This window comes from Dermacentor albipictus, unplaced genomic scaffold (assembly GCF_038994185.2).
Source record: "Dermacentor albipictus isolate Rhodes 1998 colony unplaced genomic scaffold, USDA_Dalb.pri_finalv2 scaffold_21, whole genome shotgun sequence".
NCBI lineage: Eukaryota > Metazoa > Arthropoda > Arachnida > Ixodida > Ixodidae > Dermacentor > Dermacentor albipictus.
Genome location: NW_027225575.1, coordinates 4543335 through 4615161, shown reverse-complemented (window position 1 = coordinate 4615161; position 71827 = coordinate 4543335). Strand labels below are relative to the sequence as shown.

General features: G+C 47.5%; 1 long non-coding RNA gene across 1 annotated transcript; it reads right to left on the bottom strand.

The window, feature by feature from the left end:
- Window positions 1–11122: 11122 nt before the first annotated feature.
- LOC135918728 (uncharacterized) lies at window positions 11123–50825 on the bottom strand. The gene is made up of 5 exons (XR_010569745.1): window positions 50590–50825; window positions 47555–47688; window positions 37443–37553; window positions 13449–13556; window positions 11123–11687 (listed from the first exon to the last, which is right to left on the bottom strand). It is a non-coding gene; the product is annotated as an uncharacterized lncRNA (long non-coding RNA).
- Between the last annotated feature and the right edge of the window lie 21002 nt (window positions 50826–71827).

The following is a 71827-nucleotide window of genomic DNA, read 5'->3' as shown; positions in this document are numbered from 1 at the left end:
AGGAATACCTAAAGGAGGAAGGCCTCTATCCTGACACGATGATCGGCTTCCGGCGCAGACTCAGCACACAAGATGCCATGTTACAACTCAAACAAGAAATCATCGACAACAAGACACAAGACAGCAAAGTAATTCTGGGTCTCGATTTACAAAGTGCAGTCGACAAAGTCAAACACTCAGCCATATTAGGACAAGTATCAAGACTCAACATGGGGGTAACGAGCTACAATTATATTCAAGACTTCTTGACCAACCGCACGGTGGAACTGCACGCCGGGGACCTCAAACTCCCCGAACACAAGCTCGGTAGTACGGGTACTCCACCGGGTTCGGTAATATCGCCGTTGCTCTTTAACCTCGTCATGATCGGGGTAGCGAGGGCAGTAGTGGGGACCGGCGTCCAGCATACGATCTACGCCGACGACATTACCCTTTGGGCGGCCGGCGGCACCGACGCCAGCATCGAGCAACAGCTGCAAGCGGCGGTTACCGCCATCGAGCAGCACCTTGACGGCACAGGCCTAATGTGTTCGCCCGCCAAATCCGAGCTGTTCGTCCTCACACTGCTTCGACCGGGACGGAAGCGCGCTCCTCTTCGGGAGTGTGATCACATCAAAATTGTGACTGCATCGGGGCAACGCATCCCCGAAGTTCCCAAGATCAGGGTCCTGGGCCTGCTGCTCAACAAGAGCGGCGGCAACGACGAGACCATCAACAAGCTTACCACCAAGGCAATGGACGCCATCCGGCTCATACATCGAGTCTCTACACGACGGGCGGGCATGCGTGAAGACAGTCTCGTGCGCGTTGTCCAGTTGTTCGTGACCAGTCACATCGCCTACGTTGCGGCCTACCTTAACTGGCACTTCACTGACAGGGCGAAGATCAACACGCTGATCAGACGGGCTTACAAGACGGCGCTGTGTTTATTGGAGACCACGAGTACGGCTCGGCTCTTGCAGCTCGGCGTCCATAACACCCTGGAAGAAATAGCCGCGGCGCAGCTCACCGCGCAATTCGAGCGCCTCTCTACTACCAAGACGGGCCGTAGTAAACTGACGTCCCTGGGTTACAACCCCCAAGCTCCCAGCCGGCAACCGTGCGAGATGACAGATGAGGCGCGGGCGCACATTTACATAGACCCCATCCCGAAGAACATGCACCCAGAATACAACCAAGAACGGCAGCAGGCGCGGGCCAAGGCCCTCACCGAACACGCCCGAGACCCACACGCACGGTACATGGACGCCGCGGAATACAAGCGGGAAGGCTTCGCGGCAGTGGTCGTTGCGGCGGCTACCGGCACCAAGACAACGGCAGCGAGCGTGCGGTGCACGACCACCACAGACGCTGAGGAAGTTGCCATCGCTCTGGCGATCACCGAGGCCGAGTGTCGCACCGTGCTAAGCGACTCGAGGAATGCCGTGCGCAACTTTGCCAAGGGGCGAATATGCGCGCCGGCGGCCGCCATCATCGGTAAGCGCCAACTTCAAGACCGCGGCAGCACCATCCGTATCAAGTGGTTCCCGGCGAGTGTGCATCCTCCCCGAACCACAACGAGACGGCCCATTCAGCGGCGCGAGCGCTTACTTTCCGCGCCCCCGAGAGTGACTGTTCCGTGTGGTGGTTTGAAGCAAAGGACAGATTGACTAGTTATGCCGAAGTAACCAAGTGTTACCGCTTAGCTCGACGGACAATGCCGCCTCCCCACCCGGCACTCAGTCGGGAGGAGGCCGTAATCCTAAGACAAATACAGACCGCGTCAATCCTGGCCCCCGCAATACTGCACATGCTTCACCCAGAGCTCTATCCGAGTGGGCTGTGCGGTGTTTGTGCAGCGGGTCCGGCGGACCAATGGCACATCATGTGGGACTGTGCTAGGTTCCCGACGGCAGCTACCTCCAAGACTTACCCGCCCGAACTTCAAGGTGCACTGCAGTCTGCAGACAAGGACTCACAACAATGGGCCGTCCACCAGGCCCGGGGTGCGCTCGAAAAGCACAAGCCTCATGACCCACTACAAACGGGCCCAACTGGGCTAGTGCAGAGTAGGGTATAACCTCGGGTCGACACTTGGCCAGCATCACGACTCATTAAACCACCGCTTGCCGGCACTTTATTAAAGTTATCCCTATCCTATCCCATTTGGGTCATCTATGGCCTTCCTTGGGTCACGTGATACTTCTAGTTTATAACGCAACCTTGAAACATAGAGATCTAAAGGCTTTCGCATTAAAACTTAAAAAAACTCAATGTTGACTAGCTAACCCTCGTCACTTGCAATACCACGGGTATACTTGCCACTAATTTTTTTCACGGCGCAAAGCCGAATCTAAAATGCTGCACTTCCGCCTGAACAACGACTGTTAGCGACGTGCGAGTTGATGGAGCCGCCCGAGAATATTAAGCATACTGAGGACAACCACAACAAAAACGCTGGTGAGCAGGTTGGAAGAATGAAAAAAAAATGCAGCATCACGGGATGCTTTCTAAGTGCTATAAGAAAGACGCCTCAGCTCGCAAACAACGCTGTTCTTTTTCTGAACAAAGTTCTTTCGGTCAATGTCATGCAGCCACTGCTTCCTGCACAAGCCGTCACGTTTTCCTTGTGGTATCATAAAAACGGCATGACCATCTTCAGGCTTCTTGCTGCAATTATATGCGCAACAGCCCGGCATAGTGCTAGCACATAGAACAGGAAACACGACGTACAACGTTCGCTACGCCGAGTTAAAGCGCCGAGACAGCTGTGCTCAGGAGGAAAATTACGTGAACGAAAAAGAAAAACACAAGCAAAACTCAAGATCCGCGCGTTTCCAAGGGCAACGACTGGCAGACCAATCGTGCAGAAAAACGGGGGCAAAACTGGTTGCCGCGGGGGAACGCGCAAGGGGCGAGGAGGTCGCGCGGCAGCGGCCCAGTTCAAGTGTGTCGCTACTTTCAAATTATCAAGGGACTTTAGGAGGCAGAGGTAATTTGCGCCATCGATCAGGAGGGCGGGAAAGTAAATCCACTGCCCTTGCACTACCTCCTAGATCACCGCCCGCCCGCGCGCGCCGATCCAGGAATCCGTGCCCTTTCGCTTCACCTCTCAACTCCTCTTCCTTTGTCCTCCCTCACAAGTCCCTTACCTCCGGCTGTCTCCGCACGCGACCGCCGGCCCAGCGCGAGCTTAGCCCGCTGCATGAAGTTTCACGTTTCGTTATCAGCTGTAATCCGGAAGCGTGCGCTGCTGTGCCTGGACAGGCGTGGGCAGGTCAGTTTCGTGGTCCTCGATAGCTATAAGCTTGCACTTCGCGATGTTTCACCACTTTCAAACCTCGCACCGCTCGTGCATTGTGCTGTGGTACTCGAATACCTCAAAAACAAGGCCTCCAAGGTCCTTCGGTGTGCCTAAAGACAACAGGTGAGCGCGCAGATCCAAGGACATCAGAAGGCGCATGTAGACGAACACGGCCCTGTCCAGGTGTGTGCTCCATGAGTATCCGGACGTCGTTGCGCCTTGATTGTGCTAGATTTTCCTCTTACCGGTCGAGAAAGCTGACAAATAGCTGTTCCTCGTCATTTTCACCTGGTCTATGACTTGTGCTTTTCTGTGCCAAATCTCATTCTGTAACCTCAGTAACTCGCCCAGCTTTCGATTCCGCCCTCTGTGCTTTTTCTTTCTGTCACCGTTCTACAAACGTACTAAAAGCTGAATTATTGTTCGTGTTTGTGTATTGTCTGAGTAAGCGCCAATGAGAAAACTGCCTTCATGTATAGGCATGATACCTTTTTTTCCTTGTGGAAAACATGAGCATTGAAAGCGTCCGGTATGCAGATTATTGCGGTTGGTGTTTATTACACAAAGGAGTGCCCATTAGGTATGACTTAGTGCCTTAAGTGACGTAATTTTACTGCTAAGCATTGCATTCGGGGTGAAAGTCACGTTCTTGGCTTATTTTGCCTGGTCTTTGATCGAGGAATAGGCCTTTCTGCGAATGTCTTCTATGTGCTGCTGCAAAAGCTGACTATCTTCTGTTCCCCCTTGCCACCGTTACTCAATTTGTGGCCAAGCGCAAAATAATGTGATAATGTGTATTTCAGTTTTTAGTACAATGTTATTTTTGCTCTGCCATGTCTTTTTCGATTTGTTCAGTAGTAATGAACATGTCACGCATTTCATATATTTCGTGCAGGTTTACAAGTTCTTGTTTGTTTTTGATATGGCTGCCAATAAAACAATCTGATCATTTTAGTCTATTCTTTAGGTATTTTGCGTGTCATCGTTTTTGCCATTACCGGTGAATTTTCCTTTTCTTTAGTTGTCATGACTATGTCATACGCGTCGTCCAGTTTTGTGCAATATTTCAGTGAGCATATCGGAAGTTCTCTGTGCGCATATCAGCTCTCCTACACTGTGGTCTTTAGGGCATTATATAGAAATTTTTTATGTGAACATGAAACGACCTTTGCGTTTTCTTGAATTTTGTTTTCTTTTTCATTGTCTGTGAACTTTTGTGTTGTTTAGTAGTCATGTACGTCATGCATTTTTCACTTTTGTTCATTTTCTGGGCTTGTATCATACCAAGTTATGCGAAAATATTTGTTTTCGGAAATGGAAGTCTATAAAACGGGGCCAAAGATCTGTTGTGTTGGAAGTGGAATTTATATGTGTATATATTGCCGAGCATCCAACGTCCACAGCCTCAAGAAACCCACGCCTGTACCCCGAGAGTATTCGGCCATTTTAGACAATTACAGAGGCAGCAGGAAGCCGTACCCCTGTCGCACAAGCGTCTTAGCAAGAAAGAAGTTGTCGCATGGAGACAACTACAAACAGGGTCGTACCTTAACCTTAACGTGCTAAGCAAAATGCACCCCCCCCCATATAAAGGGACAAATATCTATGTCGCAATGAGAAACCCACATTATACATAACATGGGCATGTCAACAAACTGACGTCGTCCCAATCATGTCACACCCAAGTGCGGAACAATGGGAGGAACTGCTGTCCAGCGACCACTGCGAAGACGGGCTAGGTCTTGTGCGGCGTGCACCACCGACAGCAGGAGCCAGCGGAACCCTGGACTGAGGGCAGGCGAACATTGCGATAGAGGACGTACGAAGCAGCGGGTGAAGACCTCCGGGGAAGACAAAAGGAGGAAGACTTCTCTGAAGATTCCGCCCCAGCCGCACAACACAATTATTACAGCTCAATAATGTTTTCACGAAATAACTAACCATAAACTGATTATTTGCACCACGGTGTTCATATTGCAACTGAACTACTTACAAGGATCAGTTTATCACATACACCAATTATACTAATATGTCTGCACTCCTTCCATGTTAGGTTGCACAATTTTTAATCGACCCTTGTATACACCAGAACACCGTGAATTCAAAGCGCGCCGCCATTTTGATGAGCGCTGGTCGTGCCGTCTATCCCAAGCGCCGCGAAGTAGCAGGTCTGGGCTGCCACGCCGGGAGATGCGACCCGGCGCAAAAGTGAAACTTGGGCTTTTTAGCTGGGCGGAAGGCGTGTTTCGCGTTTTTTCTAACCTGAAATTTTCGCTGTCTCGATCCAATCAAACTTCAAGGCCTCATGCAAGTCCGCAATGGCCACATTGAGTGCTCTGCAGACTGCAGAAGCGAATACATCGGGCAAGTACGCTATTACGTTTGTACAAACCGCGCTCTATATGCTAGAACACGTGTGAGCTGTAATATCTCCGCATTTTTGGCACGTAACCTGTGAAGCAATATAGAGCACTGTGTTGGTTTCATATATTATTAAAGGACGCGCAGCACATTGTCTTCTGCACTTTCAGTTTGGTCTTGTTTGTCATGGTCACTACTGGGTTGGCTGCGTTTGGCAACCAACTGGCGAGGTCGTTTGACTGGGCTTATAGCCTGCCTGATTAGCAGCCCTTCACCACCTGCACATTGAAAACAAAATATATGTTATAGTAAGAAGGGCTGTAGTTCTTTCCCATGCCGTCACTGTTGCGAAGATATAAAGTCCTCTCAACATGAAATAGAAAATACACCAGGCGAATTTTACCGCGCAATTTATCGTACCGCATTCAGAACAAACGCTTACAGCACTCGAACAAGCAGCACATGATGCTAAACCTTCACTCATTGGAAAATGAGCAACTACAGTAGTTATAATGTTAAACTACGTGTTCAGTCAAAGCCCGTATAACAGGGTGAGCATGACAGGTGCAGGTGTTGTACAGTTGTTGCACAAACCATGACAGGGCACATAAAATTACCATCCCTACTTAAAGCTGCATCATCAGGGAACCCTTTGGTACAAGACAACAACCGCACCTGCATCCCAAGAAATTAGCCCCACCAACTGCAGCTACCCGGTATCAGACCTGTTTCGCTTGTACGAGGCCATATCGGATTCTTGGCGCTCCCGTAGAAAAGAAAACAGTAAAAAAAAGAACTGGCGACAACAAGCAACATTTTTTTACAAAATACAACAATAATTAACCCCCTCAATTTCCTCGCTATAAGAACGGGAAAATATTGCGCTTTGCCCCGCATAACAGCCCACAAGCATTTTAGAGCTCAGAAGGCTCAAATGAATTCGTTACAAATTACACCTGGAACACCAGCTCGTAAAGACAGGCGCGCTGCAAGAACACCTTCGGCGACGAGCAGTCGTCGTTTACCTTTTTGTGGACGCATGCTACGTGACGAGCAGACTTCGGTTTACTTTGATAGCAATAACGCTCACCAGCAGGGCAACATTCTACTGCCTACAACTTGTCGTTTACGCTTAATGGTCATGCCGTGCACCAGCTGCAAGTATCGCTAACCGCAAACTCAAGTGTTCCGCTTAACCGTCGGGAGCTTTGCATGACTGAAAACACGTAAAGGCTTGCCTTTTTGTTATAGCCAAGGCGAAGCACCAGCACGGGATTCTTCGCTGTAGGCTTGTTCAGAAATTGCTCGGAGCAAACCTGCGTGTTACACATATTACGTTCGTAGGGCGCAAAGTTGAACGTGGCACCAAAATATACACAGATTGAATACTCACTCGTGCATTTTCACTGGGTTGGTAGTTTTTCCTATTCGCCGCAGCTATCCACTGGTGGCGTAACTTGGCATTCTTCGTTGCGGATGGAAATCGGTGCAGGCTGAAAACACCGCACCGGCAAGATTCCCTACGTGTGTTGTGCTCTTCGCAAACAGCGCTAAGTACCTGATCGTTTTGCGCTGGTTGTTTTGGCATCCAAACACGACGCAATGATGCCCAGATGACTTCTTGTACTTTGGATCCGCGTGAACGGGCACATTTCCGTGCTTTAGAGCCCTAGAGCTTACGCTTGCCATGTCTACCGGTCGCCGGCGAACACACTTTGGCAGCCCAGTACGAAATGGCGCCGGTCGACCGAGTAACCCGGGTGCGAGAGTATGCGTTCGGTTAGTCTGCGTGCGAGGCTATCGTGTTCTGGTCTATAGGTGGTGATCATTCTTAAGTTTTACGGATATATTAAAAATCGCTAGTGACATATAGCATAATTATTGTTCTTCAGCTGGATTATTGAAAGTGGCGGACATTACTATAGCACAAGACATCAGTCGAAACACATATTCAGATAGTTACCATTAATTCGTTAGTTATGTTCTTAATTAATTACCTTATAGGACATATTGCAATTTACAAATTGTAACTGGTGTTCTGCGAAGACGCATGCACTTAAGGTTAATTTCCAGGATAACACCAGTTTCGAGAAATGTTTTTTTTTCCCAACAGGTGGGACGAAATACGTGGGCGTTCCAGTTACCTTTCTGCTTCAATGCGAGAGCGTTTTTTTTTATTACGCGCGACAATAGTGCATTCTTAATGCGGATTTGATAGCGCATACCTCTAAAGAAGCAGGGTTGAAATCCGGGCCAGTTGGTACATAGTTGAAAGCAAAAACCAGTCACAAAACAGAAAGGACAAGAGCACAATACCTCTAAATTGGTGTCATTCTGAAAAATCATTCCAAGGGAATACGGCTTGTAAACTCAACGGCTACTCAGGAGTAAATTTAGGAGTCATAAAGTAATTAAGAAGTTAATTGGTGATTTTGATAGTTACCTCAATATGTTAGTTCATTTCTCGTGCAAGTAACGTCCGCCTCTCTTAATAATCCAGGTCACGGACTTGAATTACCCAACATGGTTGGTTAGTGGCTATGGTGCTGGGTTTCTAAGCACGATGTCACGCGATCGAATCCAGGCCGTGGCCGCCGCATTTCGATGGGGGCGAAATGCGAACACACCCGTGTACTTATAGTTAGGTGCACGTTAAAGAACTCCAGGTGGTACACATTTCCGGAGTCCTGCACTACGGCGTGCTGAAAAATCATAAAGTGGTTTTGGCACATATGCAATAATCTAAGGACTATGAAGTTACGTTATCTGAAACTGCCGATTTTTAAGAATTCCGTATAACCTAAAAATTTTCACCCTGTATAATATGTGACCTTCACGGCAAGGTATTCGCGCTTGTGTCAATAAGTCTATAGACTAAGTTTATAGAACTTTTGAGACCCGCCTTGGTTGCTTAGTGGCTATGGTGTTGCGCTGCTAACCCCGAGGTCGCGGGATAAAATTCCGGCCACGGCGGCCACATCTCGATGGGGGCGAAATGCAAAAAAGCCCGATTTGCTGATTTTGGTGCACGTTGAGTAATCCCAGGTGGTCAAAATTAATCAGACTCCCTTAATACGGCGTGCCTCATAATAAGTTCGTGGTTTCGGCAAGTAAAACCACATGATTTCGATTTCAGAAATTTTCAATGGGGCCACGTTTTATCTGAATACGGTGGAACTGAGCGCCAGGCAATGCCGCAGTGGTATCAGTTCCGTGAGTCTCTAGGCATGGGAGGAACCTAATGAAAAGTACGACATACTGAGCAAACTGTTGGAAACGTGACACTGCCAAGAAATCCACTTGCATAGCCAAAGTAGAAGACATCCCGGTGACCAAAGTCCCTATTCAGACCCAGTATCCGTGTTTCGGCGGAACGATTTCGATGCATTTAGCCCTTTTATTTATACGTATACCCTATTCGAATCAATCGCATAGTTTTCTTTCACGGAATCGGCGCATTGCACTGAGGGGTTGCAAGCGTAATGATAGACGCCAGGTGCAGATAGAATAGTTTGGCAGCCTATGCAAGAGATAAGCTCGAAGTAGATGTGCCTATATTTTAGACTATGCAATGATATCTGGCGCGAAGTAGTACTTAGAGAAACGTGGAGCACCTCGATCTGTACGCGCCGCAACACAACATGGCGGACGTTGAGATGATCGGAACGATTCTGGTACATGCGCGTTTGCAGGAGAGTGGAATTGCTTGCACGGTATATATTAACGCATTAGGATACCTTCCGTGGTGGCGAATAGTGGTTTTGCTGTTGCGCTGCTAAGACCGAAGTCGCGGGATCAAATTCCTGACGAGGCGGCAGCATTTCGATGGCGGCAAAAACACCCCTGTACCATGCGATGGGCGCGCGTTGAAGAAACCCATGTGGTCAAAATTGATCCGGAGTCCACCACTACGGCGTGCCTTTTATTCATATCGTGATATTGGCGTGCAATACCCCTGAACTTTAGTTTAACGCAATGAGATATCGACATCTTATTCGTCATAGCCGAGAAAAAAAACTTGAATATCGATACGCACGCATTTAAACTAAAATACATAAAATTTTAGATGCAGGATGTGACGCCTTTCGGTGCGATATCGCGATAATGCTGTTGGCAGTTTGCGACGGACAGCAATAAACTGGACGACCGCTGTGCTGCGTCCTTCCTTCTTTATTGCTGTCGTCGTCTTCCGCGCTGATTCAGAGAATCCAAGAATGCAAACTCGACCCGTTTTCTGTGTTGCTTTTGGTTCTGCCGAAAGATCCCGGGCTGACGATTGCCGCGTTTTCAAATCGCTTGCTACTGTCCGCATACGTAAGAAATCAGGTAAGTGAACTATGAACACATGTTGCGCACAGCCTTTGGTAAAACGCTACGCCGAGCGGAGGTGATCCGATATTCATAATTAGCAACGATGAAAAGGTACCGGAAGAAAAACAATCCGTAGGCTGTATGAAAGACGCAGCCGCAGTAGATTAGGTGAAATATCTTGCGCGTGCTGCCGAGGGAGTGCGGACTCTATAGGGTAGAAATGACGCAGCCAAATACCCAAGTTACGCTAATTTACGCATCAGAAAGCTTACGTGCCTAACTTATGTTACAGCGACTGATTTTTTTTTTGTGCGAAACTTTAGGCACAGCCGCCTCTCGCGGTATGCGCACCTATCGGCGTTTTCGTGGCACCTGTCCCAGCATTTCACAGGTAACGCTTAGGATAGAAAGATAAACACAGACGCCGACCACAAAAGTTCGTGTGTTGCGTCAGGTCCTAATGTCAAATGGTAACATGCGCGTGGGATTTCGAAAGTGAGGAACCTAACCATGCGCATTTATCTAGAGTCTATATACAGATGTAAACTCTCTGCGGCGCGCAGTCTCAAAAGAAAAGGTTGCACTTAATTGCCCCTAGTATACGCTATATAGGTGTCTCGGTGCCATCATACGATGTACTCAAGAGGTAGTTTCGTCGCCCATTTATTTTATTGTGAACGAGGCTCCCGTGCGGGAACCGGAACGTCAACATCACTAAATCTTTTGTGGTCGGTGTTTGCCCCTTCATCTTTCATCGTGTTCCCTCCCTTCTCGGTGGGATTCCGTCATGCTCTCAATTTAGGGAAAAGCCTAACTGCATACGGTACAAACGACCTTGCAAAATCTGATATTAAAGCCAAAATAAAAAGCGGCATTTCATGCTATGTATAGACAGCACGAAATGCTATCTTATAGACGCACGAAATGCTGCGCACACACGCACAGCATTGGATACCTTCCTGAAGGAGACTGATGTGTTTCATCTAAAACATGGCGTCATCTGTGCTAAAACCTTTGACTTTTCTGATGCGATTGTACCGTTGGTCTGATGCATTTGATGTCCTTGAGTATCAGGCTAGAGTAGCGCTTTGACACAGCAAGCCGTTGAGTAGCGTGCAGCAAACAAGAAGTCACACACAATACGAAGTAGACCAGTGAATGGTTGAGTAAATTGGAGTGACGAGCAGTTTTATTGAGACACAATCAAAAAGGCCTGCAGGGCCTGAATCCTTGTTGAAGCTTTCTGTCTGTTGTTCTGTTACTTTGTATGTTTTTGTTTTGTCTTAATGATACCGTAATGAGGCAAAATCCATATGAAATACCCGCCATTTCTGGGATAGTCACATGGAAATTGTACGAAATTATGGTGGAGCCAAGTAAAACGTCTCCACGAGAACGTCGTCTGTTTAACGCTGCAACGCGGTTCTATAGTGTGAAGGTATGCGTGATGCTGCTTAGAGTGCAGTGTCAGCGGCGCCTGGTGACTACAACTGGCTCATCGCCGCAAGCTCAGCCGGAGTTGGCGCGTCGCCAGGCCTTCGATGGCATCTCAAGCGCTCGTGACCTTTGCGACCTCATTCTTCAAACTAAGACACTGCAGTAGTAGAAGGCCGTTTAGCCGCATTACCAGCACCTGAATGTTCATCGGTGCTGTTCTGTACACCATGAATCGCATCTGGTCCTGGAACAGTTCCGTGCACACCACCACCGACACCAGAATTCGATGCGGAATCTGCAAAGAATAGAGCTGTAATGTACTCCCTTCACCAGCTTGAAGTGTGGATTAAAAAAAAATAAAGCGGAACGAGTGACATGGAAAACTCTGAAAACGTATACCGCGTTTTTTTCGTTTGTTTTTTATACGGTAACGCAATTTTGAGAAATATACTGTCAAGTTATTCGGCGGAACTATTGAAAAGGCGGCCATACTACTCATTACTTGTACAAGAAATCCAATTGCACAAGCGTTATTTAAAAATTTCCTAAATAACTTTTCAGCTAATTACTTTATTGCATATTTTCCAATATACGAATAGGATCCAGTGCTTGGAACGACTTTTGAAATTAGCAATAGTTCGGAGATTAGCGCCGTGAAACTTGCGGTATAAATGCACTATAGTTCCCGTGACATTCTCAGTTAGACGCCTTTTCTTCTGCACTGCAGCTAAAAAAATAACTGGAACACCTATTGTATTTCGTCGCAATCTTTGGTAACACATACCTCAAAACTACTGTCATCTTCAAAATTTGTTCCAAGTTGATAAGTGCCTCGCGAATTCACCACCTACAATTCGTACACTGCACAGGCGCCTTGAAGTAGCTTAAACGTTAGCTGCCCGTGGTTAGGTAATTAATCGATGATGCGTGTAGATTTCTGTAGTAGTCAAGCTGAAATATTAGATTTATTCTACATGGCACACGTGACTTTTAAAAATTCTGTTAGCTCCGTGATTGCTCTTCTTCTACAGTTTACAGAAATTTACAAATACTTCCTCTAACAAAGTGCACTCATCAACTGAAGTAGTCAAGCTAGAACTAGGCCTGAATATATACAGTGCCAAATTCATCGTTCAAAATTTGTTGTTAACCGCTAAAGAGGTCCGTACTCGAGGACAACTTTGCACACGAAGAAATAAACGAGCTACACAATTACACTCGCAATTTTTTGTAGCGTTGAAGTGGCTATCAACCATGGGGAATATGTTTCGTGGTTGTCGTTCCCGCGTGAAAATGTTGCTCTTCCATAACGAAAAAAAAAACATGACCCTTTTTTAAACCAATAGTTACATGTTTCTAAATTTGTACATTAAGCTGCGCAAAATGTCAGCGTCAGGTAAACATGTGTGACACCAAACGTGCGTACGCACACGGTTAAATGTTTTGTCTGATAAAGTCCGAAAGAGTATGGCAACGTTTGTAAGTAAACTTTTCTGTTCTGTTTTCTGATAGCCTGTTTTTTTGTTCATTCGCCAAAATACCGTATGTATTGTTTTTTCCGAAATTTCACACAAAAAGATTTGAAGATACATTATTTTATTAAGGAATGAACTTTTACTCCTATCGCGACTACAGATTTCCTATTGTTTTCAAGAGTCAAATGCTGGGATGCGGTTGTTACCGATAACTCCTGTACAGTTAAGCACCCTATGTATAGAACGTAAGACAAAAAAAATCGCCAGGGTACGGAGGGTGGCTACAAACAAAACACCGCGGGTCCATTGTCACGTCTCGGCGTAGCTCTTTATATATAAACAGCTTGGCCCGCATTGGCTGGGACACGCGGTATAGATATACTGCAAATGTGTAGACATAGTAACAGAATAAAAGACTCTAAATTGTATCCTGTCCTCGCATAGATACCGTAAAAAGTTGCACGAAGCATAAAAACAAAAAAATACTGAGCTTTACACGCAATGTTAATTACAAGGCAGTCTGCAGTACTTCGCATCGAAAAGAAGCCCACAACCCGGAACGAATATGCAGCCCAACTTGCCTGCGTTCCAGCGACACATGCACGTGTACCCTTCGCACGTCGAGCGCACATTCGGCTTCCCCGCGTGCTTTCGGTGACACTCGGCGTCGCACCAAGCCTCTTTACATTCTGGAAGCAGGCAGAGAGACGTGATTAGAGAATCGAACCTTTATCAACAACCCTCTACGGGCACTTACTGCGCATGTTTACGCTAGACCACTAAACAAGCGACGGCCACTGGAATGTCAACAAATAATCAGCAGATGAGTTTTCACCCCTTCGATGGGGCTGCCCTAAGGGCTGCGCATGCGAACGCCCATTCGCCGAAAGTAGCTCTTCGAGCAGTGCCGAAGGGAGATGTATCGGCAGCTAACGTGCATTTTGCTAGACGTGGCCGTGATCACTGTCCCTGTAACTGTTAACTGCAGTGTATCACTCACAACTTAATTGCAGCTATGTGCGCCACGGCTGCCCGAAAAGCGCTAACTCACATGCTGCTCTTTAGCAAGTCTGTCTGCGCTCGTGAAAGCGACATGAAAATGAGTGTAAATTTTGAATGCCTGCTGTGGACCACATCGTATAACAGGCGGCAAATACAACATTCTGCTAGGGTCCTAGTCAGTTATTTATCTACAATACGCAGTGCCCAGTAAAAAAAATACCGCAGAGGTTATCTGGTGAAAGAGGAGGGGAGGTGGCTAGTGTGTTAGTGATCTTACGAGTCTCTCGCGAGGTGCCCTTGAGGGCCTCTGCGAAGCTCACCTCGGCTTCATCGGCTTCACGCTCACCATGTGATGCGTGAAGCCGGTGCATACCGGGATTTTGAGCGTTCTTGTCGGGATCTAGATGGAGCTCTGGAGCGGGAATGGCTCCCCCTTGACGGTGTGTGGGAGCGTGGCCTGGTTCTGGTGTTGAGGGTGGAGGGGCCAGCTTGTTTCTAGGTGGCTTGGCTGGTTGCCCTTCGTTCCCCGATATGCTTGCGGATGACGTACGGGGTTTTATAACGAGCGGCAAAGCTTTTGTCCGCGGTGAGATGGGGACCACCACATAGCGAGAACTTAAGGATACAGTTGTGGTCGGTGGGGGGGGGGGGGGGGGGAGGGTTGCGGACACCAGAGCCCCGGCATATCTTGTTATTTGGGCAGGGACAAGCAACCATACGGTGTCCGAGGCGGCCACACTGACAACAAATGTCGATTTGCTTCCGATATAGCGAACATGGGAGTAACATGGAGCCGTAGCGGACCTGATAAGGCACATCCAGTCCGTCAAAAGCGATGATCACTGTTGTACTAGAGGCGATGCGCTTGGCTGCCAAGGTTGTCGGGTTTCGGGCAGTGGGAATTTTGTTGTGGATCTGCTGGGGGGTCTCTGTGAGTGGGATGCCATGGATGACCTCCCTGACATGGATCCCGGCACATGCGGGCCCTGTCCACTCACACCTCCCCAATCTCAACGAGGTCACCCACTCCATTGCGCGAGGCCTAGTCAACCGGGCCGGAGTCACTGGAGATGAGTTAGACACCAGGGACAATCTGACCACCTATAACTATCTCGATAAAGCCTTCTACCTCAGTCGCCGAACCTGCCCCCCGACTTCACCCCAAGTTCAGCCGGGCGGAGGCTACCACCCTGCGTCTACTACAACCAAACACGTACCCTTCACCCGCCCGCCTCCACCTTATATTCCCAGACGATTACACTACCTCCAGCTGCAGGTGCTGTGGCATTCACCCGGCTACGCATCCGCATATGCTGTGGGAGTGCCCAGCACAGTACACACAGACTAACACCACGACCCTCACGTCGAGGTTGCATAAGGGTCTGCGGAGCTCCGCTCTCGACGACCAAACCTGGGTGACCCTAACGACCCTGAGGAGGAAGCGAGGCAAGCCCTCGACGTCCCCTCATGGGAGGCTTAGGCCCGGCCATCATAAAGTGCTGGTTCTACAATAAAAGTTTATACCCCCCCCCCGCCTCTGCCGAGGTAATTGCGTGCACCCCACACCCCCACGCCATAAAGCGTCCGTCCATGCCCGATCTCGCAAATGTAGTCTTATGCTACGTCCAAGGTGGAGACGCCAGTACCTATAGCTCTCTTAAATTTTCTTTCTCACTACGAAAGACGAAGACGAAGTGCCTTTCAAGCAGAACGCCGAGCCTTCCAGCTCTACTCATTTTGTGAATTTCTTAGACTTTACGAGCCAACTGCTGTTTCCTCTTTAACTGCGACGCAGATGGAGACTTGCGCGGGTCCGCCGGACTCGGCAGTGCCCGTGGCAGATGCCTCCAGGAGGCGCAACGACACCGACAGCGACACTGACAACGACGACACCATGCAGTAATATGTCCGCAGTGAAGATCCTTGTGACGACACCTTCTAGCTGGTGCGGAGTCGTAAAGCAAAGCGAAGGTTTCTCAGCACATTACCGAATTCGAGTGAGTGAGATCTTCGCCGAATACCGAGGTGCTCACCGTCCTGTTCGCGCCAGTTCTCGCCACTGACAACCTGAGTCGCCTCAACAAGCAAGTCGTGTCTTCACATCTAGAGGCGCTGGTTCCGAATGAAATCAAAGACATCAGAGTAAACACCCGTAAGAACGTCCTAGCAATTGACGTAGAACACGGGGCTGCGTTGGATTCTTTGCGCAAAGTTACGGAACTTGACGGGATGAAAGTCCACCCTCATATTCCGCTGGGCAAAGAAGTCAGTACTGGCGCAATTTTCACAGAACTTGAGGGGATGAAAGTCGACCCTCATATTCTTCTGGGCAAAGAAATCAGTACTGGCGTAATTTACGATGTTGACGAGACCATTGTCGACTCCGATCTGTCGATCTTAATCAAGCCAGCTACAGAAAACACCATCATCACAAACGCATTTCGTCTCGGCACGTCACGGTGTGTTAAGATCGTATTTAAGGGTGAATCTCTCCCACCGCATCTAAAAGTGGGCAATTTCCGACACGCAGTTCGTCCCTTTATACTAAAACCACTGCAGTGCTGGAAGTGCATGAATCGTGGCCATGTGAGTAGTGTGTGCAATAACACTACCGTCTGTCTCGCTGCACTGGACCCCACATCACTAACACATGCGAGGTCAGTGTGCTGAAGTGCACCAACTGCAGCGGCCCTCACGATGCATCTTCGAAGCAGCAACATTTATTAAGCGACGACGGTGACGCCGCCGACGTCGATCAAGAACCTCCAAAGCCTCTGCAGAACGCCAGCCACGTACATTACCACCCACTCTTCCGCCCAGGCCAAATGCACTCAGCTCAAAGGACAAAGCTGCACCGAACAGCACGGCTGCTGAAGTTTGGCCTGCACTCCCGAAGCTTCATGGCCCTACAGAGCGAAATCAGAGTTCTACAGCAAGGGGCACTTCCTCTGTTCCTGATAAATTGCCCGACCAACATCAACAAGTTGTCATGATCAGCTCTCTGGCGAGTGATATTCGTGTTCTTCTGGACAAGCTACAGACACCAACAGCTCAAACTTCGTTGCAAGTGCTGGATGCTGTAAATCCGGTTCTAGCGAGCCTTCAGAAGTGTGTCGCTTGAGAACTTCTATGCAGAAACATGACTCATCGACAACATTGTCGACAACAACAGCGATCATTCCGGCATGATGTCAGAAGTGCCTCCATATTCCAATGGAATGCGAGAGGCCTGAGGTCACGTATTTCGGATTTTCGACAGTTCGTGCTTGACAGCCACTTTGCTATACTGGTCATCTGTGAACCGAACTTATCAGCCTCCATAAGACTATCAGGATATGAACCTTTTGTTTCAACCACGTGTTTCCGTAGTAGTAAGGTTCTGGTGTGCATTCGCAGGGACCTTACGTATTTTTCCCAACCCGTAGCGCCACACGACAGTAACCAATACGTATATGTTATTGTAAAAAAGAAGAGGCTGTCTTTTACTCGTATTGACATCTACCTCTCCCCAACAAGTCAGTTTGATAGCAAAAGACTAGAAGAAATGATGTCTGCTACTCCCGGTCTTTGGATAATAACAGGGGACTTCAACGCTCACCACCATATATGGGATAGCTCCAGAATAAATTTGAGGAGCAGGTCACTAATATCCTTTGCATCAAGCCACAACCTGGGTCTTCTAAAGGACGGAAGCCCAACGTTTCTGCGAGGAACAACGCACAGCAGCTGCCTTGACTTGACTTTGGTGTCACATTGCCTGATTTTGAGCGTGCAGTGGTTCACTGATATTGAAACCCATGGAAGTGATCATATTGTCACGTGGTATGGACGGTGAAGAAAGCAGCCAAACTGGGAAAGACGAAACTAGCGTTTTATTGGGCGAACTTGTGCCCTCAAAAACAAGCTACACCCGAAGAACGGTGATAGCGGCAAACACAGTTCGAAAATCTGATCAGCGGGTCAAGCGCGTCGGCTTTTATACATCAGTCGTCGAACGTTCCAGAGTAATCACTGGGACTCGCGTACCTTCCACAAAGTTCTACATTATTCGCGTCGCGCACACATGCAATCAGATTACAATAGGTTCGGTCACAGACAGCGAATGGAATCATCGATAACATTCCAGAAACTTCTGATACATGCAGGCGCGTCTTGCGCAGTGCGATAACATTTCTTAGTCGTTCAACCGTGTCGCCTGATAAAGACAAACAAGTACACGTGTCAATATCCGCCTCTTAAAAAGCATCGACCCGATGTTGCAAACGAAAGTAATAAAGAAAAACACCCGTAGCAGAGAGAACAACAAAATAAGGAAGTTCGTCAGCGTCCGTAAAATTGTTTAAGAGGCACCACGTGGACCACTTCAGATCGTGCGCGGCGCCGCTGTGAATGCGAAATGCCGTCTGGCACGACCTCATCGTCCAGTGCGCCAATACGTCGAATGACCTTGTAGGGTCCGAAATAGCGTCGCAATAGTTTCTCACTCAGTCCTCGTCGGTGTATCGGGGTCCAAACCCAAACACGGTCGCCAGGCTTGTACTTGACGAAGCGTCGTAGGCGGTTGTAGGGTCGGCTGACGGTACGGTGCTGGTTCTTTATCCGTAGGCGGGCGAGCTGTCGGGCTTCCTCGGCGCCCTGGAGATAGGTAGCGACGTCAATATTCTCTTCGTCGGTCACGAGAGCCAGCATGGCGTCAAGCGTCGTCATCGGGTTCCTGCCGTAAACCAGCTTAAACGGTGTGATTTCTGTCGTTTCTTGCACCGCAGTGTTGTAGGCGAATGTTACATACGGCAGGACGGCATCCCAGGTCTTGTGTTCGACGTCTACCTACATTGCTAGCATGTCGGCGAGGGTGTTATTCAGGCGCTCCGTAAGACCGTCGTCTGTGGGTGGTAGGCAGTTGTCCTCCAATGCCTTGCCTGACTGCACTGCAGAATGGCTTGGGTGAGCTCCGCTGTAAAGGCCGTTCCTCTGTCGGTGATGGGGACTTCTGGGGCGCCATATCGCAGCAGGATGTTCTCGACAAAGAATTTCGCCACTTTGGCTGCGCTACCTTTCGGCAGTGCTTTCGTTTCAGCGAAGCGGGTGAGGTAGTCCGTCGCCACGACGATCTACTTATTTCCGGTTGTTGAGGTCAGAAAGGGTCCCAACAATTCCATCCCGATCTACTGAAACGGTCGGCAAGGAGGCTCGATTGGCTGTAGTAATCCCGCTGGCCTCGTCTGTGGTGTCTTGCGTCGCTGACAGTCTCGGCATGTTCTTACATAACGGGCGACGTCGGCGGTCAGGCGCTGCCAATAATACCTTTCCAGTATCCTCGATAGCGTCCGAGAGAAACCGAGGTGCCCAGCGGTCGGATCGTCATGCAGGGCGTGCATTATTTCTGGACGCAGCGCCGACGGAACAAGATGGTAGTTGGCGCGGACTGGTGAGAAGTTCTTCTTTACGAGTAGGTTGTTTTGAAGCGAGAACGAAGACAATCCTCGCCTAAATGCCCGAGGGACAACGTCGGTGTGTCCTTCCAAATACTCTACAAGGTTTTTCAGCTCCGGGTCTGCTCGTCGCGGTTCAGCGAAGTCTTCCGCGCTTAATACGCCAAGGAAGGCGTCGTCATTCTCGTTATCTTGCGGCGGCGAGTCAATGGGGGCACGTGATAGGCAATCGGCATCAGTGTTTTCGTCCGGACTTGTAGGTTACAGTGATATCATATTCTTGCAGTCTTAGGCTTCACCGCGTCAGCCGTCCTGAAGGGTTCTTCAAGTTTGCTAGCCAACACAAGGCGTGATGGTCGCTTACGACTTTGAATGGCCTGCCATATAGGTAAGGGCGAAAGTTCGCTGCAGCCCAAAAGATGGCGAGGCATTCCTTTTCGGTTGTACAATAATTGCCTTCCGCTTCTGACAACCACCGGCTAGCGTAAGCTATCACGCGTTCAAGTCCGTCTTTTCTCTGGACTAGGATGGCACCGAGGGCTAGGCTACTAGCGTCAGTGTGGATTTCGGTATCGGCGTCCTCGTCGAAGTGCGCAAGTACTGGGGGAGGCTGCACGCGTCATTTGAGTTCTTCAAGTGCATCGGCCTGCGGCGTCTCCCACTTGAACTCCGCATCACATTTAGTTAGATGTGCCAGCGGATCAGCAATGCGTGAAAAGTCCTTGACAAACCGCCTGTAGTCGGCACACATGCCAAGGAATCGACGCACTGCCTTCTTGTCTCTGGGTTGTGGGAACTTTGCGATGGCAGCAGTCTTCTGCGGGTCGGCGGACTCCAGACTTGCTGATAACGTGGCCTAGGAACAGAAGCTCATCGTAAGCGAAGCGGCACTTCAGGGCCTCTAGTACTGGCGCAAGCCGCCTAAGGTGATCGTCGAAATTTCCGGCGAAGACGATGACGTCATCCAAGTAAACAAGGCAGGTCTGCCACTGCAATCCTGCTAACACCGTGACCATGACGCGCTGGAACGTTGCAGGCGCCGAGCACAGTCCGAATAGCATGACCTTGAACTCGTAGAGGCCGTCTGGCATGGTGAAGGTGATCTTTTTGCGATCTCTCTCGTCGACTTCTATTTGCCAGTAGCCAGACTTCAGATCCATCGACGAGAAGTATTTTGCGTTGCAGAGCCGATCTAATACGTCGTCTATCCGTGGAAGGGGGTATACGTCCTTCTTCGTGATCTTGTTAAGTCGACGATAATCGACGAAGAAACGAAGGGTTCCGTCCTTTTTCTTCACCAAGACTATAGGAGATGCCCACGGGCTTTTCGACGACTGGAGGATGTCGTCGCGCAGCATTTCGTCGACTTGTTCTCTTATAGCTTCACGTTCTCGCATCGGTAAGGGCTCTGGCAGAGTAGTCGAGCGCACTCTTCGGTGATTATGCGATGCTTTGCGACTGGTGTTTGTAGAATCCTCGATGACCTCGTGCCTCGTGTGAGGAATTTCCGAATCGTGGGCCCTGGAGAACATACGTCAAACAAACAAAACAACATAGCGCTGCACCATATGCAAGCGCAGGCTCCTCACTCCTGACTCGCCAGGCTCTTACTAGGTCAAAATGAACGCTGATCTTTTCTTTCCCCAATTTTAATAAAGCAGTTCCAACCACCTTTCTAAACTGCTATCCATATCTCCTCGAACTCCCTTTCATGCGGGCATCTCGCGTCCCCAGCTGGCCGGTACACATATCGTCGGCCCGGATCGCTCTCCTACCCGCACAGTCAGAGTGATTTTCCTTTAATTCAACTCTCTCTTTGCCTCGACTGGCGGACAGCTCAACCGACTCTGAAACAACGCAGCAGGTTTTACACGAGCTATGCAACTCGCACTCCTGCAAACTGCCCTCTACTGAGCTGCCCAGCTTACGCTCTGCATCGGCACAAAACTCGTCAGTCTCGATCACTCTCTCACGCGCAGTCCGAATGATTCGTAACTAAATCATCTTTCTCTCGGCTAACTAGACTGGCGGTCAGCTGCACCGATCCCTAAACCATGCAGTTCTCTTCTCTTGAGCTACGCAGCTCGCAATCATGCGTACTGCCCTCAACTGCATCGTCCCGCTGGCACTTCCCTTCGGTACGCAGATCTGGCTCCACATGGGTGCTCGCGTCTGTCGGGTCCGGAGTATTCTGTATTTCGTTAAAACATCATTAACATTACAAGTGACACACACCTGCTTTGACTGTGCCAATTCATCCGCAGCTGGCCTAGTTGTCTCTACAGCGCTCTGTTGCACAGGACCTCGTCGCTAAGGCATCGTTAGCAGCAAGGCCTTTTCCGTTCACCTATGAAGGCGCCGCTAATCTCACAGGCACATCTCTTCTCGTCGACGTTTGGTGAAAATCCGCTAGATACTTCCTCATTCTTTTGCTCTGTACGACCTACAGAATTTTCAGACAGCCGTTGTCTCTGTGCCTTTAACTGCCGAAACTCTTGTAGCTGTTTTCCGCTGCTGCTATCTCTTTCTCACTCTCACGCTCACGTTCTTGATACTCATGCTCACGTTCTTGATACTCACGTTCTTGACGCTCACGCTCACGTGGTTCTTGTATCACCTCCCAAGCAATCTTAATGATTTCATCATCATTGCCACTATCTTTATTTGCCTTTATGATAGCTGGCTTTGTCATCTGTTCCTCCGCCTCAACTCCCAAGTCGTCGAACACCAACAGCAAGTCTGACATTGTCAACCTTCTAAGGTCCATGGCAGCTGCCCCGACTAGTGGTTAGAACTGTTTTCCTTAATTAATTTGTGCAAACACGCAATATGCAACGAATTCCCGATTCCTAGAACTATCAAAATAAACACAAAACATGTGAAGTCTGGCGAAGCAAAAGGAAAAAAACCACGCGCTCACTCACGGTTGCAGCACCACGCCATCTGGTTCATCGGTCCGCTGTTCCCGGTTCCTCAGGACTCTCTGGGTCGAAGGCTCGCTCTTCTTCAATGTTCCCAGTTCTTTAGGACTACTTTGGACGAAGGCTGTTCTTCGCTATTCCAAGTTCCTCGGGACTCCTTTGGACGAAGGCTGTTTCTTCTTCGCTTTTCCTGGTTCATCAGGACTCTCTGGGTCGAAGGCTCTTCTTCGCTGTTGCCAGTTGCTTAGGACTTCATTGGACGAAGGCTCTTTCTTCTTCGTTGTTCTCGGTTCCTCCTGGTTTCTTTGGACGAAGGTTCATCCCTAGTGCCGCCAGCAGCTGTTGTATCTTGAGGATAATCTCACCGCTGTTCCCCAGATATTGGACCTAGCCGTGGAGTGCGAGAGTTGGCTGAGGTTGAGGAGGACTTCGAGATGAAAACTGTAGGTTTGTTTACATACTGTACAGTAAAAACATGAAGTAATTAACAGTCAAGAAGTCATTGATGGCCGGGAGCAGATCGGACGCTGCGGCTCGTGGCAACAAGCCTGTAAGATATGAATGAAGGAATGCTCTCTGCGCCCGGTCTCTGGCTTTTGACCCCTTCGGTGTCTCGAGGTCACGTCCTGTTCGGCGAATCGTCGAGCCCGCTAAGGCATCGTTATTTTCGGCCAATGGTAGGCGCCCGTGCGAGTGCAGTCACGTTAGGCTCAGGGGGTCGCTCCATGGGCTTCACTGTCCGAGGGATTACTTGTCTCCAGTACTGCCTTCCTGGCCTGCAACTGCCGTGACAATAGGTACATGGAGAGGTTGCTCCCTGGACTTCACGGTGAATTACAGCCGTCATTCACTCCCGGTTTGCAAGCGCCGTCACAATAGGCGGATGGGGGTTCCGAGGGCTTCACGGTGACTTACAGCCGTTGTTTCCTCCGGGTTTGCAACTCAGCGAGGGGCGGTGGGTTGTTCTCAAGTGACCTTTCAGAGCCGCAAAGCAGCATTGCTCGGGACCCAGCTTACCTGAAATAGTGCCAGGCCCACGCTACACTTACGGGAAGATTCAAGCAGTGGGACAATAGCTCCATATGCGGTGAACGAGGGGGGGGGGTGCGCCCACTTGTCTGGACGTGCTGCGCCTCGGGAACGTGGTAAATGAGCTTCTGCGCACCTTAATTAGCTGCGATGGCGATTCGATATGGTAGGGTGAACTCGAAAGAGGCTAAGGAAAAGGTTCCGTATCTAACAGTGGGCAAAGCGTTGGAGCATGTACTCATGAACAAATCGCAGAGGTACCTGGAATATTCGGGGCTTTACCCAAACACCGCCATCGGGTTTCGAAACAAGCTCCGAAATTAGGACGCCATGACACAACTGAAAAATGAATTCCTCGATGACACTGCCAACACAAAAGTAAGCAAGCCATCTTGGATTTGGACCTGCAGAGTGCTTTTGATAAAGTGAGACCCACTGAGATCCTGGCCCAGGTGTCTCGGCTAAACATGGGCAAGAGAACATATGCGTACATCAGTAATTTTTTGACGGAGGGGACCACTGAGATCATCGACGGTGACCTGAAGCTCCAAAAGAAGCTCGGCAATGTGGGGACCCCCCAGGGCTCGCTCATCTCGCCATTACTTTTCAACCCTGTAATTATAGGCGTGGCCGAGCGGCTCTCGCGACTCGCGGGGTCCGACACACCATCAATGCCGACGACATAACGCTTTGGATCCCAGGAGGAAGCGACGGACACATCGAGAGTACATTGCAAGAGACGGTTGACGCTGTGGAGGAGCAGCTGGACGGGTCTGGGCTTGTCTACTCCCCAAGCAAGTCTGAGCTGTTCGTGATGCCTCCGAAAGGAGCAGCTAGGAAGCCGAAAGGCAAGGAACCTGCGAGAGATCAAGAGAAAATAAACATCAAGACGAGTGGCGGTCACACGATCCTGGATGTCGAGAAGATACGAGTGCTGGGGATGCTGATTGAGCGCAAACGAGTGAACGGAGAGAGAGTCAACCGTCTCGCGGCCAAAGTCACCACGGTCATTCGCCTCATCAAGAGGGTGTCACACAGAGCAGCAGGCATGAAGGAAGAAAGCCTCACCTGGCTAGTGGAATCCTTCACTATAAGCCACATTGCATAATTTGTGCTGTTGTGCTGCTTTCCACAAATGGAAGCAGTGCGAGCGAGTGCACGCAAAGTGTGCAAGGCTGCACTCGGACTTCTCGACTGCACAAGTACCGACAAGTTCCTGGCCCTGGGAGTTCATATCACCCTGGAAGAAATCGCCGAGGCGCAGAGGACCGTCCAGCTCGCGCGGCTATCGAAACAATAACGAGCAGACAAGTGCTGCGTGACCTAGCCTACGGCCAAAGGAAAGGGCACCCGAAAATACAGAGGTGCCTGTACCGGACGCAACGCAATTAGTAGACAGTTACGGGTATGTCCGGTGCCAAGAAACATGAACCCTTAGTTCCATAAAGAGCGGCGGATGGCGAGGGCCAAGGCGCTCATCAATTTCCATGCCAAAGACAGAGGTGCCGTGTTTGTGGACGCGGCAGAGTATCCAGATGACAGAAAGGCATTCGCCGCAGCAGTCGTCGGGGCATCGACCAGTGCAACGAGAACTGCGGCGAGTGTGCGAACTCGAGGGGCGCATCGAGCCGAGGACGTAGTGATTGCCCTGGCTATCGCCAACCCCGAGTGCATGACTGTGCTCTGCGATTCCAGGATGGCAGTGAGAAATTACGCCAGAGCAAGGATGTGTGGTGAAGCCACGCGTGTGTTGCGTGTGGTCGATCTCGCGAGTGAAAATTGGTGTGTCGTGACCAAGTGGTTTCCGGCGCACATGAGCAGTTATGTGTCGGATGACGGCAACGCAAGCCACAACGAGACGACGAACGCGGCGGCGCGAGGACTAACGAACGGTGCCGCTGCTACTGCGGTTGACCCGTCGTGGTGGTGGGAAACCAGGACAGAATGACCTCCTACAACAAAGTTGTGAAGTGGTACATATTGAAGAGAAGGACTATGCTGCCACTTCATCCGGGCTTGGCCCGTAAGAAAGCGGTGTTATATCGACAACTTCAGACTGGGTCGTTATTCACCACGGTACTGATGAGGCACGTGTGTCCGAGTGTTTATGAAAGTGATCTGTGTTGTGTGAGCCGAAAGGAAAGGGGCACTGTAGCTCAGATCCTTTGCGACTGTACCAAGAATTTGTACGAAGCTGCAACGATGACAACAATCCCACCGCGGTTCGAGGCCGCAACGAGGTGCTACAATCGCGAAGTCCAAGTCCAGGCCGTCCAGCAGACCTCGGCGGGCTCGAAAGGCAACGACTGAACGAAACCGGAGGGAGGCTGCCACCCCAAAAGAGGGGCAGGTGCGGTCGACCAAAGGGAGTAGTGCGGCCACGGGCGGAGTAGAGGCGCCACACGCCGGGAAGACGTCATGGCCGCGTCACGGTGACGCTTCACTTACAGGAGAAGGCTAATCGTTCTGCAGGCATTCCTAATAAAGTTGCTGGGCTTGCTTGGCTTGCTCACATTTCCGAATTTGCGTGCGAGTTGGCGTGTGTACTATTTTTTCCCTTTTCTCTCCTACTTTGGTCTCTCGTGGCACTTTAAGCCTACAATAGCAGGGCAAGCCTTTCACTTCAATGACCTCTCTAGTTATCTTTGAAGTTCCTCTCACGACCGTGCGCATACTTTTACACACTTGTGTATGTGGGCCTCCAGGGAGAAGACGAAGAAGTGGCTCTTGTGCAGAACTCCGTTTTCCGCTAATCTCATTGTACGAGTTTTTTTGCGTGTTTTCGGGAGCCGCCGCTCCCGAGACTTTGGCGATGAAAGCGGAGCGCGCTAGACGTCCGGAGGAGACAGACGTCACAGCGTCCAGCGCGCCTCGGAAGCGCAACCACCTCATAAGCGACACAGGCCGCGAGGACACCATGCTGTACTACTCTGCTTCAGACGAGGATCTATTGCATGACGGTGATTACTTGACAGTTGTGAGGCAAAAAGGAAAGAGGGGAATTGTCACTGCTTCCTCGTCTTCAACAAGGGCGACGGCAAATAACAATGGCACGGCTCATACCATCCTCTTCTTGCTCAAGACGCCAGCCGACGACCTAAATCGGCTAAAGAGGCAAGCCATATCTGTCACACTGGATGCTCTTGTTCCAAATGAGATTACAGATGTTCGAGTCCGTAAGAGCATTCTCGTGGTCGATGTCAAGGACAAAGCAGCGCTGGATATCTTGAGAACAGTCAATGTGTTGGGCAAGAGTAATGTTCTCACCATAATACCACGGACAACGATACTTCATCAGGGGTGATTTATGATGTTGATGATTCAATCAACGACAACGATCTGCCTATTTTGGTTAAACCTGCCACAGGAGATGTCACTATTATTGTAACCCATCGCCTAGGAGAATCACATTGTGTGAGGATAACCTTCCAGGGAGGAAGCTTCTGCCACACGTGAAAGTTAGATTTTTTTCATCATCCAGTGCGACCGGTCATTCTACGACCACTTCAGTGCTGAAATTGTTTGAAGATGGGGCATATCAGCGGCATATGCAAAAATTCGACCGTGTGCTCAAAATGCTCTGAGCAGCACAGCGCTAATGCTTGCTGTGCGACTGATTTTAAGTGTGTGAATTTCTCAGGTCCTCATGAAGCATCGTCGATAGACTGCCCGAGACTCAAGACAGAGCTGAAAGTCCTAAAACAAATGGTGAAAGACAAGTCAACGCACAGAGAGGCCGCCGCCAAAGTGCGACGGCGTCGTACCCGCCGCAGATGATCTTCGTCTGCCAGAATAGTAAGACCGTCGTAAGAAAGACGCTACTTCCAACAGCTGGTGCTCCCAAGACGCTCACCCACACTAGTAACACGGCGTCTGGGGACGCATTGAATACGTCTTCTGCAAACGCCTGGCCTGCACTTCTGACATTAAGTCGTCCAGCAGAACAAAGATCGACGGTGGAATACCAACGCACCAATGACGGCACAGATCGTGTAAGGGGACCAAGACAAGCAAGTAATCGCTACTATCAAGGCTCTAATGAAAATCATTCGCGTATTGATAAATGACATGCAGACGCCATCTGCTCTGGGTACTGGACGGTCTGGATCCTGTACTTGAGAGCCTCCAATAGCAAGCCCAATGGCTCTACCACGTCAGCCGTTCTTCAGAAAAGTCAAGGAAGCGTCTATTACGCAATAGAATGCCCGTGGACTGAAATCCCGTATTGCTGATTTTCGCCATTATGCTTTCACCAATCGATTCCCCATTATTGTCGTATGTGAACCGAACCTACAGAAACTCGTCCAAATCTCAGGCTATGAACCTTATGTGTAATCTACTTGTAATGAAATTAGCCAGGTGATCATCTACATACGGTGTGAACAGACTTACATTGTTCATCTAGTGCTGCTACATGACAGTAATCAGTATGTCTGTTTGACCGTGAAAAAGTGCAAATTTTCATTAACTCTAGTGGGTGCTTACCTTCCTCCATCAAGTCGTTTCGACGGACAGACTGAGTAGCATAATAGATGCGACTCCTAGTTCATGGATTGTTGTTGGGGACTATAACGCACATCATTCAATTTGGGTAAGCGTCAAGGTAAATTCCAAAGAAATAAACCTCGTTTCCTTTGCCTGTGACCGTGACCTTTGCTGTCTAAGCGATGGCAGTCCCACGTTTCTGCGCGGGCGGACGTACAATAGTTGTATAGACTTGGCTTTTGTTTCGTGATGCCCCGATCGCCACATCGTTTGCTTCGCAGATACAGAAACCCACAGAAGCGACCACACTCCTGCCAACCTGAAGATTAAAGGCCTAATCAAATCCGTCCCATTAAATTTTAAAGAAACAATGGATTGACACCCATTTAAATCACTTATGGAAGATGCATGTCACGGAGGCTTTTCGTCCACACTAGAAATTCAGATAGCCAAGGCTATGCAGGATGCTATGCGTTCATTTCGGCCATTGGAGAAATACACAGATGCTGATGCGGAAATACAGAGCCTCCGTGTAATTGTCATCTTACCGTCCGATAGCACTGGCCAGCTGTGTCGGCAAAGTAATGGAGAGCATGATCCTTACATGTTTAGAATGGTACTTAGAATTTTACAATGTCTATCCAGAGGTCGTAGCTGGCTCTCGACGCCGACGCTCGCCAATAGATAGCGTTATTGACCTTGTAACATATGTAGAGTGCCAGAAACATTTGAAGCGAATCACTGCGGCCTCATTCCTTGATATTAAAAGTGCGTACAATGTCGATGATCATGCAATTCTGGACGCCTTAGAAGCTTTAGGGATTGGTGGACACGCCTTTCGCTGGATACGCAGCTATTTGAATAGAAGTTTTTTTCTTTATTTTGACTGAAGACGGACCAACGCCGTCAAGCTATACCAGTCATGGTGTACCGCAAGGCGGAGTACTCAGCCGTACCCTGTTAAACGTGGTGCTCGTTGGTATCGCCGATTCGCTACCGCAAACCGTTCAGCTCTCCGTATATGCAGACGACATTTGCATATGGGCTTAAGGCGTTACACGTTAAGGCGTTAAGACGCGCACTAATTCAGAAAGCTTCAACGGCTGTGTCAACATACCTAAGAAGACAAGGCCTGGTGATTTCAGCTGAGAAATGTGCACTCGTTGCTTTTACTCGCAAAGCGATGGCCCCGTGTGCTTTGCGGATTAATGACCAAACTGTCCAATACAGACGAACGCACCGTTTTGTTTTCTTGGCGTCATCATCGATAGGGACTTGTCTTGGAGCCTTCACGTCTCGTACATGACAAAGCGTTTGACCGCCAGCATTTCTCGCCGGAAAGGCCTGGGGTGCTACAGTACCATCATTGTTGCAACTATATAAAGCACTGTTTTTGGGCTTCCTGCGATGCAGCTTACCTGTACTAGGAAATATTCCCACTGCAATTATCCGCAAACTCCAGAGTGTTCAAGCACAAGCACTCAGAACTTGTCTCGGTCTCCCCAAAACTACGTGATCAATTTCCACAGTGGCTATTGCCGGTGACACTCCTTTGACAGTCTACATAGATAGAGATGTCCTGAGAGCACATATCCGACACCTGACTCGGATTCCCTCACACCATCTTGCTTGCTTGCCAGCAGAAAGGCCACGTTCAACTTTTGCCTAAAGTGTTTGAAGACATCAGTCCTACTTGCCATCAGAATTTACGCCTGCTACACGATTATCAAACCCATTGTGGTGTCTGCACCGGCCGCAAGTGCAATTGGGAATTCCAGGAATCAAAAAGAAAGCTGGAGCGTCGTTGCAATCTTCGAGACAAGCAACTTCGGAACAAATTCACAACGTACACAGATTCCGGCAACATGTCTACACAAATGGTTTGGAAAAACTCAACAGCTCAGCTGCTGCAGTCATCATTCCAGCAAAATCTGATGAAATCAAATTAAAAACTTCATGTGTGACCACATCGACGGATGCTGAACTTGCGGCACTCCATGCTGCACTTAATTTCATTAATCAGGAAGCCCAACAATCTAATTTTCTATGGCCTTCCTGATACTAACCCAAAGAAACCTTCGCACAATCAGAAAAGCTGATCATTGATGAAATCGCGGACATCATAAAGGTAAACCTTGAGTCCAAAGATATCGAACGTGCTCATCGCCTTGGTTGCTATTCACCTAACCGGCACCGTCACATCATTATCAAATTCACGTCATATAAAACGAAATAATTACTCCTGTCTAACGGCTGCAAACTGAAAGACACAAATTATTGCGTGAGCGAAGATTTTATCACCCGCCGGTCGGAACGCCCACAAACATCTTATCATCTACGCTAAAAGTCACTCTATGCCTTTTTCCATGCGTTTCGAAACTCTCGTTAAAGGTTCCCAGCGCTATGAATATGACGATTTGACGAAATCAGTGAAAAAGATTCATTAGCAATCATTGCACAAAATACGTGCAATTAATAACCACCTTTCCGCCCCTAAGAAGCACCTTTCCTTATCTGTTATTTACACTAATGCCCACAGTTTCATTCCCAAACTCTGCGCAATATCAAATCTCGTGACGTCATCTAACAGCAACTTGCTAGTTCTAACGGAAACGTAGCTCACAATTGAAATTAGGGATGATGAAGTAGTCCAAGGCTTGCCAAACTTCGATGTTTATCACTGGGACCGTCAAGGGGTACGCGGCGGTGGCACTGTTATTGCTTGCAGTCGCGAATTATCCTGTGTACCAATTATTATTTCTTCCAACTTAGAAATACCATGGCTTCTTATTCGCTCTTCCCCTCGATATTTCATTCTAGGAATGTGCTACAGGCCACCTACCAGTAGTCCAAACTTCTCACCAGAACTTAACAGTACTTTATGCCAGGTTACAGCAAGCCATCCTAACACTTATATACTTCTGTTCGGTGACTTCAACTTTACCATTATTGATTGGTATAACCAGACTTCCGCAATAAACAACACAGAGGCGAAGGGCTTCGTCGACATCTGTTTGATTTTTAACTCATCGCAGCTTATCTCAGAGCCGACACGCATAACGCGCGACTGCGCAAGCATTTTGGACCTTATACTTACTGACCATCTAGAGACATTATCATCGGTTACCTACCTTCGTCCTATCAGCGACCACAGTGTAATTCATGCCACATTTGACTTTGCCCCAGCACTGCATGTTCTGTCCAGCAAAACTATCAACCTGTATGAAAGGGCAAACTTCGAAGCTAGAAATGAAGAATTATGCACTTTTCTTCCACTGTTTAAAAATAAAAAGAATGAACTAGCAAGCAAGTATATTCCGAAACTAACATTCCGTGCGAATAATCAGAACCCCTGGTTCAATAACAATATAAAGAGCTTGGAAAATAAGAAAAAAAATAATTTTTCGTAATGCCAAGCAGAAAACAAGTCCAGCTTCATGGGATAAATAATACACCACTGAGAGAAAATACTTACGCGCTGTCCGCAATGCCAACTGGTCCTTCTTCAATAATGACTTGCCTAAAATGTTAACAGACAATCCTCCAACATTTTGAAAAGTTCTCAACCCAGGCAACACACGCACTATTATAACTCTTGTTAATGATATGGGGGAAATCATGCCTGAAAGCGAGTGCGCACTCATAATCATTTTCTTCAGTATTTTCTTATGATAATAACGTTCCATTGTCTAATGTACCCTGCGACATAGCTTCTAGCATGCCGAGCGTGGTATTTTATCCTGATGGTGTTCTGCGCATAATTGAAAATCTTAAACTTTCATGCTCAGCAGGTATAGATGGTATAAACTCTAAACTGCTAAAAGTATAAAATATATTCACTCATCATTTTTGTGTTTTATGCGAAGCATATTACGAGAGCTCAACCCAGCTCCTCAGGCGCGGCGGTGTCGCCTTCAATACCACGTGACACCGTGACGTCACGACAGAGGAAAAACGTGGCTCCAACTCGCGCCGTCGCTCGCGGCGTCGCGGCGGTATATAAGCAGCTGCGCTTGCCTCTGCTAGACACTCACGAGGTGAGATGCCTCCTGGAGACAGAGCTGCTCGTTGGAATGAGAAGCGAAGGTTGCGGCGTGCTACAGAGACCGTTTCTAGGTGGCTTTGCTACGGCGCAGCGACTACGCGCCCGCATCGGACGCGGTGAGCGTCGAGCAACGCAGCGTTCGGCGCGACAACGAAATGTGCGCCTGAGCAAGCGCCGCACGCCTGAGCCGACGCCGACGACACCGGCTTTTCTGCGACACGAGCTCCTTAACGCTGTCACGTTAAAATAAAGGCTAGTATGCTTCGCATCCTGGGCTTAACCTTACCTAAGCCACAGCCAGTTTTTTTATTCTCACAGTCACTTTCTACAGGTTCCGGGCCCCACGACTGGAAGGTGGGTAAGGTCGTTCCCATCTACAAGTCCGGTAATAAGAACACACCGCTAAATTATCGACCCATCTCTCTAACTAGCCTGCCGTGCAGTCATGGAACACGTCATCTACTCCCTGATCATGAATCATTTGGACGGGAATCGATTTTTTTCATTCGGCACAGCATGGGTTCCGTAAGGGTTTCTCTACCGAAGCGCAACTAGCTTTGTTTCTGCACGTCTAGCATGTAAACCTTGACTCTAACCAACAAACTGACTGACGCTTCTTTTCTGGACAATGAAAAGGCATTTGACAAAATTTTTTAGCGCCACTTACTACTAAAGCTTTCTCCTTTGAACTTACACAGTGGCGTACTCAAATGGCTCTAAGCATGCCTTACGGATCACTACCAATTCGTTTCTGTAAATGAAAAATCATCCACTGTTCTCCCTGCAACTTCTGGTGTCCCTCAGGGATCAGTGCTCGGTCCTCTTCTCATTTTAATTTGCACTAATGATTTACCCCAAGAGGTATCTTGCAAGATACGAATTTTCGCCGATGACAGCGTGATTTACCATCCAGTTTCTAATTCCAGTGACGAAAACACCTTACAACAAAGTCTTAACAACGTGCAGTCTTGGAGTGGACATTGGCTGATGACTCTTAATCCCAACAAATGTAAACATATATATTTTACCCACCGCCGTAACCCTTTCCTGTCCTCTTATACAATAGTAAACGTTCCCATTGAATCAGTAGAATCATTTAAGTACTTGGGCGTCACACTCTCTCGTGATCTCAGTTGGGGTACGCATATTTCCAACATACTTTCATCAGCTAACAGAACTTTTGGCTTCATGAGACGACACTTGCGTGACGCCCCGCAGAACGTAAAACTCCTAGCCTTCAAATCGTTCATCAAACCGAAAGTTGAATACGCATCATCCATCTGGAATCCATATCAAGTATATCTTGTTAACGCGCTAGAGTCCTTTCAAAACCGCATCGTCAGATACATCCATTCATCCTACGCATATGACGTAAGCGTATCATCCTTAAGAGCACAATCTGATCTACAGCCCCTTGCACGTAGCCGCGCTACAGCTAGCCTTTGCCTCGTTCATAAGTTTTTTCACATTTTCCTAATTCACGAGCGATATATCGCACCACCCGCACGCATATCGCTACTAACTGGGCACGCATTCCAAGTCTTACGGCTATTGCTGCCATACAACTACTTTTTCCTCGTTTTTTTTTCTCCCGCACAGCATCAGACTGGAACGCCCTTCCCCACCAAGTAGCTTAAATCACTTGCACAACAGCGTTTTTCAAAAATGGGTCTTTGTTGGCTGAAAAATAACCCGATTTTTTGACGCGTTATTCTTTGTAGTTTTGTTTGCATTTGCGAAAATGTAGCTTTATTGTACAGCTTTCTGTATACCTGTGTTTATGTTGCATTGTCAACTGTACCCACTCCTTATGTAATACCCCTAGCAAAGGGGTCTTTAAGGAAATAAAACTAAACTGAACTGAACTACAACAATGGACAGTCTTTAGTGACTCCAAGGCAGCCCTTCAGTGTATACAAAGCCCAATGCACCACGGAAGCAATTAACAACTGGCCTCAGAAATTCGACACATATATCATCATAGCCATGACAAGGGACACATCATAATCTTTCAATGGCTTCCAGGACATTGCAGCGTCAGCGGGAATGAACACGCCAACGAAGCCACCCGATCTGCACATGAAAGTTATCAACGTGTCCTGATTCCGCTTTCGAGAAGAGACGCTGCAGCTGGGCTGCGATTGATGTCCCGTGAACGTAATTTGCCTCCGTGGGGCTCGAACGCTTTCACCATGTGTCGTTTGCGTTCGTTGTCTCCGGACATACGGATGCACCTACCACCTGGGTTACCACGACGTGAGCAGACAATGTTGTACCGTATGTGGCTAGGCGTTGCATTAACGAACTCATATGCCTTCCTTATTGGAATGGCCAACAGCCCCACGTGCGCCACATGCAAGATCGATGAGACACTCACACATATCTGTGTCTCCCCGTGATATAGTGCCCAGAGACAAGTGCTGTGCAGAGTATTGGACCAGTTGGACAATCGTCCACTATCAGAACTTAAGACTTTAGGTCAGTACTCCCACAGAACATCCGCGCTGAAGGCCTTACTCGTGTTATTAAGGTTCCTGCGGTCTGCGGGCCTTCACGAAAGATTAAGAACGCAGCCCCCTTCCACTCTGTAGTGTACGCGGTTTGTTCGTGTTTGTCTCTATTTCTCTCCATCTCGCCCTTCCGGTCTTCTCTTTTTTATCCCCCTTCACCCCTTCCCCCATGCAGCGTAGCCAACCGGAACTGCCTCTGGTTAACCTCCCTGCCTTTCTATGCATCCTTCTCTCTCTCTCTGTGTGTGTGTGTGTATACGTTTCCTTGTGATACAGTCTTGGCATACGCAATGTTTGCGCATGCTATGCGGTGCGAATATATCCTAAGAAGGTGGTGAATCGTCAAGAGGCTGTTTTCCGAGGCTAATGGTCTGGCATAATGCAGAGCCAAATTTCTGAGCAGTGTAGCTCCAGAGGACCCAAAATGCCAAACATTGCACCTTTTTGTTGACTATACTGTACCTCGTTCGGCTTGCTATCGTGCTTCCCATGTTAGCGCTCAACATCCAGGCTTCTCTGGATGTTGAGCGCGAGGGTTCGTATTCCCCACAGCGTTTGAACTCATTGCATATATCACAGCAACTGCAACCTGTCTGTAGTCAGCCTGGCAGTGGCAGGCAACGCAGCCCGTATAATTTTGACAAACGGTGTATACATGGAAGCTTCCTCACTTTACGATCCTAAACTTGGCTTTAGGACGGTTGTATAGTGCGTTCTCGGTTGGCACGCCACAGACCCAGAGTCGGATCCTGAAGAACTGTGGGTCTGTTCGAGTTAACATGCGGCTGACCTATGCATTACGACCACCACCCTACATCATTCCAAGAAGCTAAAGCAGAGCTCGTAAAATAAATTTTATCCGTCATATAACGAAAACGCGTTTGCCCAGGGGTAAATGCGAGCCGGCGCCTGCTTCGGTCCAAGTAGTACACGCCAGCAAATTTTCTTCGTTACGCCGCCGCGTCTTCTGCAGTTGCGAGTTTCACCGTGAAAGGCCGGCTCCGTGTAGCCCGAACAGCAGCTTGTCTCCATCAGTATAGTTGTCTCACGCTTTCCGCCAACGCGCACACTTCTATCCAAAAACAGTGTTTTTGCCGGTGTGCTCACGTGAGCTTTTTTCTCCTATACTTGGAGAAAAATCAGACGCGACGATGTCGAACTATGTGCCGTAAGTGCTCGACTTTGGGATATGTGGGCATGAAGTCACCCTTAAATGTAACCTTGACGCAGGGCGCGTTCTCGAGGCGGCCAAAGTGCACGATGTCAACGTTTTTGGCAGCAGGCTTTATAAGTAGTTCACCCACTTATTCGAAAATCACTTCAGTGCCAGAAGTGCCTGAAGCTTGGACACACGAACGCCGTGTGTACAGCTCAGTCGTGTGTGCCCAGTGTGGGGAGAACCACATAAAAGACAATAGCTGTGCAACCATCTTCAGGTGCTTGAACTACTAGGGTTCACACGACGCCACTTCCAAAGAATACACTCAAATCAAGAACGAGATCGTTATCCTCAAGGAAATGATCAGGAAAACTTTTGGCCCACAGAGAAGCCACTGAAATTGTCCGGAGTCGCCGGCAGTCGACACCAACGGCCTTCCAGGCAGACTGCGGCTTCTATGAAGGAGACATCCCCAGCGCACCTCTCCAGTGCCGCATGCATCCGAAGGTTTTGGTTTTGCGCATGTGTTTTGGACCCCCTGATGGTCTTGTACTCTTTCTCTTCCCCCCTTTATTGCAATCTGGTTAACTTTCCTGAATTTCCTTTTATTCTATCCTCTCTTTCTCTCTCGCTCAGACGAGACCATTTAGTAGCACGACCAAAGAAAAACAAATGTAAGCAGACAGTTACGCACACCTCAAAAGAAAAGCGGCGCCCTTCTACTCTGTGAAGAATGATAACAAGCGAAGCTGTGTATGTTGACCCCTTAAAGGGCCCCTCACCAGGCCCCATAGCAAATTTTAATTATGCACTGGACTTTGTTATGTGTCCTTTATGAAGCGTTCTGCCTCAAACATTTTTCAAATCGATTGATTAATAGCCGAAATAGGAATATTTCAGCGCTGCGTACCTATGATTTCAGGAGGCAGACTCCACTGCTAAGCGGGCACTCTCTCCACTCTCCCCATCTAGCATCCACAAGCGAAATTCCTTCTCTGCTTCCTCCCATACCGGACCTCGAGGATCGTGTGAGGCATGCGTCACGGGCCCCGCCTTCATTTTTTTTCTCTTCGCTTTTTTCGCAGCGTGGTGCACTTCCGCTGACAGCATCGCGCGCGAGCTGTTGTGATGGTGATTGTCTCGTCTCGCGCAGCACGCGATTTTGCGTGCTGCTCACGAGGACATCTGATTAGCGGTATAAGTCAGGGCTACACGAATACTGAGGCAGACAAGCGAATCACAGAGCCTTATCCTGCGCTGCAACAAGGTAGAAAATGAAATAGTTTTGGTGCCTGCGCGCGCGACTGCACGACGTGGGGACGAGCAGACGAAACGGAAGTACATCTCTCTTGCTGCGGTGCGAAGTAAAACAAAAGCATGCAGACATTCGGTTTGTGTGTTTTATTATTTCTCTGAACTTTAATTCGTCTATTCAAGCAACATATTACACAAATAACAGATTTTGCCTAGAATAATTCTCGAAGTCACATGTCACCGCGAGCGACGTTACAGCGAACACGCGTACGTAGGCGCACTTGCACATGAACGTCATCCTACGGCTTGGAGCGCGGCGGCCGCAAGAAGGGAAAAGGGCGTTCGTTTTGAAATTTCATATCCTTCCGCGGCGCGTAGCGATGTAATACTTTGCAGACACGATCGTTATCGCGCATTGTGTGCTCTGCGCTTATCAGCTCAAAATGGCCAGACCTGGTGAGGGGCCCTTTAATGGCGAACTGTACCTCCGCCATGGGTCGGCCATGCATTGCACTATCATCGGTATTGGCGCGCGAATGGGGAGTGCGTAACGCCTGCTTCACCTCCGCCTAGGCTCGGTCCGGCATTGCACTATCTTCGGGATTTAGTGTCTACACACGGACACGACCCTGGGGGAACTAGCCCTTAGCAGCTTCGCTGTAAAAGCTAACAAAAATACAGCAGGATGGAGGCGGAGGGCAGTATGTATAACGCGGACATAAAGACGCGAGTGCTTACTGGAATTCCATGTGCATTTACAGGTGCCTTTATCTTTACACTCTGCCTTCAAGTGTAACTTGTCCGGGTGCTTTTTCTTGCAGTCTTCCACACACCGATTGGGTTCGCAGCCTGCCCAGAGAAAGATTGGGGGGGGGGGGGGGGGGGTCAGATCCGGTCAGTTCAAAGCAAGAGAATATCTTTCGTAAACAATGCTACAGGTAATGTGCCAGAGTATGTGGAATGAAAGTGGTGATTTCATTTTCGTGAAGCTAGTACCAGGAATCCAATTATTGCTGCACTATGACGACATTAGCGGGTGCACGATGACATTTCAAGGAGATTCAGGTAATGTACAGATTAGAATCCTGATAACGCCGTCATACCATATGTCCGCCGTTTCACTTTTCCCCAAATTTTTCATATGGCACATTGCAGCAAAGGTGCCAGGTGATAACGGAGAAACCACCATTGGCCTTGATGGCCGGCCGCGATGGCGACGCCACTGCAGTTTGCGAATTACGCGTGGAACGTTCAAGTTAAAGTCTAATTCTTATTTTTCGAGGATGGAAGACCGCGGCAACCGGCCGTTTGTATTCAGTCAGTCGATCAGGCTCACTGGTTTATAGTCAGATAGGAAACCCACACGGCTTATAGAATTAAGTCACGTAATCTCAGTACGAAACTCTCCTCTCGACCCTGTCTCGTGACAGAAGCGTTTCAAATATAGGGACTGGTGACGTCTTAATGAACAACGCGTTCCAAGACAACTGTCTGACAAAAGAGATTTAGCATAGCTTAAGCGTCAACGTTACCAACATCGGCTCCAGTATCTGCGCGCACTCACGGAGTCTACCGGACGGTTCCATCGGTCACCGGGACGGTGTATACCAACATGGCAGTCCCCGGGCTGCCTGCTTCAATCTTAATGAGCACGTGTTACGAGTCTACCGGACGGTTCCCATCGGTCACTGTGACGGGGTATAGCAACATGGCAGTCCCCGGGCTGCCTGCTTCAATCCTAATAAGCACGTGTTACGAATCTACCGGACGGTTCCCATCGGTCACTGTGACGGCATATAACAACATGGCAGTCCCTGGGCTGCCTGGTTCAATCCTAAAATAATGGGGTTTTACGAGCTGTTACATAGTTGCGACACACGTGCCGTGCCTTACTATATACGACAGCACGCCATTCGAAGGTTGGAACATGAATCGTTATTGCTAATCCTAATGAGCACGTGTTACGAGTCTACCGGACGGTTCCCATCGGTCACTGTGATGGCGTATAGCGACATGGCAGTCCCCGAGTTGCCTGCTTCAATCCTAATGACCATGTGTTACGCGCACTTGCTCTTCGTCGCGAAAGCAAGATATCAATGATAAAATCTCAAATCACTTAGTCTCATCTCATTGTGAAGGCAAAGTTTAAGCGTTGTGTTAGTGTTAGTATTGAATCAGTTGTTTGTTTTGACGAGGCCTAGAGCGAGACCATTGATGCGGGAAATAAGTGTATGCGCACCACTGACTATAGGGCCGTTAGAAACACGATGAAATTTTGGCAGGGCGTTATATATCTGATGGTATAGAACAAGCAGTTCTAATAAACTTTCATTGATAGGTAGATCATAGCCATCTCCCTGCTCACAGGTAGTGCAAGTTTTCATAATCTTGGCCAATTGTTGGATGGATGGATGTGTGTTGTTTAGTGGTGCAAGGGCCAGGTGTGGCCAAAGAGCGCCATGACTGATAATGTTGTGTGAAGCGCTGATTTGTGAGTGGCGATGGTGGGATGTAACACGGCTGTAAAGTGGCCTAAAATCAATCAGTGTCATGGAAGCGTAAAATAGTATATAGCATAAAATTATGATAGTGATACATGTAGTGGTCTGTGGATATAGTACGCGTGATAAGTAATCATGGAGCTAAAATGCAAGAATATGTAAATAGCACTTATAACTCCGGGGGGCCTTTGAGCCCAAAGGCTGGGAGGCAGGTGCTTTCTTTTATTGCACCTACCGCAGCAGAATCCACTGTTAGAGGCTGTGCTACGGATTTCCTGGGGCTATAATATGAAAACTATGTACATATTTAAAAAATCGAAACAGGGATTCATGTTTAAAGAGAGGCTCTATACCTATAATCATTTGAGGATGAAGTGGAATTAGCTGCCGATGTGGTAATGGAAAATGCTTTTTCCTATTCGCGTCTAATTGAGTGCATTGCAGCAGGATGTGAAGCACGGTAAGTGGGTCACCACATTTATCACACGTGGGTGGATCGCCACCGGACAAGAGGTATGCGTGTGTGTTGTATGTGTGTCCTATCCTGAGTCTGCCAAGTGTTACTTCTGTGTGGCGATTCTTTGATACCGGCGGCCAGTTGCCAAGATACTGCTTGATAACATGTAATTTATTTTCTGTCTCTTTATCCCACAAGCGCTGCCAGAAAGCCCTTAGCTTTTTCTTATTGAGGGCTTGAGGTCCATTACAGGGACAGTCGTGCAAGTGTTGGAAGCGTTCGCGTGGACAGATGTGGCTAGCTGGTCAGTCAACACGTTTCCCTCTATCTCTCGGTGCCCCGGCACCCAGCATACGACGATATGCTGCTTGGACTCATAGGTTGTGCATAATGCTGAGTAAAGAGATAGAATTACAGGGTTTTGATATTTCCTGACAGTTTTCAAAGTATTTACGTCACTCAAAGAGTCTGTGTATATAACTGCCTTTCGGATATTAAATTCATTAATGTGTTTAACGGCAGCCAATATCGCGTAGGCCTCTGCTGTGAAAATACATGTGTTAGGGTGCAGAACACCGCCAGCAATAATGGCTGCACCGCCAGATGATGCGACAGCATCCTCGCGGTCTATGCGAGACGTAACATACTTTCGGAGAAAGTTTGTGTGTATAGATTTTTAGTGTGTTTCCTGTAAACACAGCACCTTTAGATTGTGTTTGTGGATGAGTTCTTGCACATCATCAAGGTTTCTGAAAAGACCTCTGACATTCCATTGAATTATTTGTGTATCCATATTGGAAGTTAATAGGTGCTGTGTGTACAGAAACAGAAGTAGTGATTATGGAAATTACAGAGATTAAATTACAGAGCCCTTTCGAGGCCCTGTAACGGGAGTTCTGCCCATTCTGGAGCGTTCGAGGGAGCCTCGCCGCTCCTTAGGCGCTTGGTGCGCCTTGAGGATAGGTGTAGTGTCCATTGCCTCTTGTGAGGCGCCGGACACGTGCTCTTGCGAGCGGGAAGTTACCAGGGAGAGTCCCGCCTTGGAGGGCAAGACCCCTGCGCCCACCAGCCCGGAGGTCGATGGGGCTCCCTGGGGGATTTGGCTGCGTCGGCCGTTGCCAGCGCTTGAAGGTACCTGGGAGGTTGAGGCAGCCTCGGCTGCGCCCACCTTCGGGGTCGATGTTCCCTTCTCCTCGGTTGGCGGAGCAGCGCTAGCTGCAGCCGCCGCGGGGGCAGATGGCGTAACTGCCGGCTCACTGACTGTGGGTCGGACAGCCGCTGGAAGCCTTTGTGTCGCTGCCCCCTGACGCGTCACATCGGCAAAGCTTTTCTTGGGCAGGTATGAAACCCGCCTGCATGCCTCTTTGAACGATATGTTCTCTTTTACTTTGATCGTTACTATTTCTTTTTCCTTCTTCCAGGAGGGGCACGACCGCGAGTACGCGGCGTGCTCCTCATCACAGTTTACACAGTGGAGAGCGTTCTCACAAGTTTCAGTGTTCTTGGGCACTGCATTTAGCACAAGTTTGGCGACCTCGGCAGCTCTGCGAGCTGTGGCCGAAGCGCTGGCATTTGAAACAACGGAGTGGGTTTGGCACGTACGGCCTGACGCGGAGCTTGATATACCCGGCCTCGATTTATTCGGGCAAGACACTTGAACCAAAGGCGATTATAACATGCTTCGTCTTAATCTCTTTACCTTCTCGCCTCATCTTAATTCTTCTGACATGGATCACATTTTGTACACTGAAGCCCTCCAGGAGTTCCGCTTCAGTCAGCTCAAGCAAATAATCATCCGACATAACACCGCGGGTGGTGTTCATTGTACGGTGCGGGGTTACTATTATGTGGGTCTCCCCAAATGACACTAGCTTCGGTCGTTTGTCATATTGCGTCTGGTCGCGGAGCTCCAAGAGGAGGTCGCCGCTTGCCATCCTCGACGCCTTGTAACCTGGACCAAAAACATCAGTCAAGGTCTTTGACACAAGGAACGGTGAAATGGTTCGCACTGGTTTGTCTGTCTTTTCAGAGTGAATAACGTGAAAGCGGGGGAAGTTTTGGATTTGGCGTCCGAAAAACTAGAATAAATAATCGGTGCGCCCTCGTTTCTGAGGGCGATCAGGAAGTTTCGGGAAAGAAGTTTCCGTTAAAAACTATATACATTCGGCAACAGCGCCGACCGCCCACCACGGAGCCCAACGAGGGGACGCGGCCGAGCTTGCATGCAAGTCTGCACGACGCTAGTCGTACGCCGCCACTTTAACCAAATATGGTGTACCCAAGGTTGGATAACCACACAGGGTTAACCCTTGCCGCCAAGGAGAAAGGAAATAAATAGGAGAGAGAAGGAGACAGGAAAGGTGGAAAGTAAGGGAAAGACGAAGGTTGTACGAAGGAAGGAAAAGGCGACTGCCGATTTCCTCCAGGTGGGTCAGCCTGGAGGTGCCGTCTATGTGAAGCCGAGGCCGAAGAGGTGTGTTGCCTCCGCCGGGGGGCCTTAAAGGTCCAAACACCCAGCATCAGCTCAACCTCCAGGATCCCCTTTTCCCCAGACACGGCTAAGCCGCGCACGGCTACACGCGTGAGGGTCCAACCCTCGTGTGCTCGGGTACGTGGTGTCGCAACACACCAAACGCCTGCTTGCGCAGACGCCCCTGCGGGGTTGGCCAATTGTTGGCTGCTTCTTAGGGTACTGCAATTAGGGTGCTAAAGGAGAAATTTCGAAGCTGACGTATAATTAATATGCTCGGAAGCCCATCGCCTTGCTGTAAACTTGTAATTTTTTTATCGCCTTCCGCTGTTTATACATCCAAATTTTTAGGTGCAGGTGAATTTGAACATTTTACATCCGCGACCCGAAAAACTTAACGCCCTCATGAGTTGTAACACCGTTTTAAATTTCGTACCAAAACCAGGGTATCGAACCAAACGGAGCCGAACACCGTGCCCAAACCGGAAGTTTGGCAGGAACTGAACTCGAATCCGAGCCGATATTTTCGGAACGTACAACTTGAACCCGAACCAAACACCTGAACAAAAAAATAGATATATTAACGGTGACTGGTTCGCCAAAACAAGTGGGGGGAGGGCGGGTTTCAAGCATATATAGAGCGACAGCGGATGCTAAATTGATTCGCAAATTTTTAATAATGACTTCAGTTAGCGTATTGAAGTAGCGCAGACTGTTACGACTCATGAATTGCGTTGCATGCAAGAATGAGAATAGACAATGGGTATGTGCTGGTAACTATATACGACGACCTCGGCAGAGACGTTATAGGCGCTTCTGAACTCGGCCATGCCAATTGTGTTCCGCGGGCGAAAACTGTTTCAGGGTTTCAGGGGTTCCGCGGAATCACCAAATCTGTTCACGCTTACTCTTCGGCCGTGCCAATAAATCGCAAAACTTATAGGGGCACACTGAGCGCAGAAAAGAAAATGTCCTCAAGGCAAACAGTTCAGCTCCACGGCTTATTGTAACCACACCACTAAAATCGACAATGAATTTCGTTACCTCCGTGCACAGTGACCGCAGCTGGAAGTGGCACGGGAAATCGGCTTTTGTTATGCGTGTAAACATTTAACGCACGTTTGGCGCGCATACAAAAGCAGCAGTACAACACAAGTCGAGTTGCACATATAATTCGTGGTACACCATGCGCGTGTGCTTTCGACTTTTTGTGTGTGTTTATGTGTGTGTCCTCTATAGCCAGCACAAGACTGCGCCATCTACAGATGCGTAACATAGGTCGATGGGTGGTTCAGCACAAACAATTTGTTCAGCGCTCAGAAGTATCGATACTCTCCCGATGTTTCTAAAAAACAGCAAACCGAGTGAAATGTTATATGCTGGCTTCTTTCTTTGCTACAGACTAGAAGTTCAGAGTTTTATGTTTATCTAATACAATGTGAAGTCGTACTGCATTCGACACAATAGATCAAGTACGCTAAGTTCTCTCAGCACCAGTGCAGTAGTAAATACCATGATGGAAAAGGAAAATTAACTGCAGCTGTTGTCGAAGTAACGAGGTGTAGAAGCTACGCACAGCCCACGCAAACACAGGGGTTCTCACTGTTGCATCTAGCTTCACTAAGCGTGCATTAAAATTTCCCCGTATACCTGGGTAATCTATTCATAAACTGCAGATTACAGAGAAAAACGTCTTCGCTCTAGGGGTGTCTCGAATGCTTTCATATGTCTCATTTTCTTAAACACCTTTGCTAAAATTGCGCGGGCGACGGCAACATGAAAAGCGTTTCAAAGCTGTGCGCCCAGTACTTCACACAAGGGCACAGATACAGAAAAGTGTTGGTATTAAATTAAACCCTGATGTTTTCAGCGGCTAAACCACGTTCCGGTTATTGGGCCCTCCGTAGTGTGGCACTAGAAGTTATTTTTGACCAAACCTGGGTCGTGCACACAAGTTAAGTACAGGGGCCTCTGGCCTTTCGCCCTCATCGAAATGTGGCCGCCGCGGACAGGAACGAATCCGAGACCTCAAGCACAGCAGCGCAACGCCGTCGTCATTGGGCTACTGCGGCGGGCCAATATAACCTCAATGAAACGTAAGAAGTTGTCCCAAAACCATGCAACGCAATTTCTTTTGCCAGCTGATTCATACGAGACAAGTTTCACCGAACTGAGATCTCGTGCTAATCATCGCAAGCCTTTCATCAGCATTTATAGCGTGTCACCTGGTACTGCCGCCATCAAGCTAGCCCATCGTCATTCAGATCGCATTTAAGCTGTGCGCCCGCCGTCTGCTGGCACAACTGCGCACATTTCTTCCTTTTTTTTTTCGAGACGTCAGAAGGTTCTACGGAACGGCCTTTCTTTTGACGTTAATTTTGCTCCACTTCAATATGCAGCGACTTCGACTAACGATAAAGCAACTCCGCAAAATCTAACGCTTATATAATAGCCCAACCGGCTTTCATGTAAGACCCCTTCTGAGGTATTGTAAATAAATAAAGAAATACAGGGCTCTGCAGAAATTGAAAAAGGGCTGTGAGTGGTTGAACAGGGCCTGTTACTGCCGAAGGCTCTCGACCACAGCGCTGCAGCATGTAAATTGGAAGAGCTCTTCTTTTTGTGTTACTCACGGATACGACCGCACCAAAAAACTGTTAACGTTGAATCAAGCATGTGCAGCATATTCATTCTTCAAGTATGGGTTTGGGCGAAAAACAGTTTTTGACTCATCAGCTAGAATAGTGCTGCCGCAAATGTTATCGAAAGTTACGATCTTCAGTGCCACTTGACATTGAGTATACACTTGAGGCGCGACGGTGACACTTGACTGATATGCGTAAGCTGGGAAAATAAATTGCGCTGCGTGGTTTTGCGACAAATTCTAACATTTCTTAAGGTGATGTGTAACTGGCCGCTGGGATATCGCGTTAGGCCGCAGAGCTCGAGCTCACGGGTTCGATCACGGTGGCCGCACTTCGATGGGGGCGAAAGGCCAGAACGCTCGTGCATAGAGAAAGAAATTTCAACAAGAGCGGACACTCCCATAGAGCCCAGCGGCCGAATTGACTGTAGCACCCCAAGCGGATGTTGTTGACTTCTTCCGGTTTCGGTTTTGGGCGCGCGCATTTTGAACACCAGTTGGTACCCGCCGCGCTGGCTCTGCTGCTCGGCGCGGCATTCATTTTTTTTTTTCGCTTCTGCTGAACCTCGCGTGGCCTTGGCGTGGAGTCGTTTCATTAACAAGTAGAAATGATTGCGATTGACCTTTACAAGACTGCGCCGAATCTGTCAGGTGCAATTTCATAAAGAAAACGGAAGACGTTTTCTGAAATGATGAAATGTTTATTTTGCTCTATATAAATGCTCGTTCCGGGCTTCTCCTGCACTCATCCAAAGTTGCGGCACCAGGTTAGCAGCAGTGGTTGCCGTACGATGCTCCACCGGATGCCATCAGCTGAAAGAAAGTAAATTACAAGCATGTATCATTTCGGTATATTGACCTAACAGGAGTATTGCGTGTGGAGGCGAAACGTGCGTAAGTGGTGAATGAGCGGCATTACAGATAAATTCACTTTTACGTACAGGCGCCCAAATCTTTAACTGGTGTGCGGGTGTGGCGACTTTTCCGTGCGTCAGCGCCGTTTGACGGGGCGAGGCTGGAAACAGTCTGAGGCTAAGCGCATGCGGACAAAGCGCGCTCAGCTGGGCCCATCGTCTACTAGGCTGTTTCCAGCCTCGCCGCGTCATACGGCGCTGACGCCCGGAAAAGTCGCCGCTCCCGCACACCAGTTAAAGATTTGGGCGCCTGTACATTTCGCAGCAAAGACAATGCCATAAAATTTGAACATCCCATTTTCAAGCACCCCTCCTTTCCCGGGCATTATTTAAGTGCACAAATACACGGGTGACTGCGCGTTTCCAAAACAACTTGGCCTCAGTCGACACGATGGTACGTCAAGTACAAAAAGGTGGCCACAACACAAGCTCAGCCAGACCATGTCACACGTTCGCAGAATGCCTTCTAATCGCACTCAAGTCAGACTCGTGGGTGCAAAGCCTGTTTTCAGTCGCTCAGAATACGCAAATGTCATGTTCTTGAGCTCCTCCGTGTTATCTTTTACGCGTCCTGCCGACGCATGCAACACTCCCGTGTTATCCCTCTCGGCAATCGCTCGTCGCGTTTTCGAGAAGCGCGAGTACCGAAATAAGGTATATGTTGTTGCAGGGCTATAAAATGCGTCACAAGCTTGTCCCACTAAAAATTAAGTACACGCAAAACTCACTCACTACGGCCGGCTTGCTTTTTTGCTAACAGCTTCGCAACCCCAGGCGCGGCGAGAAAGCCTCAAGATATCCCAAAAAGTTACCAAATAAATTACAATACTTTTTCGGGTCAAAGAATGCGTCACGAACTTCTGCCAGTAAGATTCAGTACACGCGAAACTAACTGCGGCACACAGCCGAGCTGCTTTTCGCTAACTGCGTCAATAAGCCGGGCGCGGCAACCGTGCTTCTAAACTACCCCAAATATAACGACACTAGATACAATAATGTTGGGGACCACAGAATGTGCGAAAACTTGTCTGTCTTAGGCGCTACGACGTAGTACACGCATGTAGTACACGCGCAAATGCGTCACACGGCCGAGCCGGTTTTCGCTTACTGCGTCAATAAGCCGGGCGCGGCAAGCGTGCCCGAAAACTACCGAAATAAGTTACAACAGTAATGTTGGTGCTCATAGAAAGCGTCGCAAACATCTCCCAGGACGAGGCATTAACTCAATTTAACTGCGTCAGGACGGCGGAGCTGTTTTTCGCTAACTGCGCCACTCAAACTAAGCCTAAATGTGCTTAAAATACGCCGCACACTGTCAAACACAATTTCTCACCTTGCCGTAGTCCAGTAGTGCAGTGGTGCCGTGTCGAAATGCAGACGATACGCAAGAGAAGCATAGAGAAGGCCGGGAGCCCCCCAAAAAATAGGCTATGTCCAAAACAGACGGGTCGCCGAGCACGCGAGCTTCGCTCGTACGACCGGCCTCGCTCACTCATGCGGCTTGTCTGGCGCATGACGTATGCGCGCGTCTGGCGTGCCGCTAGCTTGTTGCTAGGCAACGCAACAAAAAGTTGCAAAGTATAAGTTCATTTACACGCAAAACTTTTTCACTTTTAGTGGGAAGGAATAAAAAAATAAAACGTTGTCTGGAAGTCTATTTCACATTCTTTTTTTCTGATGCTCGCGTCAACTAACGGATGTTGTTGAAACTAGGCGTGACGTGTTTCCTGTTGCCAGTTTTTGAAGAGTGTCCCCTCTTGTTGAATTTCTTTCTCTATGGCTCGTGTACCTAATACGTTCTCTTTACGTGGTCCCCTGAGAAACGTTATAAAATTGGGTAGTTATAATATCGGTGCATGCTTACGATCCAGATGGGTGCAGACACAGCTACCGTTCTCGCAGTGGCCAGCTAAACCAAAATAGCGCGCGTCGTGCATGTACCGTTCGACGCAGGACAACGAGCAAAGTGAATCATCCACGCAGTTGGCAGCTGTTTGGCTGAAAAGGAAAGGCAAAAGTGGACTTGGTTAAGACGCCAGGGAAGGCACGATGCCACACAGTTGCACGCGAAGTAGAGAGAAAGAATGTTTATAGCGGTCGAGAGGTGGGTATACCAGGGGCCGTGTGACGGAAAACTGTTTCATTCCGACTATATGCTAATCTTATGACGTCACATACGTAACCGCCAACGCAAGGATCGCGTCGTATATCTCGCAGCGTCGCTTGAACAGCTCAATGAAACGCTCTTCTCGTTTATTTATTTAGGAATACTGTAGGCCTCACTTGAGGGCCATTACAGGAGAGGAAAAAAATCAAAGGATAAATTTCAACACTGCCAATACAACGTTATACACCATTGCCAAACACAAATTACTGGGAGGATAAACAAATATACACAGTATATACAGAATAAGAGTCAGCATGCTCAATTCTTAATTATGCCGTTGCCTGCAATACAATTCTAGTAGAGTATAAAATTCGTTAACCTTTTGTGCTGTTACAGTGCAGTCCGGAAGGCCATTCCATATATTAATACACAAAGGAAAGAACGAGTATTGGAAACAATCGAGGAGTGTTTTATAAGGCTGCACGCTAGCATTGTGGTTTAAACGCGCACTGTGCTTTAAAGGGGGGCGAATTCTTTGTTTATTCTTATTTGATTTCTGGTTATCGTGAAAAAGAATTTCATTCGTTGTTTTTCTCGTCGTGTTTCTAGCAGTTCCAAGTCCCAACATTTCAACATGTGTGTTGTGTTACAGAATCGGCTCTCCCATAACGTGAACAAAAAAAAACGTACAACGGTTCTCCGGATTTTTTCGAGTTTATCTCTCAAGTACAGTTGGTGAGGGCTCCAAAATGGGGAGGCGTACTCGAAAACCGGGCGAACAAATGTTTTGTACGCAATGAGCTTCAAATGTGTTGGTGCATGCTGCAACTTTTTTCTCAAAAAGAACAGTTTCCTGTAAGCCCTAGAGGAGACCTCCTCCACTTGGAGGCACCGCACAAGTCATGATTAATGATCACCCCTAAGTACCTAAAGCTACGTACAATCAACAAAGAGTTGTCACCAATTTTATAGTCAAAGGAAAAAAATCTAACGTTTATAGGTGGTCACTTTTGGTTTTGCTTTGAAAGCGAATAGCATTGCCTACCCTTACAGGTTTTTCTTATGTACCTGGTTGACAAGAGGCGAGGAGCAATAAGTTGAGAGGGCTTCGATAGGGCCGAGCTAGCGCAGTGAAAGTAGACAAGCTGATCAGGAGGGTGGTGCCGGAGCCTCCGATGGGCCCACTTCCCCTTGCTCAGTTTGCGGTGGCTGCCACAAAATCTCGGTGGTGAGCAACGGAAAGTCAAGAACGTCGCTAAAACGGATCCTCAGCAAATAACGGTTGGCACAGTTATGTAGTATATGTGCTTAAGAAGGTCGACAACTTTATACAGAGCCACGCAAATTATATATACACAACACACACAACACACACAACACACAAACAACACACACACTAATAAAACCATTCTGCCCGGCTGCTCCGGCCGGGTAGCCAATGCCAGCGTGATCGGTGAGCAGCCATCTTTTCATGAAACGGGGCAGTCTCCCGCCATACCGTAATGCATCTCTAATGCACACTGCGAAAAACGGCACATGTCGCATTCAGGTGCGCAAGTTTAGGTTTACACTGAGTCCGCTTGACGTGGTGCGTTTTCGCGGTTTTGCAACGTCGCTTGACAGACAAGCGAAGTGGGCGCCGCCCGAAAACTTTTTCCAAATGTCGGCGAGCTAATGAGAAAGAAGACGTAGATCAGAAATAATTATTTTTCTTTTGTTCGGTCTAATCATGCATAAGGAGTGTATACTCATCGTATAGCGGTTTCCGTGACGTCGCGTGACAGGCAGGCGAAGTGGGGGTGGACCGAAAAATGTTTGACCAATCGAGGTGTGTTGGCTCGAGAAATGGAATAGAAACCATTTGGAATAGCTTTACGTCATATCGCCCCAGAAGTAGTTCTGGTTGGCTATCCTGCACGGGATCGAGGAGAGGGATTGACGTTGTACAGTGTGCGTGAGTGTGTGTGCACGCGTTTGTTTGCACGCACGTGTGCGTGCAATGCGTTTGCACGCGTTGTATACGTGGATAAGCGTCGCATTTGAATAACACAGTAAGTGCATTGTCTATAACTGCTGCTGCAACGCTGTGTACAGGGTGATCATCTTGAAGTTTCATGGATTTAAAAAAAATCCCTAAATTCGAAGATTCGAATTTCGATCATTTGAAATTCGGATTATTCGAAGAAGCGGACATTACTAACACGAGAAATCGAAACACATATTGAACTAATTATATTCTTAAGCTATTAACTTACGGGCCATATTGCAATTTATAAATTGTAGCCGTTGAGCTTGCAGGCCATATCCACTTGAAATAAATTTCAAGGATGACACAAGCTTCGAGATATTATTTCCCAAAGTGTGGGACGAAGTGCATGGGCGTTCCAGTTACTTTTGTGCTTCAATGCATAAAATAGCGTTTTGTTAAAAAATTAAGTGGAATAACAGTGCACTTCTATGGCGAGTTTAATGGCGCATATCTCGAAGCTGGCGTTTTTGTAGAAATTCATTCCGAGTAGATACGCCTTGGAAGCTCACCGGCTACAATTCGTAAATTGAAATGGGCCATAAAGTAATTAATTCAAATATAATTAGTCATATTTTGTGAATTCGTTGAATAAGCGTTTCGATTTCTTGTACAGGTAATGTCTGCCTCTCTCAATAATCCAACTCAAGGACTAGCAATTATGTGATCTGCAACAGCCTATTTTTTAAATTCCGTAAAACTTCAAAATTATCACCCTTTATATATACCGGTAGCGTTTGCGTGAGAATAAATGTACCATACTCACTCGATGGTCCACACCACAGCCACGCATGTTAGCAGCGCTCTGCACTGTGGTAAAAAGTATCCCGCTTTCATCATTGCTTGAAGTACACAGTTCCACGTACGCAACCCGACAGCGCGCTCCGAACGCGCGCCGTTTAAAACGCTCATTTACTCTTCAGACAGATATGTTACTCATTGCACTCATGTTTAATAGTCGTAGAAAAGAAACGGTGTTACGGTCGGATGGATTCAACAAAACCAGATCGCAGAAAGACTTGGAGGGCCAGCGGTGTCTCTTATTTGTATAACAATAATTATCCAGCTGTGGCACCCTCACAATACTGGCAATTTTTTTCCCCGGATCATTGTCATTCACGCGCAGGGCTCTAAAACCGCGCTCCAAAGAAAGGCACATTTAGGCCAATCAACCTCTTCAGTGCCTTTCAGAATTGCGTTCAAAATGTTTTCTTTAAAAAGACCCAGCGTATTCATCGCACAGTTAATCCTAAAACGCGCATCACGTTTTACTAACAGGGATGCAACCAATAAACATACGCGAGTGACTGACTATCTTGATTTGGAAGGCAGTCGCATCGAATTGAGGTGTAAGCGCCTTGCTAAGGCGTTTTTACAGAACCCTTTCTCTTGTCTATTTCTCGCCGAAACACTTATGTTGTTTTTATTAAGCAAATGTTATGTTGACCACGTTGTTTCTTTTATTTGAGTTCGTTTCGATATACTTCTCTGCAGTCCACCACTGTCTAAGGCCTGAAGTTCTGGTTAACGGTACAGCAGATTTTCGTTAATTCGATTCCCGTTTGCTTTTGATCATGACCATACGTTTCTATTGGCCCAAACTTTCATTATTTTGATTCTGAAATCGGCCTTCATCGCATAATTCAAACTTCACTGGCCAGCACGTACGCGTCTGACCCCAATGGTGACCATAGTTGTGACCTCAGTAATGGTAGCGTTTATATTGACGAAGCTTATGGGAGAATGAATGCGTATATGACCCACTCATATTATAGTGCATCGCAGCCCCGGGTACATATGTGCTTGGAACTTTGCGTGCGCGTGTATGTAGGGACTCGGTGTGGTAAAAACTTGTCCTCGCATATTATAGCTATATGTTCGTGTGTCGATAAGACTACGATTAGGGCGTTTTCGACACTACGACGTTGTTTTTTCTTACTCTACAATGTATTTTTATTATTATTGCTACTGTTATTCGAAAAGAATAGAGAGGGATTTTATTAGCAGAAAGGCAAAGAGGTCGACCTCAGCTAGTAGGTTCTGGCCTGCTACTTTGCACAGGAGAAGAAGGAAAGGGGACAGACCAAAGAGGCATTAAACATTATGCTGAGAATAGGAGCTAGGGATGCGTATATACAATATTCACGTAACGCAGTGGTTTCCTGAAAGTCTCGAGTCTAGTCCGGTGCTCTTCAAACACTACATGACGGCCCTTATGTAGCTCTCGTAGTTAATTTCAATAGTCTTGCCTGGACTGATATCACGCGGCAGTTTCGAGACGCATGGCAGGGCTTGTATCGATCCCGATCCCGATTTCTTCATGAATCGTCCGCTGAACGAAGGGAATCGTTAATAGCACTGCCTGCTCAAAAAAAAGTGTCATGCTCCTCTTTTAGAGGAATTTAGAGGTGCTAATTGTTGTCACGTCCTCTGTTCAGGTCTGTTTCTGCGTTTTTCACGTGAATAGTCGCCACTTCTTTGCGTAATTGTTATTTTTGCCACATTGAACGTAGCAAACGCTGATGTCCGAGAATGTTAGTGTACTGTTGATGTCCAAAAGCAAAAGTTATGTTGTTCATTTCTCTAGCCTAGACCCTCCAGAGAGCACATATGATTATTAGGATTGCTTAAGTACCTTGTTTTTCTTTATTGCGTAGCTTTGCTTTGTCGTCGAACTAAGGATTCACATCTTGTGAATAGATAGACTATACAGTACACCGTGCTGTACAATGAATAAGTGCAAGCCAGGACGGCACTTGAAAGAATGATACATCCTGTCCGTTTCGTTTGTTACTCTGTGGGTGTGCGCCTGCTCTCGCTCCCTTCAATATTGTGCATTATTGGGCAAGTTCGAACATATCGAAGTAACTGACGCCGAGTGCTGATTAAAACGAAGGCAAAGCACAGGTCGGACGGCACAGTCACCATGTTGTCCAGTATCAGTTTATCTTTCGTTTTTGTTTGCACATAGCCTGACTATCTTTAGCCTGCCCTAATGCACAGCATTTTTTTCGTTAAGACACATTGAAAGAGGTTGAAGTTCGCCGTATAGCTTAGTCGCCGTAGATCAGGGGTTGTTGAGCATACATTGCTCCTGAAGACAGGCAACGTTTCTGTGATGTATTTAGTTCAGAGCATAGCAACACAAGTCTGCACAAAGCCCCTTAGGATGATCTGGTGAAGGCAGTATTTGTAGAGTTTCCTACAGTTACGGTGAGAGAAAAGTGATGCTGTGTGCAGTGCTGTTGTATGCCAGGAATGGGCATCACGACCTTTTTCGAGGGGCCAATACACTTTGAAAATACTGTTTGTGGCTAGTGTTATCTGTGTCATTGGTACAAACTATACCAAAAGATTGCTCTGCTCATGTTCTGGTTATAGTATTATTGCATAACAATTAAACGTAACTTAAAGCTAATTAAAAGCTAAGTACTCCCAGTAGGGCGTATAATTATATAAAATGTGTACAGAACTGCCAGCACGTTGGGGGATTATGAGCAAACATTTTCGATATGCATGGTTTATGACTTTGGGCATATTTTATGATTTTATTAATGTTAGGTCAAGCTCTATGAAGTACGAGTTGTTCTCACGCAAAAGTTTTGCTCATCTGTCTCGAAACCTCTTCTTAACAGTCTTCAGATGAAAATCGGTCACCACTCACTTTGAGTGTGCTAGTTCATACAGACTAGTTCGTGAAGCAGGCAAAATGTGTAGCAGCAAAGTCGCTGAGAAAGTCACTGTGATGTAAAGGCTACCATAAAATACTGTAGAAACGCCAAGTTTCGCACAAGCGCCCAGTATTAACATTTCTAAATCTTCAGAATTCTGAAACATAACATATAAGTGCCCACGCCCTCCAAAGCCCCAGCATCAGGCAAGACTTCAAGGCCTCAAGCATGTATATCAGCCAGTGGAAGAAGCTAGGTATTCGGAGTGACCATGTGCGTTTTCACCAACAACAGTCAGAAGGCCCCTGCAGCCTGCAAGGAAGCTGTTGATGCCGTTTGCTTAAGAATTGGAACTCTGAGCACACGCTTCGACTACACGGCCTACAATATCTGTAGCAGGGACCAGATAATGGTTAGAATGGACAGTCCAGCGACTCGTGCTAACAACACTGCGGGGTAAAGCAGCATACGGGTCACTCACACCGGCTCAAGGAGCCGCTGAGTTCAGTGAAGATCATTAAGCACTAGTGCACCTAATCATTTACCATCTGAAAATAGACGTGCTTTCTGTCATTCCTTATCCACCGTAGCCCTGCTTTGGAAGTTTTTCGTTGACTGCTATCTTGGCTTTTACTGCTTCGTCCGGACAAGCCCCATATCTAGATTAACCCAATATTCAGTGAATGTGGGGTGGGCGCTTCCACCGTATTTTACAGTATGTGTTGCTGGTCAGTTTTTGCTGTTCCTAGTTTGCTGCTACTTGGGTGCTGCGTCGAAAGGTAAATCATTCTTATTATGGTGCGTATGTATCTGTGAAAAGGCATGAGCTCAAGGTAAGCTTTAAAAAAAAGTTTGTGCTATTCACCCCCTTCTTTTTTTCGGCCTGTCTGAGATTGGTACCCATTTTAAGGATCATAGGTTAGCAGGCACAGTAGTGCTAAAGTGGTAGTACCAGCAGTCTCTCAATTTTGATGCCCCTAGTAATTTGCCAGGCTATTCCTCACAATAGGGCTGTCGTGTTTTGACTTCGAATGTGCAGTCAAATAATCTTGAATAACTTTCTCTTGGTAGTGTCCGCTAAATTCTTTCGGTACTACAAAAAATGTGCTCTCAATTTCTGTGGTTTTATGCTTTAACATTATACTTCGAGATGTAGTAGTCGCAACGTATACATCTATACATAGAATTATAGCCTGGTCACTGGTGTATTGAATGTGTGTATAGCAGTAATAATTTCTCAGACAATTTGAGAATTCTTATGTGAAACTTTAAAAAAGCACCTCAAAGAAAATGAATGAAAACAATAATTTGCTTTCTTTAGTTAATTACTGATAATAAAAAGGTGAAAGTTATAAAACATGCATCTGGTTCCTAGATACCAATTCTGGTAAGTCACGTCACCAAAAATTCAAAAATTATGAAGATTTGTTGGCGTTAACTATAGCCATATTGGTGCCCATGCTAAGTGGGAAAGCAGTATCTTTGGATGTGTGAAAACTGGTAAGGTCCTATTGTAGAGGGAGCATTTGTTTCTACTGATTTAACAGGCACATGTTGATTTTTACTCCATTACTTCGGCTCGCAAAGCAATGTTTGTCATGTCAGGGAGCATGCAGAAGCTTTCTCCGATTATTTTGTTTTGTGTGTGTTGTCACTATTCTGATCAATCTGCTTTTCTGGGCAAGCACTGTGATCTAGTGTGCGTTCAAGTGGCACTGTAGCTTCTACATGCATTGTTCAGTTCCAGTAAGTGCTGTATAACAATGTGGAATGTTGCACAATATTGTACGGTAAGGAATAGCAGTTCCTGCCCAGGTGTTCCAAAATTGGAGGACGCTTAAGCTTCGCCTTCAAGAGTGGAACGCGACAGCGTTATCACTTCCCGTTCGCACCGCCTACTCAAACACGCTACGCCAGCCAAACGTCGCGATCGGCAGAGATAGCCGGACCCCGACGCGCCATGAAGGCGGACGTGGTCATGGGGCGAGTGGCACGCCACGTGTCGGTGCAGCGCCGTACATTGTGAGGAGGGGGTCTTCTGTGTTTGCCGCAAGATGGCCCAAGTTGCACTGGAACTCAATCGAATCTAATATCCAAATAGCATGTGGTCATGAGCGTCTACCATTGTTCGAGACATTCTTGAAACAGGCTGTACGTCTGATCAGAAAAATGAAAACCCGAGAGAAGCTTCTGTGTCTTCGCTGCTGCTGTAATTTTCAAATGATCTTGCTGATTTGATTAAAGCACTTATTTTGAATCTTGTTATTGATGAAATGCTAGGAGCACCAGAGACTAATCTCAACGATACCCCAAGTCGAAGTCTTATTTTCCCAGACTCCCCGTCTGCCAGAAATTGTCAAATGTGACAAATACTTAACTTTAAGTTGTCATCTCAGAGGTGCATGATGATGCTAGTAGAATTCAAACAGAAATGTATAACAGCACGTAAAGAAACTGTCAATCAAATTGATTAAATTATATAGGCGTGGTATTCAAAGAGTTAAGCTGTGATATTGGGAGGACACGAACTCTAGGGTCAATTCCAGTTGTCCTATTAAAAAGCTTGTGAAGAAATGCACCCATTGCACAACTACCTAGCTCATTTGAATGACATTCGTTGAGTTAAAAGGACCAAGCTAGATTCCACTGCCTGTTGGGAGGAATGGTATGAAACTTTTCTAAAAGTTGTAAAAAGTTTGAAAATTTTCATAAAATTGAAGGTCCAAATTTCACAATTCATTAGCAACAAAAACAGATGTTACAATCGTCAAAAGTGTATTTTTAGGTCATATAAAGTGGACACACATGCATTAGTCTAGAGCTTAATAAACCAGATAGGTTCACAGAAACTCTTGACGAGTTCGATTTATTTTATTTTATTTATTTATTATTACCCACCTGGCCAATGGCGTTAAAGAGGGGACAAGGGTTACAGAAAATAAGGAAAGAAACGAATCTAAACAGTTAGAACGGTTACGTACAAAGGCTTCTGATTGCACAGTTTTAGCGAAAGTTAACAACGTCATGATAAATTGGTAGCAAACTGACTTAGTAAAGCGATAAATACAAAACTACCTAATTCACACCTCTACAGTAAACAACAAAAATGCTTTAATTACACAAGGTTAGCTAGAACTTATCGAAATCTTTGGTTATCGTAAATGGATACGACTTCACCAGAAGATGGTTCCATTCCGTCGATGACCGCAGAAAGAATGACTGCAAGAAAGTTTTAGTGTGACAAGATTCAAGGCCAACTTTATAACAGTGGTCGATTCGAGGCGATACGTATTGTAGCCGAAAAATGAAATTATGGCAGAGTGTTGAATGATGGTATCATTTGTGAAAAAGGACTGAACATGCGATTTTACGACGAGAAGAAAGTGGGGTATGTGCAAGGTTTGTTTTCATGCCAGACACTTGCAGTTATGTTGTAATTACGAAAGATGAAACGAACTGAATTATTTCGCACGAGCTCTAATGACTGAATTAGTTTGTCAATGGCTGGATTCTAAACAGCGCATGCATATTCACGTTTCGGACGTAAAAGGGCAGTGTAAAGAAGCAAGAGGACAGGTAGTGACCGCAGATCCGGATCATGTGACTGAAATAATCAGAAGAATAAGAATAGGCTGGGGTGCGTTCGGGAGGTATTCTCAGATCATGAATAGCAGTTTGCCATTATCCCTCAAGCGAAAAGTGTATAACAGCTGTGTCTTACCAGTACTCACGTACGGGGCAGAAACCTGGAGGCTTGCGAAAAGGGTTCTGCTCGAATTGAGGACGACGCAACGAGTTATGGAAAGAAGAATGATGGGTGTAACGTTAAGGGAAAAAGAGCAGGTTGGGTGAGGGAACAAATGCGAATTAATGACATCTTAGTTTAAATCTAGAAAAAGAAATGGGCATGAGCAGGACATGTAATGAGGAGGGAAGTTAACCGATGGCCATTAAGGGTTATGGACTGGATTCCAAGGGAAGGGAAGCGTAGCAGGGGTCGGCATAAAGTAAGGTGGGCGGATGAAATTAAGAAGTTTGCAGGGATAACATGGCCACAGTTAGTACATGACCGGGGTAGTTGGATAAGTATGGGAGAGGCCTCTGCCCTGAAGTGGGCGTAACCAAGCTGATGATGATGAAAGAAGCATTTTTAGGCAGGAAGGGGCAGTTGAAAAGTTACGGCGTAGGCAGCCAAGCATGCGGTTAGCATTGCGAGTTATGTAGTTGGCATGAACATTCTAAGATGAATTAGCAGAGATATCAACACCTAGGCATTTATAAGAGTGAAGTACTTCCAAGGGAACATTATTCAGGTAATATGTATGCATGCTGTCAGTTTTTCGGGATACCCGAATCATATTACATTTGCCAACGTTTATTTTCATTAGCCAATGTTTGCACCAGTTTGCTATACTAATCAGAACAGATTGAAGGTGGTTAGCATCCTCTGCATAAGTTATATCACGAAAGATAACACAACCATCAGCCAATAAAGGAATGTTAGATGATAGTGACGAAGGGAAATCGTTAATACAAATTGGAAACAAAAGAGGCCCGAATACTGAACCTTGAAGTACACAGGAAGTTACGCTTCGAAGTGGAGAGTTATAGCAGTTCGGGGTGGGGGGGGGGGGGCTGTTACAAATTGAGAGCTAATAAATGCGAAGCATTCAATTCACTTCAGGATGTTAGCGTCAAGGTTCAACTGACTTTGTTTATAAAGTAGAAGCTTATGACAGACCTCAAACACTTTAGCGAAGTCCAAAAAAATGTAACCTACGAATGACGAACGATCGAGGATACGATGCAATTTGCGCGTAAAGATTGCAAGCTGAGCTTCACATGAAAATGTCTTTCGAAACCCATACTGAGCTGGTGTGAAAAATGCATTGGACTCCAGGAAGTGAACAAAATATTTAAAAATTATGTTTGAGCAATTTACAGCAAGTGCTTGAGAGTTAGTGGGGCCATAATTAGCGGTTAAATTCTGGTTACCTGATTTATGCAGCGGAAACACCTTCCCGATTTTCCATTCGCTAGGCTGGGTAGGTGTATCCAGTGATTGCTGAAAAAGTTTTGTTAGTAAAATTGAGCTAACGGCGTTGGTATTGTCACGTGGTAGTGACGTTAAAGAACACAGTAGCGATACTGTGAAAGACAAAACTAACTTTTATTGCGTGAACTTGTGCCCACAAAAACAGGCTACACTTAAAGCACTACGACAGTGGCGAACACAGTCGGCGATCGTCGAAAATCTGATCAGCGGGTCAAGCGCGTCGGCTTCTATAGATCAGCCATCGAATGTTCCAGATTAATCTTTGGGACCCGCGTGCCTTCCACAAAGTTCTACCAGGGGGGGGACACTCCGCGGTTCCGGTGGCACAGGAAATTGGCGCCATCTCTGTAATGGGCGACGCAAAAATCCGTTTCCCTTGCATGGCCTCGTAGATCATCGCGCGCACGCGCGCCGATCAAGGTGGCCAAGCCCTTCCCCCCGCTCAACTCCTCTCCTTACGCCCTCTCTCATAATACCCTCTCAACTCCCTCATCTTCGACTGTCTACGCGGCCGCGCCGCCGTGCCGTTCCAGCCGGCCCGGCGGCTGCTTATACCCCTGTTACACGGGCACTTGAAACGGCCGCTAACGCAAACGGCAGTTGAACGCCGTAACGGCAGTGGGAACGGAACGGTGGTGGCAGCGCTCACACGGCACTTTCCATGCTCAGTCAGTTCACTTCCGTTTCGACGATCGATCACATGACTCTTGAACTTTTTACCTCGCCAACTCTAAAAAAATTTTGTTTCTCCAATTATTTTCTGCGCTACATGCTGTACAATGCGTTTGTTTAACTATTTGCAAAAGTTGTTTGCAAAACTAGCGAAGAAGCTCAATTAGCCGATCCAATCCGATCCATGGCGTTGCAGAATGGCTGCGTTTGTTGTGGTTTCAACGTGGTGAAGCGTCCCATTTCACGTTTCATCGCTTGTACTAACCGCAGCTTCACTGTGCATATCCTTTTTTCTTTCGTACCGCGAGTGACCGTCTGCGCGATTCAGCAGGTGCAGTGTTGAACGTGGTACGACTTTGCGACGCGCACCCCAGAACAGCCAAGGTCGATCCAAATAGGTCGCGAAGCTTCGGGCGAAAAGCGGTTCAGTACAGATTGTCACCGACATCAGCATGGGGGGTTATGGGAGCAGCGATTGAAGCGCGACTATGTTTGGAGGGAACAAACATTGGGAAAGAAAAACGCGTTTTTTAATTCAAACGAGACACACTTAGATTCATTCAACGGAAATAGAATTCCTAGTCAATTTTATATATTCGTGATGAGTTAAGAAAATACGTTTAATTTTTATATTATTAATAAATGCATTTCTTTTCGGCGCTCATCACTACAGGGGGCGTTGACGCCACAATCACTCGCAGTGCAATGCACGTCTTGAAATCGACAGAAAGGCGCACTCGTATCACCTGTTGAAATACGCCCCCCTCACAATTTGTGCTTTCTTGCTTGTCGAAGTTTGTCTGAATTTGGTGACGCGGGTAGCTTCACTGCTTCTTAATCTATTCAGTCAAAAGTAGTGAGTTACGACCGCCAGATAATTGTGTAGTTGTTTTCGTGCGACTGCGCTGGCCTACGGGCTTGGCATCCGACAAAAGGATCAGCAGTCTACACCTAAAGCTTTCGTCGGCCTCCAAAGAATGTATGTTCCATATGTTCTGTGCAGGGATGCGATTTCGACAACCGTACGGCTGGCTTTCTGCATCGCTTTCCACGCTGAAAGCTCGAAACGCCCATCAAGCCGAATGGCGGGGCATTTGAATATATAGCTCCAAAGGAAGAACAACAAAACAAATTTCGCGCCTTCGAAAACAAAATGACGTCACTTCTGCTTTTAACGGACATGGCGTCACATTATTTTTTTTCCGCCGGAAGTGTTCCCACCACATACAGATGGCGCTAAGCCCCATGAACCGGCGATGGACCGCCATGTTTTGAACGTATGGGCTCCTATGGAAGCTTCGCTACCAGGTACATTTACCTTGGAACAGCCATGGAATGGCGGTTAGCCAGCCACCTTATGATTGCGACCGTGATTGTCCACCCGATTTGCTTCTCCTGGTTGCGCACTACGAGCAAAGCGCTTTTGCGCCGGCGCGCTCACCTGCAGCGCGGACACGTTGCTGCTGGGAGCTGCCATCTTGTCTACTGCACGACGAAACGGACGACGAGCGGCGGCGCAACGGAGACCGGCGAGCTCCGTTGATTTCAATCGCCGTTGGATTTCCAACGGCGCTCGCGCTGCCGTGTAACTCCGCCTAACGGCCGTTAAGGCCAACTGCCGTTTTCCTTAACGGCCGTTAAAGTGCCCGTGTAACAGGGGTATTATGCTACGTAACGCTTTATTTTTGTTATCTACTGTCATCGAGATGCGTGCGCTGCTGTGCGTTGACCGGCGTGGCTTTTGTCAGTTCTGTGGCCCTCGGTAGCTGTGTGCTTGTGCTCCGCGATGTTTCACCCGTTTCACGACTCGTACCGCTCGTGCATCGTGCAGTGGTGCACAAATACCTCAAAAACAAGTCCTGCAAGGCTTTTCGGGTGCCTAAAGACAACAGGTGAGCGCTCAGAGCCAAGGACATCAAGGCACATGCACACGAACACAGCCCTGTCCATTTGTGTGCTCCACGAGGCTCCGGACGTCGTTGCGCCTTGATTGTGCTGCACTTGCCTCTTCCCGGTAGAGAAAGCTGACAAATAGATGTTCCTCCTCATTGTCACCTGGTCTGTGACTCGTGTTTTTCTGTGCCAAGGCTCATTCTGCAACTTCAGTAACTTGCCCAGCTTTCCATACCGCCCTCAGTGTTTGTTCTGTGTATCACGTTCTACAAACCTACTAACAGCTGAAAAATTACTGTTAGTGTTTGTGTACTATCTTAGTAACCCCCGATGGGAAAACCGCGCGAACAACCTTCATGTGTAGGCATGATACGCTTTTTTTTCTTCTGGAAAGCATGAGCATTGCAAGTGTCCTACATGCAGATTTTTGGAGTTCGTGTTTATTATACAAAGGAGAGCCCAGTAAGTACGACTTAGTGCCTTAAGTGACATAATTTTATTGCTAAGCATTGCATTCGGGCAGAAAGAAAAGTCGTGTTGGCTTGTTTTACCTGGTCTTTGATTGAGGAATAAGCCTTTCTGCGAATGTTTTTTATGTGCTGCTGCAAAAGCCGATTACCTTCTGTTCCCCTTGCCACCGTTACTCAAGTTGTGACCAAGTGCAAAATAATGTGATAATGTGTGTTTCAGTTTTTAGTACAATGTTATTTTTTTCTGCCATGTTTCTTTTTTTGCAATTTGTTCAGCAGTAATGAACATGTCACGCATTTCATATACTTTCGTGCAGTTTTTAAGTAAGCTTTCTTTTGGTATGGCTCTCAATCAAACAATGTTAGCATTTTATTCTATCTTTCAGGTATTTTCCATGTCATTTTTTTTGCCATTCCAGTGAGTTTCCCTTTTTTATAGTTGTCATGAGTATGTCATACACGTCGTCCAATTTTGTGCGATATCTTAGTGCACATACCAGGAGCTCGTCTACATTTAGGTCTTGAGGACGTTATACAATAATCTTGCTTTTTTTATGTGTGTACATGAAACGGCCTTCGCGTTTTCTAGCGCTTTCTTTTGTTATTTCACCATCTGTGAACTTTTGCCTTTAGTACTCTTGTATATGTCATGTACCTTTCACCTTTGCTCATTTTTTGAACGTGAATCACCACCACATTATAACAAAAATCTGTTTTCGGAAACGAAGTCAATAAAGCGAGACCAAAAGATCTGTTGTGTTGGAAATGGAAAGTTTTTTATGTCCCGGCACATGCTGGTATAATATAAGTATACCGCCGTGGGCCTGCCAACGCATAGCCCACGGCGCACTACGCGCCAGCTCGCAAGCAATGCCAATGCGCTGCGTAGCGCGCGCATTGCTTGCGAGCTGGCGCGTGGCGCGCCGTAACAAGCGCACTAAAAAAAAAACGCGCCGCTTGCGGGTAAAAAAAAAGTGAGCGGCGCGCGCGGCATGGGGGAAAGGCGGAAAGGGAGAGGAGCGGGTCGGTATAATAAAGCAAAAAGGAAAGAAAAACTTTTGGGAGAGGAGGTGCCGCGCTGCTGCTATTGCTGTTGCCATGACAACGTAAACAATCATGTGCGCCGCCATTTCGCTAATGCGTCGCCCGTTGGTTAGGGCCGTAACTGAAGGGGACCTTGGCGCTAGCGTCGAAAGAGCGTCTGCTCGAAAACGGCCAATGGGATGTATACGGAGTGTCCCCCCCCCCTGGTTCTACACCGTTTGCGTCGCGCATACATGCAATCAGATTACGCAAGGTTCGGCGACACAGACAGCGGATAGAAGCATCGATAAAATTCTAGAAACTTTCGATAGATGTAGACGCGTCCTGCGCTGAGGGGTAACACTTTTTCGACGGTAAAAGCGTTCACCCGTAAAAGAAACGAGTTCGCGTGTCAGTATTAAGGAATTTTGAGGTAATGGAGTCGTAACCAGGAGTTGAGTGTTGGATCGGGGTACCAATTAGTTTCGCAACGCCAGCTGTAGCCCCGATCACTGGAGGCATAACTACCTAATCGTACTGACGAGGAGGAGGTAGGCGGTCATTGTAGGGGACAGAAAAATTTTGCACAAATGCGTCATTAAGGGTGGCAGCGCACTGTTCATTAGCTATAAGGATGCCCAATGGGTCTTGCAGGGTTAGGTGCTCATCATGCAAGGGGTTGATGTAGTAGTCCTGCGGAAACCCGCAAGGTGGAGAGAAGTAATGAATAAATGCAATGGGTTGATTGCACTTATGCAATGGTTTCAATGGCTGATTGCATTTAATGATGAATGCAAGGGGTTGATTACACCCCAGAACTTTAACGTTAGCATTTAACATAGATGGAAGGACGTTAGATAGAAATTTATATTAAGGGCATTCTTTAGTACGTGAAGCACAAAGCACCAGGAGACACTTGCTGCTTTGTATTCTCGGGCTTCCTTGGAGATGATCACAGCACATTTTTTTTTTCTAGAAGTCTCCGCTACTGCAGCGGTTTGTGAATCTGCTATTCACACTCCATCAATTCGCTTCCCAGACTGAGATTGTGTTTGGATACAAAACGTCTTGCCATGACACGTCTTGCTATGCACTCTTGGAGGTGTGGCCATCGTAGACTTCATAGGAACAATTCATCAGCCTTTTCGCTAGAGTCTACAATGCCGTCGTCGTGACTGTTCTTCCCACGTGCGGGATATTACTTTGGTTCCTAGGAGAGCTTTCACTCGAGCTTTTCTTTCCACTGCTCGAAAAAAAAATGCAGCAGATCGTAGAAGCTTATTGCGTGTCATTTTGCGCCTTCTACTGAAACGTTTTCTCGCGGCAGGTGGGTCGTGCTCCTGCGAATAAGACGATGCACCTTGAATTTCTGTTTGTGCAACAACTTCGGTTTCGGTATCCGAGTTGTTTTCGACTCCCTCGTCAGTAGCCCCCCACGGCTTGGGCAACTGTTCGTCATTGATGCTGCTGTCTTCAACGATAGGTGTCTCACACTCTGAAGCGGCGCACGGCGAGGCGTCGCGCGGTTATTGTGCCTCGTGGGCGTCTCTCTTGAGGAGTTTACTCGCGTCAGGTGACTCGTCCAGGTGTTTCAACGGGAGTATTTTCTTCAGGTAATGGTGCTTCAGTGACTGCCACGGGTGAGCGCCAGGCACCACACAGGCCGCAGCCGTTTCCATGTATACCGCGTTGCCACGGGCACAGACCCTGCGCTTGTTCGCTATGTACTTCGTCATCGAAATTTATTCGCCAAGCGTGTACTCGCGTCTTGAGCGAACGAAGCGCAGTTTACGCTCCTTGCAGTCTCCGTCGTCGTCTGCATCCGCAGCTGACGCTCTCGGAATTTCGAATTCCTTCAGAGGAAAGAGCTTGTTGCTGGAAACGCAAGCACGTCTATAAGTGGCAGAGCAAGCGTTATCGGGGCCTTCCGCCGCTGCAATGCAAGTGGGCGTCAACCGGACGGCGTCAATATTCTTATCCAGCTGCAAAAGAACGCCGCCTCCATCTTCTATAAGCTCGCGTATCTCCTTTCGCCCCGAGCAGGGCGCCATTGAAAAGTACATGAGCCCGCCATCCGCTTTCACGAAGAGCGCTCGGCTGAGCTATTACTGGTCACATGATCTGCAAAAATCATTGCGCGTACGGAAACATGTTTCCACGATGCGGTGCAATTTCGCCTTTATCGCTGCGAGCGTACTGCGCGGAGAGGAGGTGGCGTCCTTCGGGTAATTTCAAACGACATTCCGTCTTCTCTTGTCTGTACGAGCAACGATCCAGAGTCTCTCTGGGTCTCCTTAACTCTGGATCACAATAAAACCGTCATAGGCGTGTGTTATCGCTCACCCTCTGCACAGCCTATGTTTGTCCATGACCTACACGACAGTGTGAGCCTTGTTCGCAAGGCATTTCCTTTATCTCCCATCCTACTTCTCGGCGATTTTCATCTTCCTAACATAATCCGGAACGGTCAACCTTCACTTTCTTCTTTTTCGGCACAACCTAATGAGTTTTTAGACTTGTGCGCAGTTTTTTTACTGTCGCAACTAGTAACACAACCTACACGTGGAGCTTCTAATGCTGCAAACATCCTTGACCTGCTTTTTACATCACGCCCTGATACAATCTCCAAGATTACACACCTGTCGGGTATAAGCAATCACTCCCTACTTGCATATTCAATTAACGCTTTAACCCGCAAGCCAATAAAATAAAAAAAGCTATAAATATTTACAAAAAAGTTAACTTTACCGCTATAAATAACAAATTAACTGCCTTTCTCTACTTTTTTCTGTCGAATTTTGAAAATTGTTCCCTTCGGCACAATTGGGACGTGTTCGCCGCTAATGTTCAGGTACTAACTGAAAAAATGTAAACTCCATCCCACATGATTACCTTCAATTCTGATGCTCCTTGGTACAACACCCATCTTAAGTTTAAAGTTTATTTCTTTCTTCATTACAGAAAGAGGAAACAAGAGTTAAAAGCTATATGGCCTGACAGGTGCTCTTGCTCCTAAGCGCGTTCCGTTTACATGCTAATTTAACGTACGTAAAAAGCAAATATAAGAACGAGCAAGTGCTACGTAGAAAATAAAAATAAACAATTGGTACATGTAATGACTATGTGAAAAAACATTTATCCTTCAATTTGTTTTTTTTTTTTGTACATTCATATTACAGCGCAGATTAAAGCATACATCTATAGTGCATAAAAAATTTAGTGCGATAGCATTTTGGGTATAAGTAATTGGATAACGTCTGAGAAGACTGTTTATACATTACTTAAAATGAGGTGCATAAAAATCAATTTTTTGCTCAACAATGTTTAGTAGCCTTGTATTTGATTGTTTACATCCGGACGTCCGCAGTTAGTACGCGTAAATGGTATTTTTCTGATTTCATTACGTAATGGGTATCGAGGAGTGGTGGTATGCTGACAACATGGAGTCTTTTTTTGTATGCAAGACGAATCTATAATAAAGAACTTGATTGGCTCCGATCATTGAATATTTGCCAAATAGATTTTGTGTGGGTAAGTCACGCTGGTCACGCTACCATGGTAGTTTGCAAAAATTCGGACTACTCGTTTTTGCAAGCTTAATAATTTATCATAGTGTTTTGCCGTCGTTGGCCCCCAAATCAAGCCGCAATGAGTTAGCTTCGAGTAAAAAAGGCTGTACTATATTGCCATCTTTACCCATAATGGTATTAGATCACCTATTTTAGACATACAGCCTATTACTTTGCCGAGATCATTGCTAAGCTTATTGACATGAATGTCCCAGGAGAAGTTCTCTTGACACCATACGCCCCAAAAACTTTTGCTTTGTTAGTTGTTCTAGTTTCTTTGCTTGAAATAGGACAGTTTTACTAACAGACAATAGCCTATTTATCGGTTTAAATATCATATATTTGGTTTTGTTGACATTCAATTGTAGTTTGTGGATATACAGCCATTCAGATAATAAATTTAAGTAATCCTTTATTTCTTTTACTAAGCATCGCATGGAAGAATTTGCAAAGAAAAGATTAGTGTCATCCACGTACATGATGATATCAGGTGAGGAATAAACGTAAGGAAGTTCATTTATACAAAGATTAAATAATACAGGACGAAATATCGATCCCTGTGGCACACCAGTCTGTATTTTGAGAATTGAGGAATTCGCCTGATTATATGAAACAAACTGGTAACAACCCGTTAAGTAACCTCTCATTAAACCTAATGTTGTACCACATATACCTAGTCATATAGTTTGCACAGAAGTACAACATGATTTACACTGTCAAACGCTGGTCCAGCACTAAGCCTACTGTGCATACACGGTTTTCCATATTTTGCAGTATTTTATGTTTTATATTTAGCAGCGCATCCTCACATTTTTTTGAAATCCATACTGTGCCGTACTATTAGTAGCATATTTCCTTAAGGAACCCTCTAGTCAAGCGTTTAAAATAGTTTCAAAAAGTTTTGAAAAAAAGAGGTATTGATATAGGTCGGAAGTTGTTTACGCTATGGTCAGCACCACCTTTAAGAATCGGGTAAACTCTGGCTACTTCACGCTTCTTACTTCGTTTGGTGTCGCCGGAAATTTTGCACAGTCGGTTTCACAACAGTATGTCCTATCTCTTCTGGATCTGATGCAGAAATGTTGCTGCAGCATTGAACAAAGCGAGTGCTTAGGAAAGAGACGGCTTCTCCATTTGCAAAGGTACCGTTAACCAAAGCTATTGGTAGGTCTCGTGGGCTAGCCTTTCCTCCAGATATGTTCTTACTTTCCCACCGAACTTTTCTTGGATTGGTATATATGCACGAGAACACGTTCTCATAATATTTTTCTTTTGCCTTTTTTTTAATTATGAATTTACTTGTTCACAGTAATCCTTGAATTTGGCTAATTGATTAATGTCTCGTGTTTTAAGAAATGTATGGTACATTTTATTCTTATTTTTGTATAAAGCACTACATCTATCCATAGCTTTCTAAATTGTTGGGGTTCTTTCGTAGCACTACCTTGTGGAAAGGCTATGTCGTAGCAAGCGATTAGTTTATGGAAAAACGAATTGTATGCCCTCTTATTTGGGTCACTTTCAGGTAGTTCAGATTAACAGTTTTTTTTCACGAATAAGAAAGCGAAAATAGGCTAGCGTAGTTGTATCGATGAGGCGGTGGGAATATTACATGCGCATTTCTGCGAACAAGGGAGAAAACAAAAGATTGGAAGATGATCGCTTACATCAGAGGAGATGACACCAGCAGTCACAGAGGAAACATGTACAGCCGTCAGCACGCTCAACACGAACGCTCCGCAGCGTGGCCTAGACCGCCTTGGACTGACGCCAGCGCCGCGAAGTGGTGTGCTCTGTTATCTCGGTGTGAAGGGAATCACGGTCACTGACCAAGTCTGATGAATAATCTGACGTTTCGAAACCACGTACGGGTTCCTTGAACAAGCAACCCGTACACAGTTCCGAAACGTCAGATTATTCATCAGACTTGGTCAGTGACCGTAATTCCCTTCATTTCCATGCCTGACGAGACGAACTTTCGTCGAACCCTTATCTCGGTATGTTTGCGGCGGCTTACGATAGCTGGAGCGCGGCTCGATTTCACTGCTCGTCTTGTCTTTTGCTTGTGCCTGACCGGTGGCGAGAGTGCGCTCACTTGACATGTCCTTTGCGCCACGTATCGCTCGTGGCTGTGCTCTTACGCGCGTCCAGAAAACACGTTGCGGTTTGCTTATGTCGCCAAGGCGAAATTGCGGGCGAAAGCTCGCGCGCCTCTCGGGTTTGGCCTTAAAGCTAGAGCTTTGAGGAAATGATATTTTTGAAAAGGAGAGAAAATGGAGGTTTGTGGCGTTTGTTAAGGTAGGGCAATAAATACATCTACAAATCCGGTGGCATAGTTGTGCATGTTCATCATTTCATATATTCTCTGACAGCGCGGATCAGATTGCTCTCGCAGGTTAGTGTCTGGCTTCCTGATTAGTCCGCGATGCACTGAAGATCCAAGGTCGGGGCGTAAGAGCGGCGCGTGTCCTGAACAAGAAAGACGCGTGGATGCGATTCAAACCAAACTTTTAATGTCTAGTTATTTCCGAAAAGCGCTAAGTGGCATCTTGTCGGATAAGAAACTGGCTGTTTAGGAAACTAGAGAGACTCCGGCCATAGATGCAATCTATCGAAAGGTAGCATCTTGTAGCTCATGGGTGCGATCTTGTACGCGTTCCAAACTCGAACGGAGGCGGTCCGTTCTTTATGTCATGATATAGGCAGTCCGTTCCGTTGCGTTCGTCCGATAGCAGACGGCACGGAAAGATTGAGAGCAGATATCACGTCAGAATTGGCGTCATGGCGATCGTCACGGTTCAAATTGACCAATCGTGTGCAGCTCGGTGGAACGGACTGCCTCCGTTCTATTTTGGAACGCGTACAATATCGCACCCTATAAGTGCACATATGGCAACTCGAAGTTACCGTCGCGTCTTGGCGACTTACACAGCGGTTTCCCCGATCTTATTCAGAGTGCCATGCTTGACACTTTGCAATGCGGGTTTCCTATATGGTTTTTTCGCTAGTTTTCAACAAGGCAAACTGTAGTTAGTATATTAAATGGCTGTATGTTCCTATGGAGAAAGATTCGGCCGAGACACTTAAGACTGCCAACGTGTGGGAATGCCAAAACATGTGATTTAGAGAAAGAGTTTTGCTTGCGGTTAGCGAATTGAGTTTATGAAATGCGATGCATTTCTTGGCGAACATGTGCCACTTTGACAGTATCTATCCATCTATCGAGCCGCCTATGTCTTGGTGCTCTCATGGTCGTTTCCTTAACTTGGTAGGCTCCCCGCGCACTGTTTCGCATAACATCGATTCCCACAGGGCATGGGATTCGCCTGCTTTTTCAGGCGGTCAGTCTTTAATTTTTCGAATTTTAAGCACTACACACACACAGACACGCGTGTATGACATTACCCGGAACGTTGTACGACGAACGGTCGCGTCACAGTTTTGGTGCGAATGGCACCTGCTAGAGCACTCCGATGCGCGCTGTCAGAGAATATAAGAAGTCAAGAACTATGCCACAGGATTTGCAGATTTATTTATTGTCCTACCTTTACAAACGTCACAAACCTGCATTTGCTCTCCTTTGTTTGTATATCATTTCCTTAAAGCGCCAGCTTTGAGTCCAAACCCGAAAGGCGCGCGAGCTGTCGCCCGCCATTTCGCTTTGCCGAGATAAGCAAACCGCAACGTGTTTTCTGGACGCGCGTGAGACCGCAGCCACGAGCGAAACGTGGCGGAACGTACAGGGTCGTTCAAAATATGTGCGAACACGGCGAAGCGTGGCCGCGCTCCGCGGAGCGTCAGCGCATCCGGAGCGGTCGCGCATCGAAACAATGTGGCGCAGGCGCACAGGAGTCTGAAGGCGGTGCTTCGTGTCGTCTGCTACCACGCGGAAGCGCATCATGCTTGCTTTGCTGGGAAGCGCACCTGTGTGCTGGCAGCGCCCTGACGTGCCGAGATGGAATTGTCGCATTTTACTGACTGCAGCGCGTTGTTGTTGGTTCCGCATACGGCAACTCAGCAGCGTGTGTTTGCAATGCAGCGTTCTCGGTTAAATGCAGGCGTTGTTTCAAATTTCTCAGCTCTAGTGTAGATTAGAGAATCATTCGAGAATCATCCGAGAATCATTCACTAGCACAGAGCAGTTGCTTAGCTTGGCACTTATTAGCAGCAGCTTATAAGCCGCGCCAGCGGATAAGAGATTGCCGTGCCCAAGCTAGCTCCCTCTGCCAGTTGATACCCATCCATAGGACTGAACAACGCCCTGCAATCAGTAAAATGCGACAGTGCCATCTCGGCACCACCTCTGGACGCTGCCAGCACAGAGTTAGGCGCGCTTCCCAGCAAAGCAAGCACTGTGCGCTCCAGCACTGTAGCAGACGACACGAAGCACCGCCTCCAGACTGCTGTGCGCCTACGCCACATTGTTTCGATGCGCGACCGCGCCGGATGCGCTGACGCTCCGCGGAGCGCGGCCACGCTTCGCCGCGTTCGCACATATTAGAGAGTTTTAGCAGAGCGTTTACCGTCCGCTCCGCTCAGACCGGCCCATCACAACAATTGGCACGCAGCCGCTCAGCAAAACGCTACAGGGAACACTGACGCGCGTGCGCACAGCACACATAGCGGCAGCGGAACGTGGGACGCTGACTACGTTCCGCTAGAAACCTGATTTAGCGGTGCGTCAGGGGGCGTGTAGTTGCTTTCGTAATCGTTTTACCGCCAAGCTGAGAGCACGTCAGTGGCGTCTCTGGGGGACGCGCTTGTTAGATAAGCGAAATCGATGCATTCTATGCAGCCACCGGCGCGTGTGAAACGTGTGCGGAGCGGAGCGCAAGCAAACGCTCTGCTAAAACTGTCGATTAACGCGATAGCGTTAAGGAGCTCGTGTCGCAGAAAAGCCGGTGCCGTCGGCGTCGGCGTCCGCGGCGTTGACCGTGAGCGATAAATCACGGCAGGCACTTCATAAATAAAAAGCAACTTCCAAGATGGGCTGGCTGGGAATCGAACCAGGGTCTCCAGAGTGTGAGACGGAGACGCTACCACTCAGCCACGAGTTTTTTTTTATTTAATGTCTCAGCCACGAGTTCGATGCTTGAAAGCGGTACAAACGCGCGTCTAGTGAACGCGGTGTTGCCTTAAAAACGTGCCGTAGAAAGTTATACTGCGGTGTATATCGGTAATTATGAGCCTGTAACTTACGGAAGTCGCATTTACACGATAGCGAAGTACGTTTCCGCTACATTTCTTCTGCGCTTACTGCACACGCAGAGCCATCTTGCGGCAAACACAGAAGACCCCCTCCTCTCAATGTACGGCGCTGCCCCGACAGGTGGCGCGCCATACGCGCATTGGGGCTGTGCGCGGTCCGGTTCCCTCTCCACCGACTCGCTCTCCCCTGACGACGCTTCGTCGTGCTCCCACGCGGGTTGCAGAATCAAGCACCGTTCCTTTCTTTAGATTACTATCTATCTATCTCTCTGCCCGTGCCGATCACGACGTTTGGCTGGCGTAGATCGTTTCCCCCTCCAAGACACCGAGTTCTTTGGTTCGTTCCGTTTGCTCAGGCGCACGTTTCGTTGCCGCGCCGAACGCTGCGTTGCTCGACGCTCAAATCAATCTCAAAAGTAGCAACACCAGCATACACTTCAGA